The sequence below is a fragment of the Prosopis cineraria genome, unplaced genomic scaffold, assembly GCF_029017545.1.
Source record: "Prosopis cineraria cultivar Desert tree isolate PC_DT_omini unplaced genomic scaffold, ASM2901754v1 PC8, whole genome shotgun sequence".
In the NCBI taxonomy this organism is placed as follows: Eukaryota; Viridiplantae; Streptophyta; class Magnoliopsida; order Fabales; family Fabaceae; genus Prosopis; species Prosopis cineraria.
In genome coordinates, this window is record NW_026555339.1 from 28,973,056 (window position 1) to 29,045,144 (window position 72,089).

A 72,089-nucleotide genomic window follows, 5' to 3' on the forward strand; every position below is an offset into this window, starting at 1 on the left:
TCTAGGCTATATAAAATTATATAGAAATTTTTACACAAAAACAAACCGAAAACTAGGTCAAACTAAGACACTTTAAAAAGTGTTGACTTTTTATTTAATAACTCCCAAACTAAAGTAAATTTTAAAAATTTAATTTCACTACTCATCAACTGGACATAAAATACACTTTGCCAATTTTTCTTGTACATTTTCTCAAAAGTTCATTTTTTGGACTAAAATATCCCTAGTGCACTGAACCTAGAAACTTGAGCAATTTTCTAAATCTAATGCAATGAGTGCACTTTGAGATAATAAAATATTAATAAAAGGGTCCTAATTCATAAATAAAAGTGGGTAAAAAATATGTTTTATCATAATCAGATTTGAATTTTTCTTTAAAGCTTCTCAATCACATTACAACTATCTTGAGCTTTGATAAGTCAACTTGATCCCTTGTGTGCAATTGTATGGTAAACCTCTTATCTACTTCATTAGCCTTGCCATTTTGAAGACCATTTAGGTCTGAAATGTTGTGCTCGATAGCTGCCCTATGTGCAAAATCAAATCTTGCACTAAAGCCTCTTCTATGCAAAGTGTCACTCAAGACAACAATGTGGTAAATATAAAAATATTCAGACCCTAATATTCATAGGTTTATTTTCAAAATCCATTCAAAACTTTACAAAAACACATGAGAAAAATAAAGTAGCCATGTGTAATGCCCTCATTAACATTACCATATGTTCTACTATAATTGATCTAATCAAATTATTTACTTGAAAACATTGAAAGCCTTGGGATCCCAATAAAAATTTTTCAAAAATCATTTTATAATTCACTTAAGTATAAATCTTTATACACACAGCGGAAGCAATAAACCTATGTGCATCAAGGATCAAGAAAACATATGTATCACTGAAAAACAAAGTGAAATTTGGCACTGTGTGCCACGGTATATGGCATAGAGGCTATAATCGCTCACTTTGTGCTCTACGCTATGGCATGCGAGTACATGGGCCACAGTACACACACCTGAATTTGCTATCAAATGGTAGTTTCTGATACGAAATTCAGATGCACGCCATTTCCACATATGATGTCTGATTGGGATAGTTCAAGTGCCCACACGAAGCTTATTTCAAATTCTAACTAATGACACTGGTTTCATTTCAATCCAATATCTCTATCAAAAAATAGACATCCAAGTGCATTTTGACCCTTTTCTGCCAAAATTTTGCCACATAAGTATCTCAATTCAAAACTAATTGTTATTAGCCACTTTTTGGGCCTTGACCAAGTCTAAATGGACAATAAACACCTGATTGACCACACACATGCACAGTATAACACACATATACAAATTTGGCCTATAAATTGTCTATTTTACACTTTAGGCCAGAATCACATTTTCACTTCTATATTCTTATACATGGCCAAATCATCACATATATTCTCCACACATCTCATATTCACACACAATTACATCCATACACTAGCCCACCCAGTCATTTCATCATTCACACATATACAAGGGCTAGGGAGCTCAAAATCACAAAAGATACTACAATCATATCTTTATGCACATGTACAAATTCTATGGCAACTTATACATATACATGACTAATAACAACCATATTCATTATACCAAAACCTTATAAAGGTTTAGTGAGAGATCTCAACCCAGCTAATGTCTTTCCCTTTCAAACTACTAGCACTAGAGCCTGAAAAATGTAAATAAACACAGGTGAGATAAAAATCTCAGTAGCCATGCTAAAGTGACAAAATAAAGTAATATCATGCTAAAGTGACAAAATAAAGTAATATCACATATATATATATATATCAAAGCATAAAGAAATACCATCTTTTCAAAACAATTCCTTTTAAAACAATTCCCAACCAATATACACTAGCATGATTATCTAGCCATCAAACCTCCAATGCTCCCTGACATGAAACCATAGGCTTACCTAGATCAACCACTTCTTGACTTGAGCACACTTTCGATGGTAGAAACACCCGACCAAAGATAATCTGACCTACCTATAAACTATGGTGTCCCTCTTCACATACTTGTGATAGAGGCATCGTTGACTCCGCACTCTATCAGGCACTAGGGAGTTGCCAGACTACCCGGATGTCCCATAATAACAGTCTTATAACATGCTATACCAAATTTCCCAAAGGTAATCTAGTCACTTCATCCAAAAATACCTTTAACAATTTACTTACTACCCCGATCTTCTCAATTCCACCATCATACACAGTACTGGAAGCAATGAAAACTATATACGCATTACAATCTTGTCAAATCAACTTCTCGGCACTAACTACTAACAAGAACTTAGGCTACTCTAAGGAATCCACTATTGCAGACAACACCGGTAATGAAACCATCTTTTTAGCACAATCAAGTATAGCATTGTTCATTGCTAGCCAATGTGTGCCAATAATAATATATATTCCTTTCATAGTGATACAAAATATATCAATCTTGGAAACTCTATTCTCAAATCAAATCTCTAAACCTTGACACATTCTACTTGTGTATTAGATATTCTAGAAGACGCTATCACTCTAAGGAGCACAAGCAACTCTTGTAATGATAGTTGTAACTGATTCACATACTCCTCAGACACAAAGGAATATGTGGCACTATAATCAAATAGTACTTTAATTCGATAGCCACATATAGAAACCATACCTCAGATCAAATTCAAAGATACTCTGGCCTCTTCCTGTGTGAGTGCAAACACTCAGCTAAGAACTATGGATCACTGCTCAGTTCCCTCAACTTTGCCCTCTCAATACTGCCTCACCAAATGATTCAACTTGCTACACCTGAAGCAAGCCTAACATTTTCTCGAATGAGATTAGCTGCAAATGTTACACTAAGGCAACCTTTCAATACTCAGGGTCGGTGTTAGAACATTATATACTTGCCACAAAGACTATAAAGGCCTAATTCTCACACCCTCACTTCTCTACATTGACCCTCTAGGTTGAGACTAGGATCCTTTAACAAATCCCTTCCTTTAAGAGGAACTAAAACTACCAGCACTATATCCAGGCCTCCTTGAGATTCCACATGTCGAACTTAGAAGGGATGAGAATCTCCTCATATTGTCTCCCCTCTTCTCAACCTTTGCCTCTCTGCCCCTTCTAAAAACTACTCTCAGCTTGTGACACATCTCTTCGTATGTTATCACATCAAACAATGTGATTTGCTGCTAGTATTTGGGCCTCATCTTCTCTAGTAACCTCTTTGCTTTCCACTTGTAGCAATCTCAATTCCTAAGCATGCAGAGCCTTTTCCATGTCCTTCCTTGAGTTAATGCCTATAAAATGTAGAATAGAGGTGAGTATAACTACTCAATAACTAAGAAAAAATTTAAATCATGTGCTTACAAGTCAAATCAATTAAGGCATGCAAAGTGGGCATAGAAATTAATCAAACATATAGATGCATAATCAAGCACTTCTTATCACCTCCATATACTACTGATTGAATCCTAGGCTAATAATTCAATAGGATTAAATATGAATAAACTAGCCCAAGCTCACCAATCGTGAGGAGCTATCTTGCCAAAGGTACTATGCTAACTCTCAAATCATAGATTCCCCTAATTCTTGAATCCACTGGGGTGTAGCAAGTCCCATAGTACACCCAGTCTAATGTAACTGAAGGGTTAAGGGTGTAGGCAACTTATGCTTACACCTATTTCTACATGAGATTCAGGAAGACTTGACCCTAAAACCAATTACTAGGGCCACTCATAGTGTTGGCTATATTCAACGTGGAAAACAAATCATTACTCCTCCTAGGACAACCTCCACCCAATATGTGATCATGCTAACATAGCCAATGCATGTACCAAGTATACTAATTCATGGCACAATTTGATCTATCAAAATCATCATTTTTATCATATTAACCTTGTTTGTTATCAAGATATTCAAAACTCTTATTGAAAATACAATTAATACTTTTATTGTTTTCATGCTACTTTGCATAAAATAAGCCACACTTGCATTTGAGTTTTTTAAATAATAAACTAGTTTATTTAACTAGAAAATACATTAATCATGTTTACAAACATCATAACTAATCTAACAAGAAATTAGCACAAGAAATAGTTCCCCCGATTACCTTAAACCTTTGAAAATTCAAAGGTTACCCTTAACAACTTGCTTCCCGAGCTTGTAGCGAGCTCAACCAATATGCCATAATATTAATATACAATTAGATAATTTTCATTATCACCAATTATCAATATAGATACCACTTAACCTCTTAAATTCTTACTTTTACATCCCAACTCTCTAACTTTTAGTCCAAACTCACATCTAATAAATTTATTAACTCCTATTCACCCATTAACTTAAAATCATACTTAAAAAGGCTAAGGTTTGTCTAAAACCCTAAACCCGAACTCATAACCTTATAAAATCTTCAAAACTACGTTTAGAAATGTTAAACAACTCACATTAATTCCATTAGAGCTAATAAGATCATATCTATAGCCTCAAGGTCCGAAATCAACACCCCACTCCTTATAGAATGTGCAGAGTTGTCATAGAGAAAAGGAAGGTATAATAGAAGCTTTCCTGAATAGAACCAAGCTTGGAATACTCCAAAATGCCTTAAAAGCAAAACCCTAATAGACCCAAGTTTTTCTCCATTGCCCTCTTTGTTTATTCATTCCCTTTTTTTTAATTTGAGCTCCTAAGCACGAGCTGATATCTTAAATATTTTAACCATTCGTTATAGTGCATTGTGCCTCAACCATAGTGAATACAAAGAAGCGTAATGCAAACTTCTCTTTTTATTTGGCCCCAAGTAGCCTAATACACCTTCGGACCTAATCCAAAAGCTGTACCCAAAGTTAATAAGCTCGTTAGCCATCTTGACCTTCAATAAACCTGTATATAATCAGACTTCTACCTAAATACCTTTAGTTAATTAATTTAATCTGAGAATTAAAATTCAAGATGTTACCAAATAGAGTCGTTTGAACCATAATAAAAAAAACCATGCATTATAGATATATATATATATATATATATGTCTAGGCTTATGTATTTGGGTTTCATTAAAAAAAATACAGTAGGTATTTTTGGGATCAAATGAATTGGATCAAGTTAAATGACTTGATCAACCATTTCAATAAAAATAATAATATTAATTATTTTAAATAAAAAGGGGAAAGAAGCCAAGTGGCAAGTGGGACCCATTGGTAGACCCAATAAACATTTGGACCATACCACCCAAGAAGACATGGCAAGTAGAGTTCAATGAGGCAATACATGTTGTCATCAAACATCCTTAGGGGGCATATGAATCTTCCTTTCCATCAATGAGAGTGTGATTTCCTGAATTTTTGATCTGGGCTCATTCTATGAGAGCACATAGACATGTGGAGCATTTGATTAAGACACAGTTTGTTTATAAAAGTCCTTAAATTCAATATCTACATTTTGATATATAATTAGCCTATTTGTAGGCATATGTGGATCAAGAGACTTGCAATGCTTATGTGAGTGAATTTTAAGCATTTAACAGTCATAAAAATAATTATAATTATTAATCTTATTTATCATATAGACAAATATAAATTGTGAGTCACCAAAAGCACTGAAATGTTAGGGAAAATCTATTTAAGAGGTATTTCATGAAAAACATTTATTCCAAAATGTGATCTTTTGACTAAGGATTTTGAAATAAAATACTCGGAGACAAAAGTACCACTTGCTGAGAATTCAAAAAGTAATTCAGAAAATGACCTAAATAAATTATTTATTGATCCAAACCAAATATGAGTGATAGAACACATTTGTTACCCACTCTTACTTGTCAACTAAGACCCTTTTATTAATAATTTATTACCTTCAAGTGCACACATTGCATTAGATTTGGAATTTTGCCTAAGTTTACAGGTTTAGTACACTAGAGGCATTTTGGTCCAAAAAATAAACTTTAGAGAAAATGTATAAAAAATTTGAAAAAGTGAATTTTATGTCCAATTGATGAGTAGTGAAATTAGATTTTTAAAATTTATTTTATTTTAGGAGTAATTAAATAAAAAGTCAACACTTTCTAAAGTGTCTTAATTTAACCTAGTTTTCGATTTGCCTTTGCAAAAATTTTTACATAATTTTGTGTAGCCTAGAACTTGGTTAATTTAATAAATTCTCCCTTCTAATTATGAATTTAATTATAGACATTAATTAAATTTTATTATATTACATGCTATTTTATTGAATTATATAATTTATATGACATAAGTGGATATGACTTGTGCATCAATTAGACAATTAAGGTTAACACTCCTTAAAGTCAATAACTAAGCATATGCATGTGAATTATACATATTTTGAGGGATTAAATTAGCTTAAATAATGTGGATGACAAATGGAAAATTAGGCACATATTAAAATTGTGTAACAACTAATAGGATAGTGACACCTCACAAGTGTGACAAGGCTCCCATTTTCATTTTAATTTTTTTCCTTTTTTTAATTAAGCTTTACTTGTGCCAAAATAGAATAATCATGCCATTCAGCTCCCTAATTTAGATCCAACACTCATTTCATTTATCTTCCACATTTTCTCTCACTTGTTTATAGTGTTTTTCATTTTATCTCTTTTGTTCTTCATTTTTCAGCACCCTAACCTCCATTTTTAGCCACCAAACATCCACAAAACTCACAAGGTTCTAAGTTCATTTTCTTCATCCTAAGTTCCATGAATTTCGGTCAACAAGCTTCCAACCTAGGGTTCTTGAAGATGATGAAGATTGGCTAATTTCTTTGATGGAATCCTAGAGAGATAAAGATGGAGGATGAGTCTTGAACTTCAAATTGGCTAAGTTCTTTTGTTTCCTATCCTCTTCTCTTTTTATTAGATGGTTAGATTCCTTAATCTATGGTTTAATCATCTTAGCTTGTAAATTCTAATTTAAATTTCATGTTGATATAAAGAGAGAGGATTGTTTCACTTAATTTCTTTCTAGGACAGCCATGACTGAATTTGGCCACTCTTTATTTGTCACATAATCTTGTGTTTTTCAATTAGTGAATTACATGTATTAATATAGCATAATCTTGTGATGTTAATGCCTGAGTTGTTGAGTATCTTAACATAATCTTGTGGTTACTTGATTTCTTTTCTTGGTTGTGGCATTTGAGGAAGAGTTTTGAGTGATTCGCTTGGCTAATTTTTACACCAATTGATTAATTGAACTAGGGACTTTAATCAAAGACCTAGGAAAGTTAGCTAATTTAGTTAATTGGCTTAGGATATTTTTCTTAAGTCATGATAGCTTTAGTCAAGAAGAAAGGGGAGCTAAACATAGCTTAATCATGAGAAGATAATGAGTCTAAAATTAACTAATCTCTGAGATTCCACTCTTGTGAAAAGGGAAGTTCATTTCACTCACTTTATTAAGCATTTTATTCAATTGCACATTAGGTAATTAGTATAGATAATTAGGTAACTAAATTCCTACAACTTTAGGTGATTTATTGTACTAGATAGCTTTTAATTAGACTTTAAACCATTCCTTAGGAGATAACCTAGGGTTGACCCTATATTGCATTAAGGTTAGCTTTAGTTTAATTTTGAGGATAAGCGACTAAATTCCTTATCAATGAGCCGAATTTTAAATGATAGAAAGATTATTTTAGTGAAACAATAATTGCAAAAATACAATAAATATAAAGTGTAACATTTTGAATTTCTTAATCTCATGATTAGCTATTAATTAAGGGTAAAGTAGTAATTAGTATGAGATTAGAGATTTGGATGGTTAGTTAATGATTTGACTCATTGGGATGTTAAGTGAACAAATATAAATAGAAGGATAGCATTTTGGGTCAAAGCAAGTGAGAATTTTTCTCACTGTGTCACATGCCACGGCTTGTGCTACATGCGCCATGACACATGGACTAAAAAATGACCCCTTAAGTAATGGATTTTAGGTGAGTTTCAAAAGGAAAAATTTGAAAACACGTGAAAGAAGAAGAAAAGAAAGGCAAGTCTGCTAGGGCAAGATATTTCAGAGCGATGGAAGGTGCTTCTAATCTATTACTTAGTGGATAAACTACATATAACCCTTACCTTCTATTATACACAAATTTATCTAAAAATGAGTTACAAAGAAATTGAATCAGTAAAGTTTGAGGGGTTTGATTCTTACCCAATAGTGATAAAAAAGTTCTTAGGAGTTAATTATAGCTTTATGACTAATTAAAAGCTAAACGATAAAGCTTTGAACCCATAGGCTCAATTTGACCTTAAGAGAGAGAGAGAGAGATTTTAGGGTGAAAATCTTATTTGTGTAAAATGAGACTAGTTAAGGTGATGTAGAGTACTAATTAAGTAGTAATGGACCTAAAATGGATAAATAGAAAAGGATATACGGCTAAATGTAGCCCTAAGTAGTAAATATGTATTTTTGGTTAAAATGGATTAATGACTAAATTGTGCCAAATGTGTTCAAATTGGCATATTGAATGTGTTAGTTGAGAAAGGAAGCTTGTGATAAGTTACAGTAGTGGTTGAAATCCATGGGTAGCTTTTCGAGTAACAAAAGGGTTGAGGTAATTGAATAACTTTCTTTATTTGACTGCTTATTGTAACTGTGTGTAAGTTTTCTATGTAGTGTATGACATGGTTTTCAACTAAGCATGTTTTACAGCATTATGTGAATGTTGTATGAAATAGCTTTTGATTAAATAAAAGCATTGAAATGGATGATTTTAAATGATATGTTAATATATATATATATATATATGTTACGTATGAGAAAAACATGTAAAATGGTGATTTGGAACCTATGTGGTTCAGAAAGTATGATCATAGGGGTAGGTGTTCACTCGAGTAGAGAGGTGGTAATAAGACCATATGGCATATTCTCCTTAGTGCCCGACGGGGTGTGATGTTAGAGAATTATACCTTCTTATAGCCTTTTTAGGGTGCAGTGTTGGAGAAAATCTCCTTAGTGCCTATTAAGGTATGGTGTTGGAGATTTGGGACTCCTTAGTGTCTATGTGACACGGTGTTAGAGTCAACGACACCTTATCGTGTGTATTGGGAGAAACCATAATCTGAAAGTGAGATAGAATACTTTTGGCTGAGTAGTTCTACCACTAAATGTGAGCTCAAGGCCAATGAGAGTGTACATTGGTCTAATTAAGGGTACATTATGCTTTACTTTCATATAGTTGCATGTGATAGTCAATAGGAGTGAGTTATTCTGTTACTGAGATTTTTATCTCACCCTTGTGGTTATATTTTTATAGGACAGAGTAGTGAGTAGGCCAAGGAAAGAAAGTATAGGCTGGCTTAGAATTATTGAAGTCGTATACTTAGAGTTTGTGTAATGAACTAATCTAGTGTATATTTGTAAACATCAGTTGCCATAAGATTGCATGCATGTTTTGAGTATTGATTTTGTAAAATCTTAGCCCATTTATATATATATGATGAAATGAATTAAGGAATGTGTATGAGTTATGAATGTTGTGTTTTTGGTGAATCTTCAACCTATATGTGAGAAATTATGATGAAATGAGTAATTTGGAACTAAGATTGAGTTGTGATTGTGTCATGAATGTGAATATATATGAATATGTTGAGAAAGAGGACAAGTAGGCTAAGTTATGCTAAGTATTAGCAAATTGTGAAAATTTATTAAATGTGGAAATTGGTTATTGAGGAGTCAAATTTGGATATATGCATATGTTTATAATATAATATGGTCAATCAGGTGTATTAGGTCCTTTTGGACTTGATTCAAGGTCTTGTGTGGTCTAATGAGAGAAAAAGATCAATTTGAGAGCTTAAGTGCACAAAACTTTTAGAAAAAGTGACTTTTTACACCTAGGTGTTCAAATTTTGATCGAACCATTAGATCGTGTCCAAACCTATCTAATTAGCTAGCTTATGAGATAAGCTTCATGTGGGCGCTTGAATCACTCTAATCGGACGTTGTATGTGAAAACATGCCAAAAGGTCATCATTTTGTTGTCATTCAAAATGATAGCAAAAATTTTCGATAGGCGCACCGCGGCGCATGTCATAAAAAGTTTGGGTGTGTGGCTCTATACCACATGCCGCAGTGCACATATTGCATGCCATAGCACATGGCCTAAATTCCTAACTTGATTTTATGATTTAAGGCATGCAATGAACGTTATGAATGCAACTTTTTGTCTTCCACTGTGTGATGCTCTAATATGGTATGGTTTTGATAATTTTGCACGAGTCTTTAGACAAAGCTTTTCAAATAATATATTTGATTAATGTGGTGGTTTGTCTGTTTAATGTGGTGATTTAGTTAATCTTCTTCCGTATCTGGAGGGTATGGGAGGGGGTTACACATTTTAGTATTAGTTTCTCAAGTTTCGAGACTGATTATTGATTGATGCATTCATTTAGATATATGGTAACTTATAATTATTCATTACACAACTCTTTCCCTGATGTCCTTTATCTTTCTTATTTTCATCCTTAGGAGGGGAGAAGATAATACAGTATGAGGAGAGGCACTCAAGCTAGTACTGTGTCTAAACAGATTGTTGAGAAGGAATGGGAGCCAGAAGCTCAACCGGTTCAGCTGTGAAGGGATAGACATGATGAGCTACTTAAAGAGCTCAGAGATATGATAGTAGATATAAGGTAGAATGTCTTGGATCGTGACATGATCCTAAGAGGAAGAGAGCTAAAAGAGAGTAAAGGCTCAAAATGTTCAAGTGCATGAGGAAGTACATAGTAGACGTAGACTATCTCAAAGTTTGGGTTACAAGCAAGAGATTCCTAGCATTGATCCATCTATTGATTATACTTGGAAGATGTTTGTTCGATTCAACCCACTGACTTTTAATGGTAGTATGAGAGAGCAGGAAGCAGAACTCTGGATCGAGTGACTCGAAACCATCTTTGAAATAGTGATTTATACCTTGAGTAGAAGGTTATCCTAGCCATGGTACAGCTGGTTAGTGCTACCAAGAGGTAGTGGGAGTCAATGAGTTGTCTAGTGGTGTTTGGTTGAGTTAGGATAGATTCAAAAAGATCTCCTTTGATCAGTACTTCCAAGTCTCATTTAGAATCAAGAAGGAAGAGGAGTTCCATACTTTCAAGCAGGGAAACCTAGATGAGGAAGAGTTTATCAAAAGGTTTAATGATCTATCAGCTTACTCCATATACCTCCAGCATAGTAGTTATTCAAAGTGGAAAGCTGAGAGGTTCCTAGAAAAGATGAGACTTAAGTATCACCAACAAATAGCACTACTTTATGAGGAGATGTGCCGTAAGTTGAGAGTAGTAGCTAGGCGTGATAAAGAGGCAGATGCGGAGAGGAGATGAGATAGTATAGGGATATATTCATCCCCTTTAGATCTGACAGGTGGAATTTCAAAGAAGCCTGAGTTTAGTATCGATAGTTTCAATTTTTCTGGAAGGAGAAGTTTCAGTAGAGGATCTCAGTATTGACCTGTGTAGAGAGGGTCAATGTAGATTAGTAGAGGTGTGAGAATTAGGCCTCTACAGTCTTTGAGGCAAGTGTCAAATATTCCAGCTCCAACTCTAAGTACTGGAAGGACACCCCAGTGCAGCATTTGTGACCGATCTCATCCGAGAAGATGTTAGGCTTACTTCAACTGTGGCAAGTCGAGATATATAATGAGACAATTTCTAGAAGGCAGAGTTGAGGAGACTGAGTAGCATTCTACAATTCTTAGCCAAGTGTTTATAGTTATACAGGAAAAGGCCATAATGTCTTCGAACCTAATCAGAGGTATGATTTCTGTTTGTGATAACCAAGTAGAGGCATTATTTGATTCAGGTGCCACTTATTCTTTTGTGTTTGAGGAGTGTGTGGATAGACTAAATTTGTTGTTGTAAGAGTTTCCTCTATTCATTAGAGTGACGATGCCTTTTGGATCGTTTAGAATTACAAGTAAAGCGTGTCAAGGTATGGAGATTTGATTTGAGGATAGAGTTTTAAGATTAATCTGATTTGTATTCCTATGAGAGGAATGGATGTGATTACTGGTATAGATTGGCTAGTAGCAAATAATGCTACACTTGATTGTGCCAGAAAGGTGGTTTCACTATTGGTATTGTGTGCAGTAATAGATTTTTTAGAACAGCCTAGGTTCTTGTCGATGGTAAGTGCAAAGAAGTTGATTTGGCAAAGTTATGATGCATATCTAGTGTTCTTTGCAACCAGCACGGTGTATGATGGTGGAATTGACAAAATTGGGGTAGTAAGTGAGTTTCCAGAGGTATTTTTTGATAAAGTGACTAGATTACATTCAGGAAGGGAAGTAGAGTGTTATACTAAGTTGGTTCCTAGAACCGAACCAATATCAAAAGCCCTATATAAAATGTCACTATTATAATTGGCTAAGTTAAAGAAGCAAGTTGAAGAATTGCTAGACAAAAGGGTTTATTAGACTAAGTGTATCACCCTAGGGATTGCCAGTGTTGTTTCTAAGGAAAAAGGATGATAGTCTTGTCTTTGCATAGACTATTGGCAGTTGAACAAGATAATTGTGAAGAACAAGTATCCTTTGCTAAGGATAGATAATCTTTTAGATCAACTGGCTAGTGCCTCAATCTTTTACAAGATTGACTTAAGGTTAGGGTATCATCAGTTGAGGATTAGTGTAACGGATGTACCTAAGATAGCTTTTAGAACTCAATATGGCCATTATGAGTTTTTGGTTATGACATTTAGTTTAACCAATGCACTTGCAGTGTTCATGGACTATATGAACCGAATCTTCAGACCATACTTAGATTATTTTAAAGCGATCTTTATTGATGACACACTGATCTATTCTGAGAATGAGGAGCAGCATGCGAAGCATTTAAGGATAGTGCTCTAATTTTTAAGAGATAAGAAATTGTATGCCAAGCTCAGTATGTATGAGTTTTGGTTAACGGAAGTCTGATTTTTAGGACATGTGGTGTTTACAAATGGAATTGCACTGGATCTACATAAGGTTGATGTAGTGTTAAAGTAGGAATCTCCTAGTTTAGTCACAGAGATATGTAGTTTTCTAAGATTAGCTAGGTATTATCAACGATTTATCTAGAAATTTTTCCAGATAGCTTCTTCTTTAACTAAATTAACACAAAAAGATCAACCTTATATATGGGATGACTTGTGTGAAGTAGCATTTTAGAAGCTAAAAGAGAAGTTAACTATAGCACCAATGCTAATTATCCCTAATCCAAGGTTACCTTATGAGGTGTACATAGATACGTCTTTGAGAGGTCATGGATGTGTATTGATACAATACGGTCAAGTTGTAGTGTATGCTTCTCGATAATTGAGACCACATGAAGAGAACTATCATGCACATGACTTAGAGCTTGGAGCAATAGTGTTTACTCTAAAGATTTGGCGCCATTACTTGTATGGTGCAATATTCACCATGTTTAGCGACTATAAGAGTTTGAAATACCTAGTGGATCAGAAGGAGTTGAATATGAGGTAAAGAAGATGGATGAAACTTATTAAGGACTATAAGTTTGAATTGAAATATCATCTGGGTAAAGCTAATGTGATTGCTGACGCATTGAGCCTGAAGACTTTGCATGTGGCACGTCTTATGATTAAGCAATATAGATTGATTTAACCTTTTGTTGAGTCATAGCAGGATGCGCCATTGAAGGAATTAGATAGTACTTATTCTACAGAAATCAACAATGATTTCTAGAGAGAATTAAGAATGGCATAACTAGAAGATGAGAGTCTTCTAAAGATCAAATAACAGATCAAAGTGAATCAAGCCATTAATTTCAATGTAATGCCCTCAATGCATTGCTGCATGTAGATGTTTGATCTAGAAGGCCTATTCTTGAACATTTTTTAGTCCATTTTTTGAGGTGAATATGTAGTGTAATACTAGAGTTTGAATATTTTTGTGTGTGTTTGTTTATCATGCTGATGGTTAGCCATTTGTTGTATAGGAGATTAATCATGCTGGGTTTGGAGGGCTATAGCAGAACTTGCAAAAAATAGAGGTCATTATAAAGCATGGATTCCCCTCTAAGATTATTTTTCTTTAAATTCATATTTAGATAATTAAACAGGAATTTATATTAATATGTTAAGGCTTTAAAGTTAGGGGTGCCATGGTTCTTTTAAGTATTTTTTCATGGACAATTATTGAAGATGAATCAAATATACATGTGACTACTGAACTTGCTTCTCACTTTCCTTGCAATAAAGTTGCCATGAAATTGCAAGTGCTTTGTCATTCTCCTAATAAATGCCCTTAAGGAGTTGGCCTCTCTAATCCTGGTTTTTAGGGCATGGTATGGCTATCAACTCTTAACTTTTGGTTATATGTTGTTGTATGATTGCAATATGTTTAACTCCTAATTAAAGTGATTTATCCTTTTCCTTTACAAAAAATTGAGCAAGGGAAGAAATACAAAGTTGTCTTCTTTGTCCATTCATCAAGGTCAATTGATCTAAAAGTTTCATTCATAGGAGCAAATGGTCAAGAATTAGCATCATCTAACATTAGGTTACTGATCGACCAGAGATACTTTCCCCTAAATTAGTTGGCATGTTTCTTATTCTATTTTATATACATTAAGTAGCTTACATGCAAAGTATAATGGATTATATGTGCATGTAGGGCTGTTGTAAAACACGCCATGAAGTGGAGACGATTGAGACGGTTCTTGAAGCCACAAGTTCAGGCATTAGCTCAAGCCTTTAAATTACAACAACTCAAAAAGGAGAGATTTGGTTAGACCAAGTCTCAACTATGCCCATGGACACTTACAATTAATGTAATATTTGAAATGATAACTTTGACCTCATAAAAGGGTGACTTTTATTCTAATAATGGTCTTCTAGAGGTGAAGGTATGCCTCACCTTTACAGGGCATATATTCAATAGAAGTAGGGCTACCTTTCTTTCTTCTTTTGTTGTTTAAACCTAAAGTACACTTGAAGAGATTTTGTTTCTTTTTGGAGCATTATCTTGCCTAGCATGACTAGGATTATTTTCCATTTTTTCTATCAAGGACATGGATTTCAAAATGACCTTTATCAAATGGTTGCGGACTTAAAACTAAAATTGCTTCAATTTTCGGGTAGGCCTATGTAGTATGGTGTAAATTAAGAGGCTTCTTTAAAATGATTGTTCAATGTGATCTCCTAAAAATTTACTGGTCCACCATTCAATTATATTAGGCGGAACTTATGTTGAAGGGGATCATTTAAGAAATGCATATAAGTAGAAGGATATCGTCGGACCATGGAAGAAGAGGCCAGGTCACTTTAATGATTTATGGGGCTATTGGACTGATGATGGATTTGGCTTTTGGAGTTCTTTCAAGTACATGCTTTTTTATTATTCTTCTCTTTATTGAGTTAACCTTGTTTATGCATTGACATATCAATCTATTGATACATTTTTCTTTTTACATTTGAGTAGCTCGCAGAAGACCTTGGTGCCTTACCAATATGGGTATTCAATATTTGCATTAGCTATCATGAAGAAATCAATATGATTGACATATGGCCTTTTGTACAGGTATAATTTAGCCTTCACAACTTCATATGATGTTCTTAAAGTAATCCTTATTCCTTTTCTTGTTGGATTGATCTTGTTGTGCATTAATGTTTACAAAAAGCTTAGATGGGATTGAGTTTACAAGAGGTCCTCTCATATCAAAGTAGGGCAAGATAAGGGCTTCTTTAAGACACCCTGAGCCCTTCGATCTGCGATACGTTGCTATTGGAAATGAGGACTGTGGGATGTATAACTACCTAGGAAACTACCTTATGTTCCATAACGCCATAAAGCATTACCGCTCTGATATTCAAATAATCTCAAATTGTGATGCCACTACTACTCCATTAGATCATCTAGCAGATTTGTTTGATTTCCATGTTTATACAAGCACTAGGGATATCTTCTCAATGTATAACAAATTCAATTCTTTGAATTGTGCTGGTCCTAGAGCATTTGTAAGTGAGTATGTTGTTTGGCAAGAAGATGCTAGATTTGGAACACTCTTGTTTGCCTTAGGTGAAGCTGTCCTTATGGGATTAGAAAAGAACAATTTCATATTTCTCTTGAATGTCAAATTTTTTTAATGATATTATTTAGTCAGTTTACAACTTACATGATCGTCATGTGCTGATGAACATCCTTTCTTGTCGCAATGCAGTGACATTATGGGAATGGCATGCTATGCACCACTTTTCTAAATATAAATGACAAGAAGTAATATGCTCAACTATTTTTCTTTTTGAGTTTCCTTATGTATTCATGTATTTGTATATTACAAGATTGAGATTGTGTAATTTTGTGTGGATGCATAGGTGGATACCAGAACTATTGCATTTGACTCATATTGGAGTTATGGAATTCCAAGCTATTGGTTACAACAACTACTCTTCTCACAATCAAATGGAGCTACATATATTAACTCAACACTTGAGGCCCCAACTTCAATTGTCGCATCAACAATTGTTTGGGAAAATCATGAGAACAAAAAGAGTTATTTAAGAATCAAGGTAATGCACTGATGATCCATCATGCTTGAGTTAATCGAATGCTAAGAAAGTCATTCTCATTTGAAATACGAAACATTTCTTTAGGTTGTGAACTTTGATGACAAGATGGCAACTCTCAGTATTACAATTGACGGCTTGGACTCAAATGTGAATCTTTCTGGATCAACTTTCACATTGCTCACATCTACCAATGTCAAGGATGAGAACTCCTTTTATAATCCCAAGAAGGTATAACTTATGTTATTTTAAATGTTGCTTCACCATTCATTTATACGTCAATCATAAACCTTTCAAACATTGGAAAATAAAGAAACAAAATAACGCTATCCATAGTTCTTGAACATCGTGGTTGTTTTCTTAAATTTAGATATGCAAATGCCATGGCCCTAGCTGTAAAATATTAACTCTAACCACTGGTACTATTTATAGAACATGCCTTCAAATCATGTCTTAGACCCCATATAATACACAAGGGTTACCTACTTTATGTGAAATGCTCATTCTAAAGTCATTCTCTGACACAAGTTTTTGTGCCTCAAGTGTAGGTTGTGCCGCAACTAGGTCTTCTTAAGAATCCTCACCCTAGTATGACCGTCATGCTTCCTCCAAATTCAGTGGCTTCATTTGAATTTCCAAAGTGATCGACCAACATGAAAAATATATGAAATTATTCGCATGTACTGGACAAAAATAGAATATGTAAATGCAAAAATGTATGACAGCATATGTATCTTTTGCTTTTTTGTTACTATTCCTTTGCCAAGCAACAATCAAATAGTAAACTACTTACGCTACTACTTTTCCAAGTATGGGTTATTTATTCTTTTTCATCAGAATTTCCCTTTTCAAGCTTATATATACTCGTAAATCATTGTGTTCTTGACCAAAATGGCTTCATTCAACATAATTTGTCGTTTCACTCCACATGATGTGGAAGTAATTAAGGTTATGTAATTAATTATCGGAATACCAGATAAAACCTTTATATGAGATTTCAAGTTTTATAAAGTGTCAAAAAAAATGATTTGTTTGACATAAATGTTATAGAAACCTGTAGCTACTCTGTGTTTGGTAATATTCTAGAAATTCTGTTCAAATCATATGAAAACTGCATCGAAGAATAATGGGGAGCTATTCAAGGATTTTTCTAAAATAATTATATTAATTTAAATGGTAAAACAATCATCATAAAAGTTTTTGAAAGATCCTTTCTTTTCTAAGCAGTGTTTCTTTTTTTATGATGAAATATGAAAAAAATCAAGTCAAACCAAATGTTGGGGAAAAAAAACTAGAAAAGATGTAGCCATAGAAATTCTCTTGAGGTTGTTCACATATGATTGTAACAGCCTAAAAACTAAAATTGTCAATGTTGAATGTAAACATTTTACGTTTGTTAAACATTAGGAGTTGAAAGGGTGGACGAATATTTCTTCTTGTTCTTTTTTCTTCTCTCAAAACTTATGCATAAATATATGGAAGAAAAAAGTAGACCTTTTATCAAATGTCATTAAATTTTTTAATTAAAATTTTAAAAGAAAATAAAGGATGTAAGAGAGTAAACGGAGCATGATGATATCAAAATAAAAAAGGGTGTAAATTATTGTGGTGAAAAAATCAAAAGGATAATTAAAATCCGTTTAAAAATACATTCAAATGTTTACTCTTAACAATTCAAGGTGATGGTTTATAGAGAAATGTTCTATTATACCTATTTCTATGTTGTTATATGCAGATAACTTCGATGGGAGAAAAGTATCCTTGAAACCCAACAAAAGAATTATAGAAATTTTATAACGTTATATTCTTGAAAAATATGTATAAACCAATCCTAATTAAAATTACCTAGGAGTTGCATAATTAAAAGAATTAGAATCATTCACAATTTCATGGGTTCATTTGTAAGAAAATAAAGAGGAATATTCCATTCCGTGATTCAAAAGAAAAGATGCATAGTATTGAACAACTATAATAAATAAATGATTCCATTATTTGAGATGTGTTTCGTAATACGATACAAGTTTGAATCTATTTTAATATCACATGGGTGTCCATGTATGTTAATGATGAAATGAACAAATTAATTAAAGTGGAGTTGCAAGTTTGGCATTTTGTGTCGGCCATTTAGTATTCTATTTAGCTACAATATCCTAAACTATTTGAATCATTGCAATTTTACCTTTAAAATAATTAAAATATAGCAAAAATGCACCCTAACTTAGATCTATTTGACATGATAGGTTACATTTTTAATGAAACTTAAGTACCAATTAGCATTTTTAATTGTCAACATTGGGATATTTAATATCAGAGTCAAATATGCTACGTTTCATTTACTTTTTCGATAAAATTACTATAATAAATAGTTGGGAAAATGACAATCAAGTTCTAAAGGACCAATTTTATACCAGTTAAGTCCCAAATAATTCTAAAAGGCCAATAAAGTCTCATGCTATTTTTCACAAATCAGAGTTCTAATAGAAATGATGAAAATGCCCCTATAATTATTGACTCAAGGAAGCTTTATTCTCTGCTGAGTTTGTTTGGCTGGTGCATTTAGACAGGTTTTTTTTTTTTTGCAAATCCCTGCATCTGAACAAAAAAATTGACTCCATTAAGGTCCGATTTCTTGCAAAACAGCTCTCGTAAGGAAGAAGATGGAACGCTTTTTTACAACTGAACATGAAAGATTTTTTTTATTTCACGTCTCTAAAAATATGGCATGAAGATTTAATATTTTGCAACTGAAAGTGTAAGAATTTCTCATCAAGTATTCATATTTTAAGATGGATTGTTGTCACTGTCTCACTAATGCAAAAATCACTTATGTCAAAAGTAACTTGTTTCTAAGTGATATATTATTACATTTTATTTTATTTACTATAGGTTGATATTATTGGGTATGATGGAAAAAAGTTATTTAAAGAAAATTTTTTGTTATTTTCATTTTGGTGGAGATATTGTAAAAGATATGCATGGGAAAATGCATTATGATGGGGGGAGTTATAATGGGAGAATGATTAGAGAAGGAATGTCTCTTGAAGGACTTGTTAGGTTAATTTCATCATACTTGAATTGTGATTTAAATGGAATAGAGTTGAAGTACACAATAAAGTTTGATTGTAATGCTCTTTTAAACCTTAAAGATAATGAAGGGATAAATCAATTAATGAAATTGAATGATAATTTTGCTCATGTGTACATTATTGAGAAGATACATCAAAGTACAAAGAAATAAGAGATTCAATTATTAGGTAAGTTTTTTTAATAGTTGCATGATTAATATTATGCTAATATGAATATGAATAGTAGTAATAAACATGATTTGAATGGAAATGCATGGCAGGATGTTCAGCTGGGAATTCACATGCTATATAAGATCTTGAAGTTCTACCATGTGCAATACAAAGTATCCTAACACCAATGCCTGAGCTAAATGCAACAAAGTGGAACGAGAAAATATATAGTGGCATTATGCATCTTGTTGAGACCTATAACATGCCAAAGCCAAATGCGTTGACAGTGTTTGAGCTCATGAACCAAACCTTTTTGTTGCCTCCTAGAATATCTCGACCAGCTGGCAGACCTCGTCGTGTGAGGATCGAGTCTTAACATCAACAAACGAAGCTTTATCATTATTCTTGATGCCATAAAGCAGGTCATACGCGAAAGAGGTGTAGAAATCCAAATCCAAATTGATGTTATTATAAATGGGTTACCACATGAACTTGGATTTGGGTGACATACAAATATGAGTAGTTTTAGGGTTTTTTTTTTTGTATATAGCAACCCCTTTTTTGTAAATCCAAGTTGATGTTTCTATAATATGAGATTAGATCAACTTGGATTTGGTTGACAGATATAGGTTTATGTAGATATATATTGGTATTATTAGGGGATTTTTTTGGTACATACCAACCCCTCGTTTGTAAATCCAAGTTCATGCTTTTGTGTATGTGGATAGCTAATATGTGCAGATGCATTAGATGAATTAATACATGTTTCTTACATGTACAATTCATATCTTCTGTGATCACTAAAAAGGTGTTGTTTTAAAATTTCGATCAGAGGTAGGAAATTATTCGTAAGGCAGTTACAAAATTTGGTATGTCAGTTGTAAATTACTAGAGCCATGTCCAAAAACAATTTGGTAAGTTTGCAAGTTCAAGAATTAAATAGTTCTTCGATCAAAATTTCATGTACAAGTTGCAAATTATTCCCAATGAAGTTGCAAAATTTGGTGTCTCAGTTGCAAAATACTAGAACGTTGTCCTAAAAGAATAACTCTTGTAGGAATCTAATAGTTCTTCAATTCAAAATTTCAAATACCAGTTGCAAATTGTTCCTAAGGAAGTTGCAAAACTTGGTGTCTCAGTGGAAAATTATTGGAACATAGTCTTAAAAGAATAACTCTTGTAAGAATTTAATAGTTATTAGATCCAAAATATCGAGTACCAACTACAAATGCTTCCTAAGGAAGTTGCAAAATTTGGTGTCTCAATTGTCTCAATTGCAAATTACTGGAATGTTGTTCTAAAAAATTTTACTTTTCTACAAATTGAATAGTTTTTCGATCTAAAATTTTGAGTACCAATTGCAAATTATTTCTAAGAAAGTTGCAAAATTAGGTGTTTCAGTTACAAATTACTGGAATATTGTCCTAAAAGAATAACTCTTGTAGGAATTTAATAGTTCTTCGATCCAACATATCGACTACCAGATGCAAATTGTTCCTAAGAAAGTTGCAAAATTTGGTGTCTCAATTGCAAATTACTGGAACGTTGTCCTAAAAGATTTAACTTTTCTACGAATTTAATAATTCTTTGATCCAAAATTTTGAGTCCTAGTTGCAAACTATTCCTAAGGAACTTGCAAAATTTGGTGTCTCAGTTGCAAAATACTAAAATGTTATCCTAAAAGAATAACTCTGGTAAGAATTTAATAGTTCTTCGATCCAAAATTTTGTGTACGAGTTGTAAATTATTCCTAAAGAAGTTGCAAAATTTAGTGTCTCAGTTGCAAATTACTGGAGCCATGTCATAAAAGATTTAACTTTTGTAGGAATTTAATAGTTTTTCGATCTAAAATTTTGAATACCAGTTGCAAAATTTTCCTAACAAAGTTGCAAAATTTGGTGTCTCAATTACAAATTACTGGAGCTTTGTCCTAGAACAATAACTTTCTTAAGAAATTCAATAGTTACCCCACCCAAAATTTTGACAAACAGTTGCGACATTGGCTATATATAATTGATTTGGTTGCTTGTTTAGCTTGCTTGATAGTCACAAAGAGTGTTTTATATCACTTCACTTGTCCTAAAATAATAATGAAATTAGAAAATTCCATGATTCATTTGTTACACTGAATTGGATCACCATATGATTAAAGTAATATAAGTAGCAGCCTAGCTGTTTCAATTAGCAGGAAATACACGTTATGTAGATAATTTTCACCACTCGCATTGAATTATTGGCTTCTATAAGACCACTAAATTTTCCTTCATTTTTTTTTAGAAACTCTTTCTTGAAGTTGTCGTATCCAGACTTCTTTTTTGTTATAGCTTTCTTGTTGTCCATAATTTCTCGGTGTCTCAGTTGTAAATTACTTTTTTATGGTCTGCAACAAAAGCAAATGAAACAGATTCAGCCAAATATTACACCCAAAAACACACCACATATAGATACACTGTTATAGAATAGTGAACATGTAGGGTGGCAACTTTTATTGGATTAATTAAAATTTTAGAAAATATGAAGAAGGAGAAAAGGGATAGCATAAATTGCAAGTAGTTTATCACACCTGATGCTGCATCCAGAGTTAGACGCATGCTCAATTTTAACAGACTAATAGTGGTCATTTTTGAAAGCATCAGGCCACTGTGATTACCAAAGATACCTTTTAAAATTTATGCTTAAGAAAGAAATCATCTTGGTTTCTCTAGAATCTATTTGCAATCCAATCTATTAATGACCTAAATTCAGTTTTCTGACTTCTAGGAGTACTTGAAAGGCACCATTCATAAGGTGATATGCAATAAAAATCCTCAACACTGACACTCCCACCATTCATAAGGTCATGATTAGACTAGAGGATTCAAGGGTTTTAAAACTTGCAGTTGAGTTACTTATGATTGACTTTTGTTCTTTTCTATAACATCAATAATATTGCCAGTGTAGCTGGCATTGGTAGTAAATTTAATATAAGTAACAATTTTGTGACCTGAATAGCAACAGGATATGGTAACATAATTTTTATCTCCTCTATTTCTAGTGTGAAAGCTCTAACTCTCTTGTCTGACTACACAGCATCTAAAGGTATTTTTGTTATCCCTCACCACACTTGACTATAATATATATATATATATATATCAAGGTAAGCTTGAGAAAATTGACATGGAAAGCTGAGAAATATCCATATTTCAAAAAACAAAGTAGTGTATTTGATCATTTATGTTAGGTATGATACAATACTTCAAGCTAGCTTCAAACACTATATGTCTTAAATTAATGCACTATCTACATCATGTTATGCTTCAAACTCATAGCGTATGTATCAGAAATCAAAAGCAAAGGTAACTAATCCACATAGTTTCATTCTAGGGCTATGAACGAAGTCATCAAGAACTCGGCAATGGAATGGGCAAAAGATAATATTAGTGCAAATGTAGTAGCACCAGGACCTATGATGACTTCAATTTCGAAATCTAACATGGTATAAACATGTGCCTAATTACTTTTATCTCCTTGATGTTTTATTATATTCTACAGCTCTCTTGAAATTATTCATATAGAAAATACAAGATATACTTACCAAGAACCCGACTGCTTGCCTTATGTGCTTCAACTCATCCCAAGATGATCCAGCATACTATAAAATCCAAGGCAATTACTTGGAAATCGGAGCCATGAGCCATCATGGAGATCCATAAAACTAGTCCAAAAGCAACACTTAGCAACTATAGGGCATCACATCACTTTGTAATAGCCCAACTAAACAATATAAAACATGACCTAATAGCATAAGCAAGCAACAAAGAATAGTATTATGTATGCTATTCATTGTACAAATCTACATACTGTCATGTGTTTAGTGTATCAATGTAAAACACATCAAATTGCATAACAAGTGGAGATGAAGAGCACAAGTCTAGTCAGCAAAAAATTCAACTGTTGGCAAAAATACTGGTGATGTTAACAAAGGTTTGAGGTAACATTAGCAAAATGCAAGGGAGAGGTGATAGTGGTGGCGGTGGCAGCCATGATAGTGGTTTGCATGTAAGCATGGTGTTTGTAGCTGCAACAGTAGTGGTGGACAAAAAAATGGCGATGAAAGCAAAGATGGTATCAATAATGACAGTTGGTGATTATGGAAACAGAGTATAATGATATATTAACAAATGGAAACAAAAATTTAGTTTTTATATTGAAAACTTTTTATAGTTCTTATCAGGACCTGCCCCGCATCTTAGGTATCTAATGTTATATAGTGATAGCCATATAATGGTAACAACCATATAAAAATTATGCGGGCAGAATCGATAAAGACAACAAAGCAAATGCACTAGAAATTATGCAGGTAGAATCAATAGAAAAAAAAAATATAATTGGGAGGAATAGCACACAAAATGATAGATGCAAAATCTCTGCCCTAAATAATAAAGATGAGAAGCACCAACTCACAATGTCCAGCCGAACATATAGACTACAGCAGAGAGAAGACAAAGAAGAGACAAACAGCTTCCCTATTCACTTGATCGCTAGTGTTTGTCGCTAGCGGTTATGGCAAAGAAGAGATCAATAGCTTTCCTCTACTCGATTGCAAGTGATCACTTAAGGCAAAAAAGAGGATGATCGCCGATGTATGTTCCTGACGGTAGGGCAGAGAAGGAATGGACAACTCTTCTCTACTCAGTTGCAAGAGATCTCTAGGGCAGAGAAAAGAACAACCAAGCTCAAATTCATTGGCCAAATAAGGGTATTTTCGTCCTTTTCCATTATATCAAAATACCACTTAAGGACTTGGGAATTTCATTGGCCTTTTAGAATTACTTGAGACTTAACTAGTATAAAATTAATTTTTTGGGACTTGATTGTCATTTTTTCTAAATAGTTTAAGACATTATATGATCCTTAGAGAATAATTTAAAGGTAAAAATACTCCTGAGCCCAAAAAAAAAAAGTTTTTCATAGATAACAGTTTAAATGTTCACTTCATTGGCACATTTCTTGGTTTGCCTCCAGATTAATAACTTTTGGTCAAATATAAACGCTGAAATCAACTTTTGGAGAGATAGGGCATGGATTTGGATTAAATATGTCTTTATAAAAGGCGTTGGGAGTTTGTCATTTCATATAACATTCTTATCGGCTCTTAAATTACATTGACCCAAAAATCAGTTTTTGAAACAGGTTTGGGACAGAATTTCTGGGCCACTAACTATGCCCTTCAGTGCGCTTTTAACTGCTGTGGGTTCAGATTAATGATGCTTGGAAGAATTCTTAAAGATACTGCTTCAAACCACTTGAGAGCAATTCACCAATTTTCACCAATTCGAAAAATGTAGATTTGTTAAACGTGGAACCATTTTAGAGTATCTTTCTACTTATTTCATCATATATTATAATTGTACAGCTTCCTACTTATTTATTGCTAATTTTTTAAATATTCACAAAAAACTAATTAAACAAATGAGTGGATGAGATTATTCTGATTCTTGACTTTTAAATAATAGTGGCATTAATTACTGATGACAGTAAACATAAGAAATTCAATGCGTTGTTGACAACTATCTCAGATGTGATGTCAGTTAGTTTCTGAACGAAAAAAAAGTCTTCACCGCCCAACACACCTTATATTCTTAGTTTAGATTGATTTGGTCAATAAATTAAATTTTTTAATTGGACATATTTTGAAAATTTTTCATAGACAAAAGTTTATGTAATTTGAATTTTGAAAGCTTATCAAGATCAAAATATATTTTTAAATTCAATGAGAGCTCATAAAAATATTTATAAATTATTCACTAATAAAATGTTCACATTGATAATGTGGTTCAATTCTGTTAATTCACCAACATGGTACTTACAACAATTTTGTCCATGACTCATTAATTCACCTGCGCGTGACAAAAAATTAAAGACCATTCGTTGTACTTTGTTTTGATAACTTTTATTAATTTTGATGGCAAGAAGAAGAAGAAGAATTTTTCTAAATTTCATTCATCTTATAGCAACAGATTTATCCTTAAGAAGCGACGAATATTTATGTTGCTAATTTTTGTTTTTTTTTTTTGCTGTACTTATACGTACATAGGAAAAGAAATATAATCTTCAATGTTAAATAACTAAGTGGTGTCTTATTAAAAATATCAATAAGTGAATGTAATTATTCAAATTTTTGGCATATAATGTTAACATTAATTACTAATTAAGTTTGAACATAAGACATTCAATTACGATGTGATCAATAATGCTAATGCTAACTTATTTAATCTTGAACAAAGTCTTTGCATTAGTTAGACCATCACATCTTATTATCGATATTTCAATGTAAACCACACCTCTAGTCTATAAAATTTTCTTACGGGGACCCATTTTGAATTGTTACTTAGGCATGTTTCTTACTCATCCAATCGTATAAAAAATGGTCGTTGTTCCTGAATTTGTTTATTCAATTCATTGATTTCTCTTAAATTTGTCTCTTCTAACCAATTTTAGAAAGTAACTGATAGAAGACGTGAAAGCAGAATCGTATTAGTTTAGGGATAAAATTTTAAAATACAACAAAAACACAAAAACAAAAAGAAAAGGACAAAATTTATGATGAAAACAAAAAAAAAATGAAATAAACAACTGAATAATGATCAAGGATAAGATTCTCTATAGCATCTACCTCTAAAAATCTTAACCTTCGAAGACACCACGAGAGTTGGTCACACTCTTGATCACGTCTGTTTCTCATTAGGGATGCCATTATAAAGTATTATGGCTCACAAGAGTTATAAACTCTAAAATGAATAATTTCATTCAACTTCTCTTTTGTTTACAAGAGGGAGCATGTCTAATATATGTAAGCTTATGAAGAAGATTATTTTCTAAAATTAAAACCCTAATTTTCTAATACTAAAAGGGGAACAAAAATAATATAAAATAAAGGAGAAAATATTTGGCCATATAATTCAGGAGATATGATCTTAAAATTATGAGATTACAAAATTCAGAAAAATAATATAATTAGTCCTAATATTTGACTAGACTTAAAATAAAAAATTATGACTAATCTTGCTTCTTAAGAAAGGGAGTCAAGTCAAAAGACCACTAAATTAGGAAAAAATTATGAAAAAAATCAAGGGATCATAAAGAACTTAAAATCACACCACTCTTAACCTCTTTACTAAAGTTTCAGGCCTCCTTGTGTGCAAAAAGTTTCACTTATAGTCCTCCTTACATTGGGTTAGGATTTACACCTATTAGACTTGACTCTTCATAGATTTGGGCTTGTGACACCTTTTTCATGAAGTGGACCTTCTAAATGGATTTTTATCTCACTATTCACGTCCATACACATGCATGACCTATTTGAGCAACCATTTGGGTTTGAATAAGGTTCATTCACGTTCTTGAATTCCCATGGTCCATTAGGTAATGCATTTGGGCCCCAATTTAATGTATTAAAGCTCCATTGGACTCATCTATGTGTATATAATAGCATTGGGCCTTCAACAAATTGGAAATTGACTCATGGTGGTTTTGAGGGTGGCCTATCATGTGCTATATCATGTTTCACACATGCAATCATTCATACAATCATCCATGTGATTTTTTTTTATATCTTTGGGCCATTGGTTGATTGTTGGCCTATTGACCTTATTTCACCATTTTTGCCTCTTAACTTTTTTGATCTTTTTGGACATGCGGGACCGTACTCTACTAGTAACCATACAAGTAAGATAACTCAAATTTCTTGATTTATTGATAATGACAAGTCTTAGTCACCCAGCATGCTTTGACATAATTGTAAATCAAACAAAGGAAAACAAATCTTCTTAATTGACATTTAATAGTTTTGTAAGCCTTATTAGGTGACTATACATATTTTTAATAGGGAAAATAACATTTAAGTCCTAAGGAGACCAATTGTCATGTTCTGAAAATAGATAATGACCAGCAAGAGATACAAATCATATTACACATCCCTTAAGCCTTAAACTGCAAAAAATTTTCATTTCTAAAACATAATTGAATTTATACTGAAATTATAATATGCTTAATAATATATATATATATATGTCATAACAAAAGTTTTAATATTTTTATAGAAATTTTGATAAAACTTTTCTTGTAAATAGGACCTTTTGAACATTCTACAATATAATATTTCAATTAAAATAGAAAACTAATTGGGAGCTTAGCTCCTTCCAATCAACAACAAAGCATAAAACAAAAAAAAAAGACCCTAGTAATAACCTAAGCAAAGCACCTAATAAATTTTCATAATATAACATATAGATTTTATCATTACATTAAAAAGGGATTGTCGTGCCCGATCTGGAATTTCTCAAGGAGGAAAGTCAAATAAAAAAATAAATATTTTAGAGTCACCACCAAAATTTTTAAGAGGTAATTTTGGAAACCTTTTTTGACATGTGGTTTATGTATAAAGAAAAGGGTAAGGGAGTCAATTGTATTTGAAGAAAGTATTAGGTGCCCCACAACACTTATTCATGTGAATGAATGCCTTAAGTTAACTATATAAAATTAAATGACATTAAAAAATAAGAAAATTAAAAAGGAAAAATTTATTTATTTATAAGTTGGACTTGACCTAGGATGAAACTCTAAGGTCTACGTACCCTTTTGAAGGATCAAAACCCGTGTAGTTTAGCATAAAGATGCATGTCTCTTGGTTGGAAATTTTTTTTAGGAAAATATTAATTATGAATTTTTTATAAAATAATTTTAATGTTGGTTTGTAGTTTCTATTTATGAAAATATTTTATATCTTCATTTGTGACAAAATCTTGAGGGATAATTTTGTGAAAAATATTTAAATAAGATTTAAGAAAGCTTCATATGTTCACCTTTCAAGAAAATATTTTGTTTTATTTTATTTATTTTTAGGAAATTATTTTTTTACTAAAAGACAAAATGTTTTAAAATGTACTCGTGATAATTTATCGCTGTATAGGATAAGTTATTTGATTTATAAATCTACGAGGACTTTGAAAGTCTCACATAACTGATAATTTCAAAATTTTGTACATTCGATAATTTATCGCTATATAAGATAAATTAATTAATTTATAAACTTGCGTGGACTCTGAAAGTCTCAAGCATTTAAAGTAATATAAATCATTTTATAGATGTACATGTTGATAATTTATCCACATGTATACCAAATTAATTAATTTAAAAAACTTATGAGGACTTAGAAAGTCTCTCATAACAAACAAATTAGGTAAAATCATATAATAAGGAATCAATAAATAGAGATTTGAGATTTAAGTTTTGAAATTGTTTTTCTCAAACTTTCTCATAATGATCCTCACATGATGTATGCTTCCAAATTCAATAATGATGCCAAGCTTTTCCATATATTACAATCAAATGCCATTATAAAAGTAAAAGAAGTTCTCAGCCAAGCATCATATCAAGCTTAAAAAGTGGTGTGCGTTGGTAGATGTGGGCACAAATAATGGACTAAAAACCAAGAAGTTAAGATTCAAAGCCTATGGGATCGTGCATATAGAGTAAGCAAGAAGACAAATAGAGGATCCAAACTCAAATCTTAGATTGAAAGACAAGAGGCCAAATCAAATAATAATTATATGAATGATCAAGTTTCATTTAAAAAATAAATTAAGGAAAATAGAGGGTGGAAGAATAAGACCCCAAAGTGATCCTGTGATTTCCATTTAACCTACTAATGTGCAAGCATTTATAAAGTTTAAGAGAGATGAGCTTACCTCTAGTTGCCTTTATCAATCAGATCTCTTGTTCCACTATTTTCTATCGTGCTAGTTTCCTCTCACAATTTTTTCTTGATCTCTCTTCTCACTGTCCCATGCCCTATCGTTGCTTTCCTTTATATAAACCCATACATCTAGGGTTTCTCTAATATCTCAATCCTATCATGATCAATATTTTTATTTTATATATTCTTATATTATTATTATTATTATTATTATTATGAGATTGGATATTAATTGTTATCTTTCCTATTATTATATCATGATTATTATATTGAAATCTTCAAATAATATCTTATATATCTTAAAGCCCGTCTACTTTTTCACTATTATACTGTTCATATACAATGTTTTCCCTCAAATGGCCCTGCCTGATATTGTTCATCTATAGTGTTTTTCCCTAAATATCCTTTTTATGTGGGTCCCATCATTTCTGTGTCCATTATTATTATTCCAGAAAATTATCCTGTCTTCATCGCTCTCACCTTTTAGGCCTTTCTATCCTCAGGATTAATCATCTGTCTTCTCATTATCTCTCCCGCAGACCAAACTTCTGTTCTGTTATCATTGCACAGCGTCTTTGTCTTCATTCCCAAACAAAATCATGAATGTGAAAAGCGCGAGAGAGAGATTTGGCAGCTTAAAAGCCTGATCCAAGATTGAGATTGAGACTGAGACTGGCATGCGAGTTTTGTTAGCGAGTGGTGTTGGTAAGCCCTTACCCTAACTTTTTGATTACTTTCATCGATCATCAATGTCTTTTGTGAAGGTTCTAGGACATTCAAATGGTTTAGTTTTTCATTCTCCTCTTCAAAACTAATGTTTAAACTTTAATTTTTTATGCCTGAATTTTATCCATAGTACTAGGCAACATTTTAAATTTTTCTTGTGGTTGGTCATTTTTGTAGTTATAAATCATTGACAGGGTTACATTTTATTTTGTTGCTGTCTTGGATGCAGTATTTTTTATCCATGCTATCTTGAACATAGTCCTTGAAGAAGTAGAAGGAGGTTCACCCCTAGAGGACCCTCTACCATCCTCGTCAGTTTCAGCTAGTAGTATTATCATCCCTTCTGTCAATGCTATTAACTGCCGTCCCTTTCAATTGAGATTGATAGAGGAGGAGTGTGCCCAAAGTGTTTGTCAACTTTAGGATAGGAAATTAGTCGCTTATCCTCAAAATTACACTAAAGCTAACCCTAATGCAATATAGGGCCAACCCTAGGTCATCTCCCAAGGAATGGTTTTAAGTCTAATTGAAAGTTATCTAGTGAAATAAATCAACCAAAGTTTGTAGGAATTTAGTTATCTAGCTAATTATCTAAACTAATTACCTAATATGCAAGTAATTAAAATGCTAGTGAAAGTGAGTGAAATGAACTTCCCTTTTACAATAATGGAACCCTAGAGATTAGTTGATTTTGGACTCATTATCTTCTCATGATTAGGCTAAGTTTAGCTTCCCTTTCCTCTTGACTAAAGCTGTCATGACTTAAGAAAATTATCCTAAGCCAATTAACCTAATTAGCTAACCTCCCTAGGTCTTAGATTAAAGTCCCTAGTTAATTAACCAATTGGTGAAGACATTAGCCAAGTGATTCACTCAAAATCCTCTCTCAACAGCCATGGTCAAACACATAAATTGAGCAACCACAAGATTATGTCAAGCTACTCAACAACACAAGCATTAACACCACAAGATTATGCAATATTAACACAAGAAATTCACTAATTGAAAAACACAAGATTATGTGCCAAACAAAGAGTGGCAAAATTCAGTCATGGCTGTCCAAGGAAGAAATTAAATGAAACAATCCTCTCTCTTTACATCAACATCAAATTCAAATTAGAATTTATAAGCTAAGATGATTAAACCCTAGATTAAGGAATCTAACCATCTAGTAAAAAGAGAAGAGGATAGGAAACAAAAGAACTTAGCCAATTTGAAGCTCAAGACTCATCCTCCATCTTCATCTCTCTAGGATTCCACAAAGAAACTTAGCCAATCTTCATCTTCAAGAACCCTAGTGATTGCTTGTGAAGGCCAAACTCCATAGCTCTTGAATGATGAAATGAGCTTCAATCCTTGTGAAAATGGAAGGGATGGAACGAAAATGAAGAGAGGAGAAGAATGGTATGAGTTTTGTGGAGGTTTGGTGGCTGAAAATGGAGGTTAGGGTGCTGGAAAATGAAGAACAAAAGAGAGAAAATGAAGAACACTATGAACAAGAGAGAGAGAGAATGTGGAAGATGAATGAGATATGTGTTGGATCCCATTTGGGACTTAAAATGGCGTGCTCCTTGGTGTCTCCCATCAGCTGAAGCTTAATTAAAATAAGGAAAAAGAAATTAAAATGTAAATGGGAGCCTTGTCACACTTGCAAGGTGGCAACTTCCTATTGGTTTGTAGATGATTCCAATGTGTGCCTAATTTCCCATGTGTCATCCACATCATTTTAGCTGATCTAATCCCTCAAAATAATCATAATTCACGTGCAAACCATCAGCCATTGTCCTCAAGGAGTGTTGACCTCAATTGCCCAATTGATGCACAAGTCACATGCCACCTATGTCACATAAATCACATAATTCAATTAAATAGCATATGATATAATAAAATCTAATTCATGTCCAGAATTAAATTCATAATTAGAAGGGAGAATTTATTAAATTAACCAAGTTTAGGCTGCACAAAATTATATAAAAATTTTCACACAAAGGCAAACCAAAAACTAGGACAAACTAAGACACTTAAGAAAGTGTTGACTTTTTTATTTAATTACTCCCAAACTAAAATGAATTTTAAAAATATAATTTCACCATTCATCACATCACACTGGACATAAATGCACTTTGTCAATTTTTCTTGTACATTTTCTCAAAAGTTCATTTTTTGGACCAAAATGCCCCTAGTGCACTGATCTTAGAAACTTAGGCAAAGTTCCAAATCTAATGCAATGTGTGCACTTGAAGGTGATAAATCATTAATAAAATGGTCCTAATTGACAAATAAAAGTGGGTAACAAATGTGTTCTATCAATTCCCCCACACTTAGCTTTTGCACTCCGGGCAAAATCAAGTGAAAAAGGTCCCAAAAGAAACTATAAGACAAAGAAATAAGAGAAAAACATTGTTTCAAGTCACTAAAATACTAGCTCATGAACTTCTACAAATTATCAATCAATGTGGCAATAATTACGAAAGAATTATGCACATCACAAACAAACCCTTACCAAGAATCAATGTCAAAGAGTAAGCCTCTCTAGGTTAAGTGTTTGCTCTCATCACTCAAAGTGTATAAGGTATTAAATTTCACTCAAAATTTCTTAGGATAAACCCTACTATGAATTTGTAACCCTTCTACATCTCCATCACTAAATAGCACTTGCAATCAAGAATCAAATGGACTTTATTAGGTTGTGATATAGGTAATGAAAGGATGTCTAAGAAATGCATGTATAAAAAAAAAATAGGGTTAGCATCAAAATAATGCTAAATCAAGATATATCCCCTTAATATGCAAAGCATAACCTAACTCAATTGAGTGAACACCTTAACACAATGAGGATGGAAAGAAATGATAAGAAATAATAAAACAAATGGAATGGATGAGCTAGGCAACTTTTTATTTTTTTATTTTTTTTTTTTTTCTTTCTTTTTTTTTTTTTTTTTTTTTTTTCTTTTTTTTTTTCTTTTCTAGCAACTTTTTTCTTTTCTTTTTGACTAATTTTTTTTTCAAATCTATCTTTGTTGTTTTTTTTTGGTTGCCCCTAACTCTTTTGTTTTTTTTTTGGTTGCCCCTAACTCTTTGAAAACAATGGAAGTAATGGATAGAGAAATGATAATAGCATCCACTCATTTGATCTAGGACATGCAATGAATATTAAAAAGACATATAAAAGTGTAACATGCATTCCTTGGGGAAAAATAGGGTGAATATTTTTTTTTTTAGAATCAAACCAAAGGCTCAAAGTGGCTAACAAAGGATAATAAATAATAATAGGTTGGCTATTTGGCTCTTGGCTATTTTTTATGAATGCCATCTCTCATCTCCTATCAAACAAGTGCAAGATATATGGTCTTAATTAAGAAGTGAAACAAATTCTAGAGGGTAACATCACTAAGGAATTAATCACACATGAGTGTTTAGCCTCTTCCATGAATGGGTAATATGCCACTCTAATCCATTAATTCAAGGTAAAAGAATGTTCACTTCACACCTATTCAATCCTAAAAATTACCACATCTCAAGAATCAAAATATCCATTCAAGAGCTAGGTAATTAAGTAACCTCAAACAAAACAAAACAAAAAAAATTTTTTTTTGAATTTTTTTTTTTACAAAACCAAACAAAACCAAACAAACAAAACAAAATGTTTATTTCTCTCCCCCACACTTAAATCATGCATTGTCCTCAATGTATGTATAGACTAGTGATAAAATAAGTGAGATCAATAATGAATGCATAACAAAAGTGTGGTGCAGATTTTTTTTTTCAAACTAAAACACAAAACAAAGAAGTCAAATAAAGCAAATAAACTCTAATTTTCCTACTAGGTTCATCTCCCCCACACTTGAACTATACCTATCATTAAATATATCAATTAAAGGAAGGTAAAAGCTCAAGGTTAGAGAGATACAACCTTATCATGGTGGTTCAAAAACATGTTGAGAGAAGTCCTCCTCCTTTTGAAGTGATTTGGCATCTTTGTAGAGCTTGCATAGGTGACCATTGATTTGCATAGTGGAACCCGTGGCTTTATTCAAGAGTTGCAAAACCCCATAGGGAAACACCTTGGTCACTAAATATGGTCCCTCCCACTTAGACTTCAACTTGGCATGCTTATGAATAAACCTTGTTTGGAACAAGAGGACTTGATCTCCTTCTTGGAACTTTTTCCTCAAGATTAGCTTGTCATGAAGGATCCTTGTTTTCTCCTTATAGATTCTAGAAGACTCATAGGCATCCAACCTAAGCTCCTCAAGTTCTTGCATTTGAAGAAATCTCTCCTTAGCCGAAAGATGGAAATCCAAGTTTAGTTTCTTGATGGCCCAATAGGCCCTATGCTCTATCTCCACAGGGAGGTGGCAAGCCTTTCCATACACCAATCGAAAAGGAGACATGCCAATGGGAGTCTTATAAGCGGTCCGATAAGCCACAAAGCATCCTCCAAGTGTAAAGACCAATCCTTCCTATTTGTGTTCACCACCTTGGTTAGGATTTTCTTGACTTCTCTATTTGATACTTCGGCTTGGCCATTAGTTTGGGGATGATATGGTGTAGAGATTTTGTGATGCACCTCCATATTTAGCCAAGAGAGCCTTCATCATCTTATTGCAAAAGTGGGATCCTTGGTCACTTACCAAGGCCTTAGGAACTCCATACCTACAAAAAATATTAGATTTGAGAAACTTCAAAACAATCTTAGCATCACAAGTTCTAGTAGGAATGGCTTCAATCCACTTTGAAACATAATCAACACCAAGTAATATGTACTCAAAACTAAAGGATGGTGGAAAGGGACCCATGAAGTCAATGCCCCAAACATCAAAAATCTCACAAAATAAAATGGGTTGTTGAGGCATTTCATGTCTCTTACCCCAACTACTAACCTTTTGACATTTCAAGCATGCTTTACAAAATTCATAAGAGTCTTTAAACAAGCTAGGCCAATACAATCCACAATCTAAAACCTTCCTAGCTGTCTTATTTGAGCTAAAATGACCACCACATGCATGAGAGTGACAAATTCAAGAACAGAAGGCACATCAACATCATCAACACACCTCCTAATCACTTTATCACTACAAATCTTCCACATCAAAGGTGGTTCCCAAATGTAAAATCTAGACTCTCTTTTCAATTTTTCAATGGCAAAACGTGAAGCACAAGGAGGCAAGACTCTACACTCAATATAGTTAGCAAAAGAGGCATACCATGGAGGCTTAGATGAAATGGCACACAATGCCTCATCAGGAAATGAATCACAAGGAATAGTAGGGTTAGAGTTTACCATAGTAGCTTTTAAATGAGGTAGTCTAGACAAATGATCCGCTACTTGATTGGTAGAACCACTCCTATCCCTTATCTCCACATCAAATTCTTGCATTAAGATCACCCATCGAATCAAGCGAGGCTTAGAATCTGTCTTCTTAAACAAGTACCTCACAGCAGCATGGTCAGTGTACACAACAACTTTAGAGTTAAGAAGATATGATCTAAATTTATCAAGTGCAAAAACAATAGCAAACAACTCTTTCTCAGTTGTGGTGTAATTAACCTGAGCTGAATCTAGGGTCCTAGATGCATAAGCAATCACATATGATAACTTGCCCTCTCTTTGACCAAGCATAGCTCCCACAGCAAAATTAGAAGCATCACATGACAACTCAAAAGGTAAAGACCAATTTGGGGCTTTAAGAATGGGAGGGGAAATGAGCATGCTTTTCAAAGTGTCAAAACTCCTTTTGCAAGCATCATCAAAAACAAAATCAACATCTTTTTGTAAGAGTTTAGACATAGGCAAAGCAATTTCACTAAACCCCTTTATAAATCTCCTATAAAAGCCTGCATGTCCCAAAAATGATCTCAAATCTTTCAAACAAACAGGATATGGCAAAGAAGCAATCACATCTACTTTGGCCTTATCCACCTCTATGCCATTGGAAGAAATCAAATGGCCTAAAACAATTCCTTTATCTACCATGAAATGGCATTTTTCAAAGTTAAGCACAAGCTTCTTTTCAATGCACCTACCAAGCACTTTATCTAAAGAATGCAAGCATGAATCAAAGGACTCACCATATACAGTAAAATCATCCATAAAGACTTCCATGCAATGTTCAATAAAATCACAAAATATGGACATCATGCATCTTTGAAAAGTACCAGGTGCATTGCAAAGACCAAAAGGCATCCTCCTATAGGCAAATGTACCAAAGGGGCATGTAAAGGTAGTCTTATCTTGGTCACTAGGAGCTATAGGAATCTGAAAATACCCACTAAACCTATCTAGGAAGCAATAATGGGACTTGGAAGCCAATCTCTCAAGCATTTGATCAATAAAAGGCAAAGGAAAATGGTCCTTCCTAGTCACATTATTGAGCTTCCTATAGTCTATGCACACTCTCCAAGCATTTTGAACTCTAGTTGGAACAAGCTCTCCTTTCTCATTTTTTACCACAGTAATCCCCCCTTTCTTAGGTACAACTTGGGTTGGAGACACCCACTCACTGTCAGCTATAGGATAGATGATCCCAGCACTAAGTAGCTTAACAACCTCTTTCTTTACCACATCTAAAATCAATGGGTTAAGTCTCCTTTGTGGTTGCCTAATGGGCTTAGCATTGTCCTCAAGAAAAATTTTATGTGTGCACACAATAGGGTCAATACCAGGAATGTCAGCCAAAGTCCAACCAATAGCATGTATGTTCTTTCTCAACACATCAAGTAATGCATTTTCTTCCTCAAGAGATAAAGAGTTAGAAATTATTACCGGAAGCTTCTCATTCTCAATGAGATATGCATACTTGAGATTGGATGGTAAAGGCTTCAACTCCAAGGTAGGTGGCTCTACACAAGAGGGAATGAGCTTCTTCAAGTCTAATTTGGTGGAATATTCCATGGTACTATCTTGTCTTTTAGGCTTGTCACTTGTTTTTGATTTCTCCTCTTCTTTCTTTACAGCCTCCCCCTTTTCTTGCAACTTGTCCTCAAGTGCTTGGACTTGAGCCACGGCCTTGACATGTGAAAGTGTAGAATTTTCCTCCAATAGCTTGGGAATCCTAAGAACATCAAGCTCGAGTGGAAAAAACTCATAGATTCGGCCTTAATGGCTTTAGTACCTACAACACAAGAAGATATACCCTTCTCAAGCATTTCAAGATCAAGCATAGGAGATATTTTAAACAAATCATGAGAAGAAGTAGTTGCATCATTCAAGCATGCATCAATCTCTAAACAAATAGGACAACTACATCCATCAATACATGTAGTAGTAACAAGAGACAAATCATCATCAACATGTGAGAAAGAATCAAGCATGTGAGACTCACAAGCATCATGAAGCAATAACTCAATGGAACTTACACCTAACAAAGAATAATCCTCAAAAGGATGTTTCATTGCTTCATATATATTAAAAATAACATGATCCTCTCCACATTTCAAAATCAAACTACCTTTTTCCATGTCAATCAATGTACGGGCAGTCCTCATAAATGGCCTTCCTAAAATCAAAATATCATCCCCACTCCCTTCTTTTGACATATCAAGCACATAGAAATCCACAGGAAATAATAGACCTTTAACACAAACCAACAAGTCTTCTACTACTCCATGTGGTCTTCTAACACTTCTATCCGCTAATTGGCATATCATAGGTGTCTTATGCATGCAATCAAGACTCAAGGCATGATAAATTGAAAGAGGCATAACATTAATGGCTGCACCTAAGTCTATCAATGCATGAGAAAAATGTGTGTTGCCAATCTTGCATGGAATTGTGAAGGAACCGGGGTCCTCACATTTTATAGGGAGTTGAGGCTTCATGATAGCACTCACAGATGAGGGTAATTGTACCCTTGCATTAGGCCTAAATTTTCTTTTATTTGTACAACAATCTTTCAAAAATTTGGCATACTTAGGAAAGTTCTTAACTACATCCATCAAGGGTACATTAACATGAATCTTGTGGAAGAAATCATATACCTCTTGATCAAATTGTCCCTTCACTTGCTTAGGGACCACTTGTGCTTGTGGAAAAGGAAGCTTCTTATAATCTCTTGACTTTGCTTTCCTTCTTCCTTCCTTAAACTCTCCTTTCTTGTTTCACTTTGCTCGGCCTCTCCCTCTTTTTCCTTACTAAACAACTCGGCCATAGTCCCCTTTTCCACCTTAGATGGTGGTTGCTCACATATGATCTCCTCAATGTTTTCATCCTCATCATCTCTACAAAAAGATGCATCATTAGGAGCAAAAGAAGAACTAGAAACATTAACATCAATTGAAGAATTTAAAGAGGGCTTCTCGGCCTTCCCTTGTCTTTTGTCTTCTTGTACTCTTTCTCCCAACTCCTTGCCACTCCTCAATGTGATAGCATTAAGATTAGCTTTAGGATTAGCAACGGTGTTGGATGGTAATGTAGAGGCTTGAGCATTGGCTGCACTTAATTGGTTAGCAAGCATATTCATTTGAGAAGTAAGGGCATCAATTTTAGAGTTCATGTTCTCACACTTGTTACCCATACTCTCTACCTTGTTCCCTAAGCCATCATACATGTTTTTATACAAAGAGTTCATTTCAATCAACTGCTTACGTAACACATTCACATCATTAGAAGAGTTCGAATTAGAAGAACTCTCAATTGGAACAAGCCTCCTATCACTATAAGAATTAGAAGAAGGTGTAAGAGAATTACCACTTGGATTGTAGCTTTGAGAAGAGCTACCTTGAGACAAATGAGGTGGAGGGTCACGGCCAAAGGTGTTTTGATAGGATTCTCTTTGTTGATTGTCTTGTAAAGCCACATTTGGATTTGAATAGGAGAAATTAGGATGGTCTCTCCATGAAGGGTTGTAAGTATTAGAATAAGCTCCTTGCCCTTGCCTCCCACCATAGGATTGTTTTCCATTGTAGATAGCATTTACTTGTTCAAACTTAATAGGACAATTGCTTTCTACATGCATAGGTGAGTCACAAAAAGTACAAGAATAAGGGACAAGTGCTTGAGAAGTACTTACATTGCTCACTTGAGATATTTGTGAAGCCAACATTCTCCCAATCTTGGCAGCTAGCAAGTCCACATATGAATCATTAAGAACTGAGGAACCTACCATATTCACATTTCTCTTTTCCCTTGTAGAGTATTGAGCACCACTTGAAGCCATCTTGTCAATTAGTTCCCAAGCCTTTGAGGAAGTGAGGTCAATCAAGCATCCACCACTAGCGGCATCAATGTTAACTTTGTCTCTTGGAATCAAGCCCTCATAGAAATATTGGACTAAATTCTCACTAGAAATTTGATGGTGTGGGCATTTAGCCAAAAGGCCTTGGAATCTAGTCCAATACTCATAGAGACTCTCATCCTCTCCTTGTTGGACCCCATAGATTTGCTTTCTCAAATTGGTGACCTTGGAATTTGGAAAGAATTTATCTAAGAAGAGTCTTCTTAGCTCGGCCCATGTGCTCACTTTCACATAAGAAGGGTAGTTGAAATACCACTCCTTTGCTAAACCTTCAAGAGAAAATACAAAAGCCTTAGCTTGAATATCATCAACATTTACATGCATAGGCTTCATAGTATCACAAACCAATAGGAAAGTATGCAAAAACCTATGGCAATCCTCTCCCGGTAACCCATGAAATTTAGGCAATGCATTAATCAAAGAGGATTTAATTTCAAATTGAACATTAGTAGGAGGAACATATAAGCCATAAGGATTATCATGCCAATTAGGTTGAGTTAATTGCCTAATGCTCCTCTCCTCTCTAGGGTTATGCAAGCCTTCAAATTCATTATTAACATGGCCATCATCATGCAAATTCTCATTCCCATTCCCATGGCCCTCATTATGCACATGCTCATGTCCTAAGATACCTTCCATTGTTGAATTACAAACCAAATGAGAATCAAGAATAGGTTGTGATCTTCTCAATCTAGAAATAGTCCTTTCAATTTCTGGATCTAATTCAACAAAAGAGGTATGTTTTCTTCGGGTCATGCACTAATCAAGCTCAAGAAAATTAAGAACAAAGAACAAGCTAAACTAAAATGCAAATCAACATGAAACAATTCAAAACACACAAAAGCAAGAGAAATAATTTTTTTTATTTTTTTTTATTAAACTCAATAGCAACAAAATGAAAAAAAAAATAACACCAAACAAGTAGAAAGAGAGTTAGAAATGCTCAATCAAGAAGCTTTGGCAATTCTGGAATTCGCAGAGTAGGCTCTCTGGAGACAGTGAACTTGTGAATTTTCTATCAGCAAATCCACATGATATATTCCCCTGAAACTTTTATGAGAAACACAAGAGATATACAGGAAAATTATATAAAACTTTTAGATTAAAAATCCTGCCCAATCGTTCCCAGAATTTTTCACAAGTTGGTCCTCAAGTCTGGAGAAACAGGATTTCGTCCAGAAGACCTTCAGAGCTTCTAACAAACTTTCAAATAGGAAAATGGAAAAATTGAAGAAAATCCTAAACACAAGAAACCAAGATAAGACAGCGATAAGAAAAATGAAACTAGAATCAATCAATTTGAACGCACAAAGAGGAAGATATGCTAACTCAAATTGAAACAGGGTTTTGGAAATCCTCTGTAATGGCTCCCTGGACCTTGTTAGATTGTAAAATTTCCACAGGACACTTCCCACGTCCAAAATTGACCAAACCAATTTTAAAGTGAAGCTAGGATATAGAGCTTTCAATGAAATAAATTTTAAGTTCAAATTCCCTCAGACTCATTCCCAGTTAATTTTTCAATTTCAGACAGAGACACTAGAAACAGAGTATTTTCAGCTCTACACCAAACCAACGAAAATTACATTAATTTTTTTTTTCTTTTTCAAAACAGAATAAAAACACTCAAAACACACAAAAAACACTAAACAAAACACAAAACACAAATTTTTATAATTTTTCAAAAAAAATTTTCAGGAACACTAAAAATATAAATTAAGTACTAAACAACCTTAGAATTAAACTTAAACCATTCCCCGGCAACGGCGCCAAAATTTTGATAGGAAATTAGTCGCTTATCCTCAAAATTATACTAAAGCTAACCCTAATGCAATATAGGGCCAACCCTAGGTCATCTCCCAAGGAATGGTTTTAAGTCTAATTGAAAGTTATCTAGTGAAATAAATCAACCAAAGTTTGTAGGAATTTAGTTATCTAGCTAATTATCTAAACTAATTACCTAATATGCAAGTAATTAAAATGCTAGTGAAAGTGAGTGAAATGAACTTCCCTTTTTACAATAATGGAACCCTATAGATTAGTTAATTTTGGACTCATTATCTTCTCATGATTAGGCTAAGTTTAGCTTCCCTTTCCTCTTGACTAAAGCTGTCATGACTTAAGAAAATTATCCTAAGCCAATTAACCTAATTAGCTAACCTCCCTAGGTCTTAGATTAAAGTCCCTAGTTTAATTAACCAATTGGTGAAGACATTAGCCAAGTGATTCACTCAAAATCCTCTCTCAACAGCCATGGTCAAACACATAAATTGAGCAACCACAAGATTATGTCAAGCTACTCAACAACACAAGCATTAACACCACAAGATTATGCAATATTAACACAAGAAATTCACTAATTGAAAAACACAAGATTATGTGCCAAACAAAGAGTGGCAAAATTCAGTCATGGCTGTCCAAGGAAGAAATTAAATGAAACAATCCTCTCTCTTTACATCAACATCAAATTCAAATTAGAATTTATAAGCTAAGATGATTAAACCCTAGATTAAGGAATCTAACCATCTAGTAAAAAGAGAAGAGGATAGGAAACAAAAGAACTTAGCCAATTTGAAGCTCAAGACTCATCCTCCATCTTCATCTCTCTAGGATTCCACAAAGAAACTTAGCCAATCTTCATCTTCAAGAACCCTAGTGATTGCTTGTGAAGGCCAAACTCCATAGCTCTTGAATGATGAAAATGAGCTTCAATCCTTGTGAAAATGGAAGGGATGGAACGAAAATGAAGAAAGGAGAAGAATGGTATGAGTTTTGTGGAGGTTTGGTGGCTGAAAATGGAGGTTAGGGTGCTGGAAAATGAAGAACAAAAGAGAGAAAATGAAGAACACTATGAACAAGAGAGAGAGAGAATGTGGAAGATGAATGAGATATGTGTTGGATCCCATTTGAGACTTAAAATGGCGTGCTCCTTGGTGTCTCCCATCAGCTGAAGCTTAATTAAAATAAGGAAAAAGAAATTAAAATGTAAATGGGAGCCTTGTCACACTTGCAAGGTGGCAACTTCCTATTGGTTTGTAGATGATTCCAATGTGTGCCTAATTTCCATGTGTCATCCACATCATTTTAGCTGATCTAATCCCTCAAAATAATCATAATTCACGTGCAAACCATCAGCCATTGTCCTCAAGGAGTGTTGACCTCAATTGCCCAATTGATGCACAAGTCACATGCCACCTATGTCACATAAAGCACATAATTCAATTAAATAGCATATGATATAATAAAATCTAATTCATGTCCAGAATTAAATTCATAATTAGAAGGGAGAATTTATTAAATTAATCAAGTTTTAGGCTGCACAAAATTATATAAAAATTTTCACACAAAGGCAAACCAAAAACTAGGACAAACTAAGACACTTAAGAAAGTGTTGACTTTTTTATTTAATTACTCCCAAACTAAAATGAATTTTAAAAATATAATTTCACCATTCATCAACTGGACATAAAATGCACTTTGTCAATTTTTCTTGTACATTTTCTCAAAAGTTCATTTTTTGAACCAAAATGCCCCTAGTGCACTGATATTAGAAACTTAGGCAAAGTTTCAAATCTAATGCAATGTGTGCACTTGAAGGTGATAAATCATTAATAAAATGGTCCTAATTGACAAATAAAAGTGGGTAACAAATGTGTTCTATCACTATCCAAACTATAATAATTACTACTACTAATATTTATCATTTCTCGTGCAAATTTAAAGCTGTGGATTTAATTTTCTGGTGAACTAAAGAGGTTAATCCGATATGCTTAATATCTGAAATCTCGAGATTGCTCACTAATTTAGCATATTGAAAAATTTGCTACAGAAGTTGAGATACATGTATAGGAGTGCTATTGATTCGTCTTTATTCAATATAAGAGTGCTATTGAAGGGTAATTCATTTCTTCTCTTTTTCTTTCTCATCGTTGATTACTTAGTTTATTGAGTTTATTTTTTTTTGGATAAAGACAATGCATGCATTGATATCTTCCAATTTTTTCCCAAAATGATTTGGAACATTATCAACTAGATTACTTGATTTTTGTTTTCCTTTAGTCCATGAAACATTATACAAGTAAAACCATTTTCGAGTTGTGTCAATGGTAGTTCTTTTCAAGTGAAATGTGGTGTATCATAAACTATACTTTTTCTTCGCTTTAGCCATCAGGTCTTCATAAGGATCAAAATTTTTAGCTACATGCTGCTATTATGAGTTTATCTACCATCCTAAAGTACTGAATCGAATTGTTTATATATTTGCTATGAATTTTCTTTTCTGCTTCCTTCTAGTTTAGTATTCAATCCTTGATTTAGAAGCTCTATAGATTTTTTTTGTGGGTTTTATCCGTGCTTAGTTCTATATCTTGGGTTAGATGTTACAGTTTATCTCTTTCCTTTTGAAGTTGTGCCATGAGTAAATTAAGACTTTCTAAACTTTCTCTTCTTCACAAACTTGGGAATTAAATTAGATTATAGTAAAAAAAAATTGAACTTGTATTTGCATTCTTTTGAGAAAAAAATTCCTTTAATTGAAGTTTCCTGTAGTAGCATTTTCAAGTTCATGTAGACCTTAAGTTTCAATTGATGGTGATGTAGCTAGATTCGACCTCAATGAATATGCTAGTAGGCTTGATTGATAACATCCTCAACCAATTAAGTAATCCATTGTGGACCACATTCAATAATCTAGTGAGCATGATTTTTAAACAATGCCATGTGTCCATGTGGTAGACACATATGTGACAAAAACTTTTAAGCTTTTATTTCTAGTATCACTTCTTTCATCACCACCTTATAAAAACATGCGAATGTTGTTTTTAATTTTATAGACACTGAATTTCTTTACTAATTTTTTGTGTACAGTTTTTACTAATTTTGGCCAATGATATTGTTTTTGACAAATTTCAGGGAAATGCCTAACGAAGCATTGGAATCAGCTTTCCTATGTCTATCCAATATTGGATTGGTTGTGGGAAAGAACTATTACCACAATATTAATTATATCCAATTCATTTCCTGGTAAAGAAACTTGTCTATAGTAAAATCCATTCAGCTATTAGAATAACAAAGGTCTTTTTTTATATATTTTGTAAATAAAATTATAGTGAGCGCATGCTTTTAGTTGATTGTTTGTCTTTTAAACTTCCATTGAATTTCTGTATCATTGATATTTAATTTTAGTAGAGTGGCATACTATATGTACATTGTAAGATGCTATTTATATTATTTTTTATGCATGGTTCTCTTGCATTGAGGAGGACCATATTTTTTGGAGGGTTGAAAGAAGCTTGAAAATTAACTAAGAGAAATAAAAGTTTTCGTTTCTTTCTGTGTTGTCTATTTGAAATATGTTATTCATCTATGTTTTTATTGATGCAAGGAAACAAGCAATTAAGTCCTTTGACAAAGAAATGATAGAAGCATGGTCAATATGGGTCTTGTCTTAATTTTCTTCTGAACTAATTACTAAAACTGCACATAAAAACAAACAATAACATGCCATGCACTTTAAATGTAATTGTAAAGGACTATAGAGTGACAATAAGGAAAAATATTTTTCATGGTCTCTATAAGGATTTCATTTTAATATAGAGGATATGGTAATATGGTGGCACTGATTTCTCCAAATCCTTATCATTGTTGGTTTGTTTTTGTATGCATACTAGCAGAGTTGATATGTTTGGAAAGAGAATTGGGTTTCACAAATTCAAAGCCAACATTGCTGACAAAGAAACTAGCCAAAAGTATCCAATTTTTTGCACAAAATTTCATCCATCTAAATTTACTTTCTCTAGCATTCATTTGTGTTGACTTGTCAATAGTAGTGAACTATGAATCTTCTTGGATTTTTTTCTCCTATTCTTACATCTTTTGATAGTTTTATTTGTTACTTAACTCTTTTTCCCCTCTTCTTTTAAGAAAGAAACTTTGGAGGGGCAGATAATTGGTTCATCTTTCTTGGTGTTATGCCATAACTATTCACCTGTTTGTTACTGTTTGTGGAACTGCAGTTTAGGCACCTAATCTTTCTTCTGTTTCAAGGACTAACATTTGTGCACCTCATCTTTGTTTCATTTTGTTTGATTATACATTAAACCTAAACCTTGAGTAGGTTCTAGAAATCATATTTACATATGGACCAGCTATAGTAATGTTGATACTTTTGGAATTAGAAGGCAGGTCTTACGTTGTTCTTACTAAGCAAGTAATGGATGGACACTTGGAGTTTGTTACTTTCAAATGATTTAATATCAAAAATTTATATCTTCTTATGCTTCTAATGAGTCCCAACCAAACACACTAAAGGATACATAAAGGATTGGAAAATGGGGCAGAACAAAGGAACAACTAGTCATAACTCAAAAAGAATATGATAAACTTTTAAAGGAAGTAGTAAGGGTGAAGGGAGAATAGGTGAGCTTAGGTGCTGCTAGAATGATAGTCACAAGGAGTGGTTAGGTTACCTTTTCATGGAATCAATTTTAGTTTTTCAAGGCAGTCTTTTGGAAAAGGAAGAAGCTTAGGCAAAGACAAATAATTTACAATGAGTTACCTTTATAAAATTTTAAGTGTTAGTATGGATAAGGCATGTATTAATCTCTCTATCCAATCCCTTTTGTATGTTCAAGTCATTCTAAATTGAAAAGATCCAAAACTGAGAGGTAAAGATATTTACAACCTAAGGATTTAGCATAAATTTTTTATGACAAAATTCCCATCCAAGAGAAGGTGATTTATTATAGTCTATAAACTTTTGCCTTCCCCCACCCTTTTGCTGGTTTTTAAGCATTCTTTCATCCTCCTTCCAATGGCTAATGGTAGAAGTTTTATTACCTAGGAATTGTAACCTCCCTGAGGTTAAACCACATTAACTCCAACTCATGGTAATCCCAGGCTTAACCCTCAAGGATTACCAAACCGTAAGGTTTATAAAAGGAATTTTCTTAAAGTCTTTCTATAGGAATCCCCATTTTTCAACCTTTCAAATCTCAAACGTGTTTTAAGGGTTTTAAATTAGAGTTTCAAAAATAAAGTGAAAGCTTAGAAATTAATTGGGGCCCAAATAATGAGTCTTAAAACTCAACAAATTTTCACACAAAATTTGGCATGTGTGCCACGGCTTATGGCTCATGCGTCACGGCATAAGGCGCCATGCATCGTGGCGCATTGCACGAATTTTGATAGATCAGTGCTATCATTCGAAAGCCAGAGAGGCAAACTTCCAATGTATCCTAAATCTCCATCCGACGTCTGATTGAGGTAGTTTTGGTGTCTACACTGAGCTTTCTTCTAGATGTAGCTAATGGCACAATTTTCATATTCAAACATATTTTCTATAAGAAGTTAGATACCAAAACCCATTTCTATCACATTTTCACAAAATCTCCCAAATGGGATATCCCAACTCAACCACAAGTGCCAATAGCTTACACAAACCATCTTACCCCACTCAATGGACTCTTGCGGACTCGTGCAACACACCACACATAATCAAACACACTTATATTACAAAATCACCACTCAACCCCAATTTTCATAAAACATAGAGGGGGAGGAAAATTGCACAAAGCCAACAATTTCATTCATATTTCTCAAAAAATACATATGTTCCTACTTGCACAAGTATTTTGGCTCTATCGACAGGTTCACAACAAAAACTAACTATTTTAGGGCACAAAATACACTAGTTAAATACAAAATCATACAAGTAATGCACCAATCATGACAATTGCTCCGAGTTGGCAAATACATTAATAATTATACATGTAAACAATTAAAGAGAGACATAAAGAGGATTTACTCCACAAATCCTAAGTCTCTATGTGTTTTCCCTGACTCGAATCTAATGAGTTAGTTCATGAAAATATTGAGAACTGAGGGGTGAGTACAACATCTCAGTAACCAAGTTTCACTTAATCCTTACAGTTACATGTTAATTGTAAATAGATGCAATCAAGCAAGCAAACACATACTTCACATAGCGTTAAACCACAGTTTATAAAACTAACAACCATATGACCGAGCTTACCACAAAACACTATATCATGATATTTTGCAAAAACATAACTCAGGGTGGCAAAAATAACAACCAGGCACCCTCAATACATGCCGGACTATAAAACTAACAACCGTGTGCCCAGACTTATATTCATGATCATATGCCAACTTTATATCGTCTTATTACCTCTGACATGAAACTGATAGCTATCACGTGGCTACATCCTTCATAGACTAACCTAGCCTTCTACTTGTGAGGAGTTACCGAGCTAGGGTTAACTTACTTACTTATGTAATCTGATTTCCCCTAATACTAAAAACCATGGGGTGTCGTACCCCTAATCTAGCCTCCTTATGAACTGGTAGAGACTAGTTAGGTTCGAGTCCCTCATAAAACAAGTGAGACAGTCTCAAATCAACCATGGGACAAGGGCTACCTCCCGATTCCAACAATTGGTGCCAAGGCTAGTTCCCGATTCTAACGATCACTGCTAATGCCATATGGATTTTTAACCAATCTACTCCTCTTCCTAAGCGAACTCCCACCAATTGTCATACTATGCACATCTCACACATAATATGCATTTTAACAATTATTCCTCAACACATGTACTCACATAACACATATACTTCACATTTTAACACAATTCATTAAAATTCTCCACCCATAGTAATAAATCACAATTAGTTTCATAAAACATTAAGGGAGGTAGGAATCAAGGTTTTCTTTCCCAAAACCATTTCATAATCAAGTATTTACCAATATGCATCATCAAATTAACTCACAAATCACATTTCACAACACAATTAACATACAACTATAAAAATTAAGTTTCCCCTAATTACCTCAAACCTTTGAGAGGTCAAAGGTTTACTCCTCACTATTTCAACTTCTCAAAGCTTTAACGAGCTCGAATAGTGCCAAAACGAACCTCTATTTATCCAAACTACAAGAACATCATCATCAACTAGCTCTTGGAGCTTTATCAACATAAAACTCTATATACACTATTTTAATCAACTTATAATCACTACCCATTCATACCAAATGGGCTCATTAAATTTCATTAATACTCATTATCATTAATAACACCTCAAACCATCATTAATGCACATTAACCACTCCTAACTACCTTATTAATGCCAATTTTCAGATACTAAATGCTCTTATGGACCAACCACTTCTAAAATCATCAATATTCTAATACATTAAACCACTTCCATTAATCTCATTTTAACTAATGGAATTAGACCCATACTCCTATGGACCAAAAATCCATCTCCCAACTCAAACCCTACCATAAATCATAACAAATGAGAGAGGAAAAGGAAGAAGAAGGCACCACAATCTTACCTTCCGTGTTTGAGAGCTTTAATCTATCAACAATAGGACCAAATGTTGTGCCTTAGCAGAGCCAAAACTGAGCTCTTCGTTTTCCTCCTCTTTTCCTCTTCTATTTTCACGCAACTCATAAATTAATTTATTAGATTTTTGGCCGTGCGTCGTGACGCATGATGCCCTCTGCTGTGGCGCACAGCACAAAGGAGCCCGTTACGTTTGAGTTGTCTCTGTGTGCCACAGCGAACCAACCACATGCCACAACATATGGCATAAAAAACAATCCTTCTCTTTTTTATCCTCTTTCCTTACTTGGGTGGCCCACCTCTAATTCAGACCCACTTCTAGGGCTGAAATCACATCAATTATGCCAAGTTAAGCTCATTTGGCCACACACCTTATCAACTCATTAATTACCATATTAGGTTAATAAATTAGGGTTAAAATTTTCTAAATGTTATAGGAATAGCTACTTACTAACCAAACCAACTAAGATAAGGATAGGCTAACTTTGATATCATTTATCTGCTTCAATTATTATAGAATTGTTGGGTATTTTAAATAGTAGAGTTTTAGCAATCTTCTTTTATGTGTAATCATTTTGTCTTGGGAGAAATGAAGAATCCTTTGGCCAATAAAAATTTCAATGATTGAAACCTTATGAATGTTTTGGGTAAAACAAAAAAAAAAGTCACTGTTGGTTTTAAACACTAACCATGTTCTTTTTTCACATCATCTTATATGTTAAGTTTATTGGTATGAGCCGTCAGTAAAATTTTATAATTGTATAGCCTAAAGGGTGATGGAACACTATAATTTGAAGTTCCAAGAGATGTAGAACATAGGGCCCTTAGGGCACGATCCAAATATGTTGATAATGTAGTTGATGATGATTCACTTAATTAATTATTATGGAACAATTACAATTTTTTTTTGGGCATGGGAGAAAGTTATATTTTTCAGAACATTAAATTACAAAATAACATCAATCTTTTTATTTGTTTTTATGCTCTTATAATATTTCACAAATAATTATTGTCCAAAGACATTGGATAATTCATTTGATTCTTACAAAATAAGACATTAACCATTGTAAGTTCCTCAGTATATGTAATTAGTTTGGTCAAATGAAAATAAATTTATACACAATAAGTCTAAAGATATTGATATATGACAAAAGTAATAAGGCATCATAAAAAATGAACAATGTTTAATTCAAGAGATATTTGAGAACATTTAAAATGGATTGTAGTTCTTTTTTGTGTTATATTTTATATGGATTATTTTTTAAAAATTTTTCTTATGGTTTGTACTTTTCTATAAAAATTAATTATGATTATATCATTCACATGTATTGTTTATTTAATTGGTTGCAAATTAGTGCAATCCAAATAAAGGCCACACATAGCAAAAAAGCCAAAATAAATAAATAAATAAATAACTAAATGACATATTAATATTGTTAATTTCAAATACATAGTATATAACAACAACAATGCCCACGATGCTTTGTAGTATAGTTTATTCTACAAAAAAAAAATTGAAAGCACATGTAAACTAATTGTATTAGATAATGTCTTACCCTTGCATCACACTGGGGTGGATACTAGCAATTTTTCAAAGTACTTTGCAAATTCTTTTTAAATGCTCTTTTTAAATCTGGGGTTAGTAATTTATGATTCAATTTTCTTCTCTTTTTTCCTATATCTATCTACGACTTTATGACTATTTAAATGCTCTTTTTAAATTTAGGGTTAGTAACTTTATCTTAAATTTTCATAACTCAGCATAAACCTTATGCAATAAGTCAAGGAACATAGAGCAGTTGCAGGAAACATAAAGCTTTGTAAGGAAATAAGTCTCTCTTTGTTTTAAGAGAAATGTCCATCATGCATGTACTAGATGGTATGCTAAGCTTGGCAATTTTCTTCTTTACCTCTGTTGTTGGGATCTTGGGTATTTTTCTCTGATCCTCTATTAACTACATTTTGGATTCAAATAATTTGCATTTGGAAACCGAGATAATAAAGAAAGATGTAAGTATGAGGGTTATGAAAATGAAAGAAGGAAGCAGCACAATTCAAAAAAGGACTGAAACTCTCATTTATTCAATAAGAATAAAGGGTACGTTCTCATGCATGCATATCAAGTATGAGGGTTAACAATATGACTGACCTTTATTGTTGCTTGAAGAGCTGCACGTATCTTATCTAACTATTACTGAAGTTCTAGTAGAGTAAGTTTAAGACTTCCCTAAAACTTTCATGTCTAATATATAAGAACTCGGGTTCATTTTTTCTCAGTACTTTGCAGATTCTTTTTAAATGCTCTTTTTAAATCTGGGGTTTGTAATTTATGATTCAATTTTCTTCTCTTTTCCCTCCTTTGTTCTACAACTTCATGACTATTTAATGGTCTTTTTTGTCAATAAGCTTTTAACAGAAGGAAAAGCCAAATTTATGAAAGTTTTTCGATCTGTTTATTTACTTTTCCCCCCTCCATATTTATTAGCTATAGTATTTTGTGAAATTGATTATGCTTGTTAGGTTGAGTGTGGCTTGTGGTAATTGCTTCTCTTGGAGTCCTCGAAGCCAAATTAGTTAGCAGGTAAATTTTCTTTAAATCTCCTTATTATATTTTATTTTTATGATGTCAATTTGTAGGAAGTAAGGTACTTTGCAATAAACTAAGGTATTCTTGATGAATAAATATTAGATATTCCAAAAAATTTCATTAATGATGGAAACTTAAAATTTTTATGTACATTGATCAAATTAAAGCCACTTCATAATCCATTATATGAAAGTTTTATGTACTTTGCCAATTTTGCTGGTCATATTAATTTGAGGGAGGCCTTTTTAAGCTATCTCCAATGTTGGATTTGTATTTAAGAAGACCTTTTTCATGGCAAGTTATTGGAATATGCACATATTTGATTTTTTTTCCCTTTACTCTAGTATTGATTTCATCCGAACCATTTTACTTTGTCATAAATTGATGGCATAGAAATTTTACTTTGAGAACTCAAAATGTGGCTTGATCCAACGTAATAGCCTTTGTGTCATTTTAAATGTCTTTGTTCCATCCAACTTTATAAGCTCTGGCATTTCCTTCATATTATGTTGCTTCTACTTCTAATAATGGACCCTAACTATTGCGCGAGGCAAAATTGGAAGGTAATAAATGTTTATTTTGCATATTATTAGTTGAAATTTTATTATTTTGATGTGGTCTCTTTTTCATTTAGAACATAAGAGAAATAAAGAATAAAAATATGTGATATTCTTTTTTTTTAATTTAAAAGTGTTGGTGCTTCACGGTGACTGGGGTATGGTTCTACCTTTTTTAGAGACTAAAGTTTGATGAGTGAGGTTATTTAATTTTAAGTTATGACAAAGTATACATTCCAATGAAATTGTTTTTCTCTAGTTGATTAATGGATGTTGTTTTCTTCATAAATGATAGTCTCACTTTTTCTTGCTTTATTTGTTTATTCTGTCTGATTAACTGAATCTAATACTGGCTATATTATGTTTTTATATTTTGTCGAAATGGATCTTCTCTTCCTCTTTTTGTTAGGATGCACATGAATTCTTGAACTTTTTCTTAACTAATCCAGTGGTCATTTTGGAAGGCTTCAAAAGAGATCAAGAGACCTCATCACCTTCTTATCAAGGACTAACGAATCATGACTATTGCATGTACGCACGCACACACGTTGTGCTTAATAGGGAGTGGAAAAGTTGAGTCGAGTATAAAACAGATATATTTGGTGTTTCCCTTGTGGATTGGATGTTATATTTTCAGGCATTGTTCTAGAATTCCAATCTCACTGGTGTTCTAGAATTCCAATCTCATTGGTTCTTTATTTTAAGAGATTGTCTTTAAATTGGGCTATTCTGGTGCCAGAAATTGTTAACTTATTGAAGCCTAGATGAAGATGCCTTACTTGACTAAATGTAGTAGTAGTTGCTCATAGGATCCCGTGCATGCTCAACCATAAAACAATAAATCCATAATTAACTAAAATCAACTCAAAATGAATTGTTTATTTTTGCTAAAGGAGGAGGCAACAGAAGGCTGAAAATGTATTGAGATAAAAGGCATCAAACAAAATTCAAGAATGCACGGGGCAGTTGAGTAACATATTTTAAATATTAACAATAAAAATATTTTTGTTGAAATATTCGAATTTGTGCAACGTGTTAAAATAATTTTCATTAAAAAAAATTTTCTCTTCATGCTCACAAATTCTTATGTGATTTATATTTGAATATTTTTGTTAAGTTTCTTTGAAAAATTGTAATTTATATGATTGATAAAATTCAAAAGAAAATTTTGATGTATAATGATTGTAAATCATAATAATTTTATAATATATATTTTTGTTTCTAATTGTCTTAAAGAATATTGAATTTTAGATTGCAATATAGATAGTCTATATTTAATTATTATTTATAAATTATAAAAACTTTAATTTTTTTAATAAATTAAAAATGTTAAATTTTAAAAAGATAAAAGAAATTGATAGGATAAGGGAGTAAATTTGACAAAATTTAAAATTCATGAAATTTTCAATCTAATTTTTGCACAAACTCTTTAGAAACTCACTAAGGACCCATTTAATATCAAAATAAATAATTTTACATAGTTAAATTCAAAGGTTTGGTCCCTTACTCAGGTTTGGTCCTAAGTAAAATAACTTATATTTTAATCACATGTCAAGTTATAAAGTTTAAAGACAATTAATTAATTTATTGATCTTGGGATGTGATTGGATTAAAAATATCATATATTTTTTGAACAATAGGGAGAATTCACATCAAAAATTATTAATTAATATTTTTTTTATTCTACCCTAGGAAATTAGCAAAGGAAGAATTAATTCCAATTTAGTATTTCTATGTAGTTCCTTAAATTATGTGTTACTTTATCTAATTGAATGGTGAAAATCAATGTATTATTTTTAGACCATTATGCGTACAAATATATATCATCTATTATTTGAATAGTTGAATAATATGGCACGATCAATTACATTTCAATCTAATATGATTCAACGTAATTTTATTTAACTTAATTTTGTAAATGAGTATTCTGACTCATAGGACCTTTACATCTCTTTTACATTGAAACCTAACATGATTTGGCAAATGTTGATGACATGAAAAATTAATATAGCCACACACTGGTATAAATATTTGTCCATGAAACTGCCCGTGCAACGCACGAGCCCCTTCCACTTGTTAGATTATATTTTCTTGACATCTTCAAACCATAATATTATACTATATTATATTCTAATCATTCAAATTATTATGTTGTGATCTAGCTTGATTATATATTTTTTCATTATCTTCATATCCAACTATTTTTTTTATATTTTCTTGTTATAAAATTTGTTTATTTTCATTCTTATTATTTTCTTTTTTTATTTTATGACGTATATTATCTTATTTACTTATTAGGGCCTAAACAAAATAAAGTGTTCACAGGGATAATAGCAAAATAATTATCCACTCAACTAAGCAATAAGTCCTCAATATGGTCAGTAGGAGGTTTAGTGTTAGCTTAGGTATCTGAGATCAAAAATAATTTTTAAGTGAATAACTCCTTAATAATAAAGTAATAGAAGGAATAAATTGCAATAATTGTATAAACAAAAGAGATTACATTTTGCATATAAAATATTTTAAAAAACTTTGGAGTTAAGAGGCTCTATATAACCTTAAATAAAATCTTAAACTATTAAATTATCATATCAAATATTATTACTACTTGATTTCAAGAAAACAAATAAATGAAATAATAAATATAACAACATCACTAATTAAAAGAAATGGAACACAAAACCACCAAATAATCAAAATTTAGGTTCAAGGTGTAACATTCTAATTTTTTAATCCTGTAATTAGCTGTTAATCATGGGTAAAGTAGTAATTAGTAAAGGAATTAGAGACTTGGATGATTAGTTGTTGATTTGTATCCTTTGGATGTTAAATGGGTGGATACAAGTGGAAGGATTGCATTTCAAGTTGAAGCAAGTGCACTTGGTTGGTGAGAATTCTCCTCACTGTGCCACACGCTGCCACACAAGTTGTCGGTGCTATGGTGCATGGACTAAAAAATGACTCCTTAAGTAGTGAAATTAGGGTGAGTTTTAGAAACACATGAGTAGGAGAAGAGAGGAAGCCAAGGTTGGCTAGGGCAAGACATTTCAGAGTATTGGAAGGTACTTTCGATCAGCAATTTATTGGGTAAGCTATGTATAACCCTTACCTTCCATTCTACCTAAATTTCTCTAAATATGAGTTATAGAAAAATTGAATCAAGGAAATTTAAGGGGTTTGATTCTTACCCAATGGTAATAAAAAGGTTTTTGAAAGTTAAATTAGAGTTTTGCGACTACTTTAGAGTTAAATGATGGAACTTTAAACCCATAGGCTCTATCTAGCCCTAAATTAATGGAAAATTAGGGGTAGAAGTGATGAGAAAGTGAGATGGGACAGTTTGAGGTGATGTAAATTGGTAATTAAGTAGTTATAAATCTAGAATGGGCAAATAGAAAGGAATGAATGGCTAGTTATAGCCATAATTGATAATTGTGTGCTTTTGGTCAATTTGAACCAATTGACTGATAATGCCAATTTTGTGTAGATTGGCATATCGCACATGTAAGTTGAGAAAGGAAGCTTATATAGAGTTATAGTGATAATTGAAATTCACATGTAACCTTTCTCGTGACAGAAAGGTTGAGGTAATTGAATAATGTAAAGTCTCGACACAATCAGGACTTTACTATTTTAAATCACACAATCAACAATATAATTAAATCAATATCAGAGTAATAGCCCTTTATTTATTTTCAAGTTGCAGAATCCCGACTTTTTCAAAACATATATTCAAATAAAAGAGCTAGTAGAAGCGCAACACATTTTAAAGACTCAATGATACATAACTTCTCAACCTTGAAAATGGGCTATACGTTGCGGCGTCTACCACCTACGCAACAGCATGTGGTATAGAGCGATTTGCTCTATTTCTGGCTATACTATATGCCACAATAGGCGCATCGTGTGCTGCGGCATATATGACAGCAATTTCTGCTGTCATATGATAGCTCGAAAGTCAAACTTCCGCCACGTACCATTTTCACATTCGACATCTGATTGGAGTGATTTAAGCGCCCACACGAACCTTATGAATATACTAGCTAACGAAATAAGTTTAGATTTAATCTAATGGTTTGATCTAAAATTAGACAGTCGGGTGCAAAAAGTTACTTTACTTTTAAAAACTTGCACCTTAAGCACTCAATTCACATTCCTTGTCTTATTAAATCACTTCGAGGCTTAAACCAAGTCCAAAAAGGCACATACATCTGATTGACACCTTATACTACATATATCACATCAATTGCCAATTTTGGCCCTTAATGCCATGTTACACAATTGTAGACTTACATGAGGAATACACAACATTTATTCACATAAATATGATTAGACTTGTTTCACTTTAAACCCTTTGAATCTTACATATGAGGCTTTACGTCACTATATGGTCGAGAATCATAACATACTCAACTCATCTAAATAGGGCTCTGCCTCACCATTTGTGTTAAGTTCTTATACAAAAAACACAATTCACAATCAATTCACATTCCACACATAATTATAAGTGGAACATGTTACATAATATAATACACTTACTTGTTTAGCATCTAGGCCTACCCACGTGCCCCTTTACTAGGGCACTTTCGACGAGATGTAACATCATATATATATATATATATAAGTAAGTTTTCACCACAAAATTCATTTACATATTTACTTATGCATCCTAGTTAGCAACTCAAATTCTATATAAAACTTTATACATATTGTAGTCATGCCACTACCAAATAAAGCTACTCTTTCCTCATTTCCTTTTTCGGCCTTCTCACGTTCTCTTTACCTGTGTTCAAAAGTAATAGAATGAGACATATGTCCTAGTAATTCAGAGGTAACCCTAATTTATAGTTAGTGAGCAAAATCATAAACAAGTGATAAAGTAGCGTGTGTTTCAATCAAAACAATATCATATGTATATACAAGAATTCATTCTCATCAATCTTGTTATGTTCATCTTAATGCATTCTTGGTTTCATGTAGCGGAGTAATCTCTATACTCAGACCAAGAATTCTAGTCACAAGGAATGGGCTTACCATACCTCTACTCAGATCAGGTAATCCTCTTCGCATATAGATGGTTTTCTAGGTTTGTCGTGGCGGAGTTAAACTCTATGCTCTAGATTATTAGGACTTCTTAGCCTTATACAAAGTAGGACCACAATCCCTTACACTAGTCTAGGGTAACCTTGTGAATCATTCCATATCCTAGGTTCATTGTGACAGAGTAAAGCTCTACACTTTGGATCATCAGGATTCTTCTCTTAGGTTTATCCTGGCAAAGTCAAGCTCTATGCTTTGGATTATCAAGACTTTCTAGACCTCCGCACGGTAGGGCCACGTCCCCTTACCATAATCTAGGGTATTCTCACAAATGTGATGCATAGCAATGCACATTCCACCTTAAATTCATTTCAATCAACACACATACCCATATGCATACTCTTTCACAATACTACTACTCTATCAGTTCACAACATAATGCATGTAGTTATAAAAAAATACTTGTAAATAATTTCACAAATAAAGAAGTAAAAGGGTTACTTCAGTTACCTTTAATTTTACTATAAAGGGTTACTACTCATACTAAGCTCTTAGGGGCATAGATTCCCACAAGCAATGGCATAAATGCTCAATCTACACAATACAGTACCCCTCAGTCAATTCTCAACACTTGACATAGGTATTGATTCGATTAAACTGAATCTCTTAACACACACAATAGTCCAATTAATGTCTTTTAAATTCATACATCTATTATCTATAGTCATTAGTCTTACAGGCTATTTTAATGACCATAACAATTTCCTAACTCATTTATTCAACCAATTTTATCCTTTTAACCTAACTTTTAGGCTATTTCAAACTTAAACTCTCAAAGCTTAACATTCAACTCATACTAGTCATGAAACTTTAGTTTCATATTTAATAGACCATTTTATACCTTTTTTTTAGATTCCAACAACTTAGAACTTCACGATTCAATTTTTCAACTGATAAAATTTAATAAAAAATAGGGTAGAATTGAAGCTTAGGATTGCATCATACTTAACCAATAAGTTACTAATTTAAGTAGACTCCAAACCTCCAGATATGGTTTGCCCTAATAGAGTTGAGCCTCTCCACCCCTCCAGATGCATTTTTCACAATTTCTCTTTTAATTTCATGAGTTGTTCACATCAGCTTTAAGTAATTCTTGGACAATGTACCATGACGCACGCAACTTCCACCACGGCACATGGCACAATGAGTCCAATCTCACTTTTCCTCGCACATTATTCCTTGAATTGTCATTCTACCTTTTAGTCTTATCAATACACCAAATTTATTACACATGTTATAGCAAGAGCTATATAATAATAATACTATTACTTTTAGCTTGAGTCTTTCAATTTGCTCCTATTCATGTCTAAACCTATAAAACAATTGTCACACCCAAAAATGCAACACGGACGGCACGCGAGAGTGGAGGATCCTGCCTTTGGGGTGGGAACCGGATGAAATGGGAGTTGCCACTAAAATTTTGAGGGAAATCTTGGGAAACCAATTAAAGGAGAATAAGGATGGTCTGTGAAAATAAAAAAAATAGGTTTAGGAGTTGATTAAGTGTGGGCAAGGTGTTAGGCACCCCACAACACCCATTTATCAGAACGATTACCTGAAGTTTGTTATGCTATATTAATATGGTTTTAAAATTATTTTAATTATTCCTTTTTTATTCATGTGTTTGATATAAAAATGATAAGAATTAAGTAAGAAATATTTATTTACTTACAAGGGAGGACTTGACTCAGAATCAAACTCTAAGGCCTATATACCCTGTGATGGGGATCAAATTCCACATAGTTCAGGCTTATAAATTTGTTGGTGAAAATATCTTTTTGAAGAGAAATTAATTAAAAATAATTTACCATTTTGCAAATAAAAAAATTTTTAAAATTTGATATGCGTGTTTTAAATTGCAAAAATACTTTAAATTCAATTATTTTCTTGATTTTTTGAAATTTTGGAATAAGAAAAAGATAAGGAGTTTAAATTATTTTTTATTTTTATTAGAAATTTAACTGCTATACTTGCAAGCCTTATTGGTTTATATGATAATACAATTGTTTTAAATATCTGCGGAGACTCCAAAATCTCTCACGATAAAAGAATTTAGCAACTTAATTTATTTATATTTTTAAGTATTAATAATATATTTTAAATGTGTATATACATATTTTAAAGACTCTTAATCACTAAACTTGCAAAGCCATATTGACTTATACGGTAATATGATTATTCTAAATATTTGTGAAGATTTTAAAATTTCACACAATAAAAGAATTAAATTTATTTAAATATGTTTTTATTAGTTTACTAGATTTCTGATGTATGTAATGTATATTTATTATTTTTTATATAAAATCCTAATCACTATACTTACGGAGCTTTATTAGCTCACATGATAATACGATTATTTTAGAAACCTACAGAGATTCAAAAATCTCACATGACTTAAAGATCTCATTAGTAAATGTGATTATAATTTAAATACATTAATTTAATTTTTATTAAAAAAATTTATTATTTTATTTATAAAAATCATTTATTTATTTAATACACAAATTAATAATTGCAACATCTGTGAGGACTTATTATCCCACACGATGATGTGATTAATTTAAGTCTCTGTAAAGATTCTTAAAATCTCACACGAGACTTAAATATTTTATTAAGAGCATTAATCTTAATGATGGGCCATTGGAACTCATGTTTATTATATAAATTAGATCTTCATACCATGATCTTTTATTGATTTACATGGTAGGAGATCATTTTAATTACCTATAAAAATTCTTAAAATTTCACATCACCAACGAATAAAATATAAATGTATCTTCACTTCTTTTTTATTTATTTCAATCTTTTGTAAGGAAACTACTCAGCTATGTCAACGTGTGCCTTTCATCATGATTATACCAAATCTCTATATATAAATCAAACAAAACTAAAAAAATCATGCAAGGCATCACGTGGCAACCTATTCTCATAAACACCTTTCATATATCAAAACAATCAACACCAAATGTAGAAATTAGCAAATTTTCCATATTATAAGCAAGCATGGTGAAAAACTTTCAAATGCCAAAAGCCCTAAAATTCGATCCTTTAATTACTAAGGGACACAAGATCATAACTAATCTTATAGGTAATTGAATAGTGATCCATTAGAACTTGGAAAAGAAGATAAAGATAATAGTAAGATAAAATGACATAGCTCAAACGCATAACTTTCATCCAAACTTTTAAAACCAAAGAGCATGCTCTTAAATTCACTAATATATATATATATAATATATATCAGATATCGTAATTTGAATGAATCTCTCGTGAATCAACATCATCAAAAAATCAAAATTTCTTTTTGAGAAAAGAGAAAGAAAAATAAGATTCCTACAAAAATTCATCTTTTCAAGCTTAAATTCCTTTGCACATACATGATTAACTAAAGTAAAACAAGTACCCCCTCAACAAAGACTTATATGCTAGAAATCGAAGCAAAAATCATCCTGTGCTAAAGTTTTCGTCTATCCACTCCAATAAAATATGTACATGCAGAGGATTTATCAAAAGGCTAACAAGATATCGAATCCTTTATGAAACAAACATTAATCTCTCATGGTCCCGAACACCGATTAAAGCATTATGATAGTTAAACATAGGATTTGTTTGGAAATAAGAAATCAAAATCAAATATAAAATATACCAGATTCAAAAACAAACAAATTAGAGAACCTGTGTAGTGCCTCTTCTTCCTCTTAATATCCCAAATTTGCCTTACTGCTTCTACCCGGATCACACCCAGTTTCCTTTCTTCAATTCTACTTTTGCCCTTTCCAAAACCTAAATTTTTAATTCTCTTGGTCTCTTCTATCTCTTCTAAGCTAAATTTCCAGAGAGCCCTCTCTAGGTCTCACCTCTAGAAATCCTTAAACCCAGCTCTTTTATAAAAAATCTCCCTAGAAATCTCTCAATCTCCCCTAAAAAAATCCCCTTCTCTCAGTCTCTTCTCAAAAATTTCATATTTTGTCATCTTTTTTCTAGAAATTTCTCTCATTCTCTACCCTCTCCTCACTCAAAATCTTCAGATCCTAGGCTTTATATAGAAAGTAGATGATTACTTACCATTACACACTTTTATCTTAAACTTTTATCTTTGTTCTGCTCTTCTTAATCGCGTGTATCTCTCTCTTTTACTTTTTCCCCTTTCTTCCATTATGTTACCGTGTATGCACGTCTCTGTTTTGCCGTGTGTATGCTCTTCGTTTCTGGGTTCCTTTAAATTAGCCGAAGCTTTTGCTATCTTCCTCTTTTCTTCTTCGTGTGTCGAGTCTACCTTCTGCTCTCTGTGCCTTCTCCTCGTATGTGTGCTCTGGTTGCTTGTTGCTCTGTTCTATTTTTCTCTGCTCTCATCTAGTCTTCTCACCGAAGGATTTGTTTCTTTTGGCTATGGTGAAACGTTGTGCGTTTCACCCAACCTTTAATTATTCTTTTTTTGTTTCACCCAGCCTTTAATTAATTTTTTTAATTAATGTTTATTACTTTCTGAGATTAGATTAAGAGGTAAAATCTAATTTTGAATTAAAAAAGAATATATATATATATATATATATTGAAAAATAAAAAAATTTAAGGAGAGAAATTTAAAAATAGTTGCATCTCAAAAAGTTGATTCCCAATATCTTTGGATGGTTGGGATAATTTGGGAGAGATTTTTAAAGATTTAAGCAAGATTATTATTTTTATTTTTGTTAGATTATTATTTTTTTAAAATATAATTCTAAAAAGGAATAAATTTTATTTCTGTATTTTTATATATTTGTTCAATTTATTATTATTTTTATTAAATGTAAAATATGCCCTGATAAAATACAGTGTTCACAGTTGCCCTTCTTCACTTGTTTCTTTTGTAAGTATATGAAAAAGTGTATTTTATAACTCTTACATAAGTGAAAAATAAAGATAGAATATGTACTTTGGTCGGCTATGCAATACCTATAAAAAGACCTAATTACCCTTGACACGACTAGATATGATTGAATGCAAGACTATTAGATAACAAACATAATGAAATAATGATTTTTTGTTTTAGCAATGTGATGTAAATGGAAATGACCAAATAACATAAAAGGATGATGTAAACAATTGACAAAGATTAACAAGATGCAAGACTGTTAGATAACAAACACAATGAAATGATTTAATTTCTTTAGCAATGTGATGCAAATGAAAATTACTAAATAAAATAACATAAAAAGAAAAATGTTGTAAACAAATAACAAACAATCCAAACAAAATATATGTTGACTAGATGCCCCTCTTCATATGATTTCTAAGTGAGAATTTCATGAGATGATATTCTTATCTTAGAAATGAATGAAGAAAGAAACATGTATCTTGTTTGGAGGGGAAAGACTCTTAGGCAACTAAAAAAAAAGGTTAGATTTGAAGATTTTATTTAGGAACAAAACAAAACCTTAATAGAGATGAATTGCCTATGTTCCAAAGGACTTAGTGGATGCCTGCCTTTACAAGGCTTTAAAGAATTGTGCCAGCCAGTATTGGACTTTAAGGGTACTTGCTGTTACAGGGCTTTAAAGAATTGTGCCAGCCGTTACTAGGCTTTGAGGGTGCCTGCCGTTACAAGGCTTTAAAGAATTGTGCTAGCTGGTACTAGGCTTTAAGGGTGGCTGTCCTTACAGGGCTTTAAAGAATCGTGCCAATAGTTACTAGGCTTTGAGGGTGCCTGTCGTTATAGGGCTTTAAAGAATCATGCTAGTCATTACTTGGCTTTAAAGAATCGTGCCAATCATTATTGGGCTTTGAGGGTACCTACCGTTACAGGGCTTTGAGGGTGCCTGCCGTTACAGGGCTTTACAGAATCGTGCCAACCGTTACTAGGCTTTGAGGGTGCTTGCTATTACAAGGCTTTAAAGAATCGTGCCAACCATTACTGAGCTTTAAGAGTACCTGTCGTTACAGGGCTTTAAGAGTGCCAGCCGTTACTGGGCTTTGAGGGGTGTGAGAATAAGTTTCATCTCACATGGCAAATATGAGAAACTCACATGTGAGGTTTGTTATTTCTTCTTTTACTTCCTCAATTTTTTTAATATTATTTATTTTTTAGGATTTCCCTAATCCAAATGAGGTGTATCTTTATGGCAAGGAATGCAATGCAGTAATGTGCAATGTATGATTTTTTTTTTTCATTTTTCTATTTGCCCTTAATTAAAATGGGTGTTAAAAATATGTACAATATACCATGGATGGATGATTTAAAATGAAAAAAGTTTAAACCTTCGTTCGCCTCAATTCATGAGACTTTTTTTTTAATAGATGCAAAGGGTAAGACGCGCTTATTTGCCCTAATGCAAATGTATGGATAAAGCAAATGTATAAATAATGCAAATTTATTGCAAAAAAAAATTTGGAATGTTTGATGTTGAAAACTGTTTTAATTATTAATATATATTCTTTTTTTTAGAACCTTTATGCATATTGAATAAATCATTTTGAACACAAGGTAATACCTCAAAGTCCATTATTAAACCTTTATTCATTTATAGGTGTAGTATCACAATATGCTGTTGTCCCTCTTTAGAAAATTCAAACGACCAAACTCATATCACTTGATCTTACTTTAAAGCTAATGAGATCAACTTTTATGATCGAATACTGATAGCACAAATGCTCTCGTTGTCACTTTACACCTATATGATGATCTTGATACCTCAAGGGTAAAAGGTCATAATAAAGATACTAACATTCTACGTCAAGCAAACGTATCAATAAATATTGTTCCTTGAATGTGAACTTGCTGTAATATATGAGAAATGAATTGAAATATGATAATACGAAAAGAAAAGAAAGATGATCCTAAAGGAACAAAGGTGGAAAAATTCATTCTTTAATGCAAAAGTTCATAAAGAAATAGGAATATCTAGGTTCATAAGTACAAATGGCTTAAGTGCAAATGAGATGTGTGAATCTACTTAATCGCATCTCCCTCCTTTAGCTTTTCATGACCCCAACAAGTGCTTCACTGAGCTACCATTTATATGCATGGTGTGAGGGGTGATGGAGCCAACTTTTTCAAACATAGATACTTAACTTCTTAAGCATTCCTTTCTTCTCCTAAGACATCTTTTTGTCTTGGTGAACTCTTCTTCTTCTTATCACTGCTTTGCTTGTTCTTTGCTCTAACTTTTGCTTAGGTTGCCTTTACAGGTTTTCAACCCAATGAGCTATTCTTTCCTTTTCATTTTCTGTTGGCTCTAACTTTTGCCTAGGTTGCCTTTATAGGTTTTCAACCTAGCAAGTGCTTCTTTCTTTTTCATTTTCTGTTTAAGCAAAGTAATGCTTGACAGCATTCACATTAATAGGTTTTGCTAACTCTTAACCATCCATGTTAGTTAAGATTAGTACTCCTCCAGAAAAGGCATGTTTAACAATATAAGGTCCCTCATAGGTCGAAGCCTATTTGCCTCTATTATCTTCTTAGTCAGGCAATATTTTCTTAAATACAAGATCACTAGCATTGAATTCCCGTGGGTGAAGTTTTTTATCAAAAGCTCTTGCCATTCTCTTTTGGTACAGTTGTCCATAACACATTGCAGTAAGCCCTTTCTCTTCAATTATGTTGAGTTGCTCAAATCGGGCTCATACCCATTCATTTTCTTCTAAATCTGTCTCATCCAATGCTTTTAAGGATAGAATTTCCATCTCAATAGCTGTGACAACTTCCATTCCGTAAACAAGGGAGTATGGGGTTACTACTATAGATGTGCGTATAGTAGTATGATAACCATGTAAAGCATAGGGAAGCATCTCATGTGAATCCTTATAAGTTACTGTCATTTTCCCAATGATCTTTTTAATATTTTTATTAGTTGCTTCAACTGCTCCATTCATTTGAGGTCTATATGGGGTTGAATTATGATGCTTGATTTGGAACTTCTTACACAAGTTTCTAACTTTCGTTCTATTGAGATTAGGACCATTATCTACAATGATCCTTTCAGGAATCCCATATCGACACAAAATATTTGTCTTTATGAATTTAAGGAATACTTTTTGTGTGATACTAGTAAATGAATTTGCCTCTACCCATTTAGTGAAATAGTCAATTGTGATAAAGATGAAGCGATGTCTATTTGAAACTCTTAGATTAATTAGACCAATAATGTCAATTCCCCACATTAAGAATGGCTAAGGTGATACCAAATTATGTAAAGGAATTAGAGGAGCATTTATCCTGTTAGCATAGATCTGACATTTATGGCATTTCTTAACATACTCAAAGCAATCTTTCTCTATTATTAACCAGAAGTAGCCACATCTTTATATCTGTTTGGCCATAGTGTGACCATTCACATGTGTATTGCATATGCCTTCATACACCTCAATCATAATTTTCTTTGCTTCTGCTGATACCATCATAACCCCTCTTGTACAAAACATATTTACTGATAAAGAATGTCATAGCCAAACGATGAAGGGTTTTCTTTTCATTCTCAGTCATTCTAGTTAGGTATGACCTCTTAGTGATATAATCCTTAATGTCCTAGAACCAAGGATGTTCTTCTTGATCTTCTTTAATATTCAGACAGTATGCTGTAAAGCTTCTAGCTTCTACTTGAATGGGTTAGACATGGACTTCATAATCAAGTTGAATCATTGCTGCTAAAGTGGCTAAAGCATTAGCGAAACAATTTTTATCTCAAGTCAAGCGATGAAAGCTAACAACCTCAAATTGCTTAATTAAATCTGTTAAGAGTTCTTAATAGGGAATTAATTATGTGTCCTTTGTTCTCCATTCTCTTATTACTTAATGAATGATGAGAGCTAAATCACCAAACACCTTCAAACATCATATGCCAAGGGTAATAGCTACTCGAAGACCATTGACACAAGCTTCACATTCTTCTATGTTATTAGTATAATCAAATTCTAATTTAATGGCTACTAGAAATTGTTTCCCTTGTGGTGAAACAATTACTGCTCCTATCCCATTTTCATGCATGTTGGCAACTTTATCAAAATACATTTCCCATTCTTGTCCTTTACCATTTCCTTCATCACAACCTTCTTCTGCAGTGCATATGCCTTCATCAGGAAATTGAAAATCTAATGGTTGGTCATCCCTTAAAGGATTATCAGCCAAGTGATCTGCTACCGCATTACCCTTGACTAATTTTTTGCATTACATGCTTTATATCATATTTAGATAATACAACTTGCCACTTCAATACTCTACCTGCAATGTGCGGGCTCTCAAAGATGTACTTGAGTGGGTCTACTCTTGAGATTAGCTAGGTAGTATAGTAAAGCATATATTGCCTTACCCTTCTAGTTGGCCAAACTAATCCACAGTAAGTTCGCTCCAAGATTGGATAATGAGCTTTACAATCATTAAACCTCTTCCTCAAGAAATAAATTGCTCTTTCTGTCTTTCCAGAATCATCACGTTGACCTAGCATTGCTCCCATTGAGCAAGCTAAAGTTGCCAAGTAGAGGATTAATGGATGTTTTGGTGATGGAGGAACCAAAATTAAGGGATTTAACAAATAATCTTTGATTTTATCAAAGGCCTTTTGACAATTATCATCCTATGTCTCCTTACAATTTTTCTTTAAAAACTTAAATATTAGTTCACAAGTAGCTGTTAGATTGGCAATGAATCTAGTAATGTAATTCAATCATCCCAAGAAACTTCTAACTTCTTTCTCTGTTTGGGGAGGTGGCATTTCTTGAATTTCTTTCACTTTTATCTTGATCTATTTTTATACCTTTATGACTTACAATAAACCCTAATAACTTCCCCAAAAGAGCTCCAAAGATGCATTTATTAGGATTCAATCTTAGTTAGTATTTGTGCAATCTCATAAATAGCTTTCTAAGGACTTTAACATGACTCGCATTCTCTACTGATTTAACTACAATATCATCTACATATACTTCAATTTCTTTATGCATCATGTCATAAAATAGTTCTACCATAGCTCGTTGGTAAGTTGCCCCAGCATTTTTCAAACTAAAAGGCATCACTTGATAATAATAAGTTCCCCATTAGGTAGTAAAGGTTGTTTTCTCTTTATCTCCTTCATGCATAGGGATTTGATTGTACCCTGAATAACCATCCATAAAGGAATAGCAATAGTTTCGAGCAGTATTATCAACTAATACATTAATGTGGGGTAGTAGAAAATCATCTTTCGGGCTTACATTATTTAAATTATGATAATTAACACACATTCAAATTTGACCATCTTTTTTAGGAACTGGAACAATATTTGCCACTCATTGTGGGTAGGTTACTACTGCCAAGAATCCTGCTTCATTACTTCTTGTTTTATTTGTAAGGACACCCTTGTATTCATTCTCCTTAACTTTTGTTTCTTAAGCTTAACCTTAGGAAGCAATGGTATTTTATGAGAAGCAATGGTTGGGTCTAGCTCAGGCATATCTTTATAAGACCATGCAAATACATCTATATATTCTTTGAACAACTCAATCATTTGTTCCCTTTCAGGATTATCTACTATATTAAGCATTTTTTAATCCTCCTCAATTCCCATATTAATCATCTCAATCACTTCTTCATGTGGGCACATTCCCTTATGACTCAATTCAAGCATCTTAGAAAAATATTGGATTACATCTTCATTATCACACTCACAATCATGCATATCAGTAGCAATGAGCGAATCATCTTCGCACGGTTCATTAACCTCTGGATGGGATATGGAATTAGAAGAAACAAAATCCCTAGATGATAGAATTGAATATGAAATGAAATAAAAGTAAGGAAAAGAAAAGAAAGGGGAAGAAAAATGAACTGAAGTAGATAAGGCAGAATAAGGAGATAGACATGAATGCGACTGAAATTCATTTTCATAAATTATATGCATCAAAAGTTTACATTAGAAAATACCCAAGATCTATTACCTAAACCTGGGCTCAAAAGGTGGATAATAAAATAGGAACAACGTAATTGAAACAATTACTCTAAGCTAATGACATCATTGGCCTTTTCAAACTCCTAATTCACTAGAACTTTGAGAGAGTCATCAATTGCAATTGAGGCACTTGTTCCACATGCTACATCTTTGTTGGAAGAGATCATTGAGATAGTTGGTTCACATATCACGTCAGACGGGCCTGGGAAGGTTTCTTTGATGTGTGAAATTTTCAATTTATTGGCCTTTTTACCTTTTGCCAAACTTGCTTTTTCCTTCATCTGATCTTCTAAGGCAGGCTCATACCATAACCCTTGGCAATTACAATTATCTAAAACCTTAATTGGATACTTAATACCTTGCAGATAAGGGCCTAAACCTTTCCCTGGCATAAACCTACTCTTCGTCATGATTTTAGCAATAACGAAATTGATGTTATAAGTACTGTCACAAATACCCTCAACTTCCAGGCTTTGAAATAAAATTCCATGATCCTTCCTAGTAGCATTGTGTAGCTTAGATCTATGTCTGTAAGTTGGAAATCCACCTTAAACATGCTTGGTCCTATCTCTAGAGAGAGACAAATAGATCCCAATACTTCCCGTTTTGATCTATCAAATGCTCACACCATAATATTGCTCTTGTGTACACTTGAAGTTTCTAGTAACAATGTTTTAAATATGGAGAGCGACAAAACATTTAATGCTGATCCTCCATTAATCAAAACCCTTGCTATTATGCACCCTTTACATTTTAAAGTGATGTGCAAAGCTTTGGTTTGGTGAACAGAAATTTCTATAACTTTCTCTTCTGAAAAGGAAATGGTAGAGGAGGCTTTTACAATATTCATTACATTTGCTACCTTTTCAAGGGTTATATTAGGCTACATGAAGGCTTGATTCAAAACTTCTTGCAATGCTTTGCGATATGCTTCGGAATTCAAAATCAAAGAAAGTATTGAGATACATGCTGGAGTTTTCTTCAATTGATCAATAATGTTGTAATCACTTTGCTTCATAATCGACAAAAACTCATCTTCCAATTTTTCTATTTCTTTAGGATTATCTTCCTTTGGTCTGTCCACATTTGCATTTTTCTTTCTTACTATCTTCCTAATGTAAGATGGTAAATATGCCTTTCTAGTTCCAATAACACCTTCTAGGTTTTCTATTTCATTACTTGTTCCAGCAATTAATGTTGAGTTTTTGCAATTCTCTTCAACACTTTGATATCTCCATGAGACTGCTCAACTACTTTTATAGGAAAAAGGATAAGGCGTGCTTATGGTCAACGTTGGTTGTCTTGCATGAGGTGCAAGGTCTATAGATGTTTTGTTGATCATGAAAGAGACTGTTTAGACTTGCTCTTTTGGTGTTAGATTTTTAATGACAAGCTCAATACACCTTTTCTCCACCATACACACCTTTATATCTCCCATCTTTACCAACACAACCCCTAACACCATCATTTTTCTAACAATTTCTTTAAACTATTTGCAACTTTCTATATCATGGCCTACTATCTCCTGATGATATTCACAATATCCAGGCCTTTAATCATCAGTTACATTGACATTATCTGTGAGGATTTTTTACATATAGCCATACTTTCTTAAATGAGCATAAAGCTCATTCATAAGTATCTTGATCTTTGTAGAGCTTCTGAAAAATGTATCTTCTTCTTTAATACCGTTGACTCGCTTTTTGTGGTTTAGAAGTGGATCAGTAGTAGTGGTAGAGCTTCCCTCTTCTTTAAGCTAGATATGATTAAAATTAACTAGGCCTAGTACATTCCTTTTGAATGTCACACAGTCTTCTATTGAGTATCCAAGTGCACTCATGTGGTATTCACAAACAGCATTTAGATTATACCATGCTATGTAAGGTAGACCGAGAGGCTTATAAGGTCGTAGACCTAATAATTGAGTTGCCAAAAGTTTATGGTACAATTCAACATTTGTCAATCTAAAATTAGGCCATAGGCGATTATCCCTAGATTTGATATTTCTCCACTCTCCATCCTGCCTATGCTTATTAGGCCTGAACTCAAATTATGGCTGTCTTTGATTCCTTTCCTTTATTTGATAAGGGACATGGTGACTGGCAGGAGCTTGTCTCATAGGTTAAATATAATTTACATTCTCTTCTTTCTTTTTTTGGTCATAGTTCTTTCATGAACTACTTGCAACTTGAGAAGTGGCTATTTTCCCCTCTCGTATGTCTGTGTCAATCCTTTCTCCAATTACTATTAAATTAGCAAAATCAGTTACATGTGTTCCTATTATGTGTTGGTAAAATGGCTTAGGTAACGTGTGAATGAAGTACGAGCAAAGTTCAGAGTTCACTATTGGAGGTTACACTTGTAAAGCCACTATTCTCCATCTTTGAGCATATTCTTTGAATGATTCTAATGATTTCTTGGTTATCATTTTCAATTGTTCTCTGGTTGGAGCAGTATCAAGATTGAACTTATATTGCCTCATGAAAGCGTCCACAAGATCTTTCCATCTTTTAATCTTTATTTGGTCTAATTGCATATAATAAGTCAATGCAGCTTCAGTTAAGCTTTTGAGAATGAAGTTTATCAAAAACTTCTCATCTTGTGACCATATAGATATCTTTGTGCAATAAGCTCTTAAATGATAATTGGGTTACTTGTACCATCATATTTATCAAAGCTTGGCATCTTGAATTTCTTAGGAACATCAATTTCTGGGGTTAAGCATAATTTCTTCAAGTTTAAGGAACCCTATGCATTTGATCCTTGAAGAGCCTTTAATTGATCTTTCATTTCTTCGAGTTCTTCTTTCAACTCCTTCTCTTTGTGTAACACTTGTGGGATTTGGAACATATATGCATGATCTTCCCCAGGACCATTTGGTATGTTAAAGACCCCTATTCTGAAATCTTGTTTCTCTAGCATGGTGATAGATCACATTTGTTACCCACTTTTATTTTTCAATTAGGACCTTTTATTAATGATTTATCACCTTCAAGTGCACACATTGCATTAGATTTGAAATTTTGCCTAAACTTCTAGGTTTAGTGCATTAGAGATATTTTGGTCCAATAAATGAAATTTTGAGAAAATGTACAAGAAAAATTGACAAAGTGCATTTTATGTTCAGTTGATTAGTGGTGAAATTAGATTTTTAAAATTTATTTTAGTTTGGAAGTAATTAAATAAAAAAGCTAATACTTTCTTAAGTGCCTTAATTTAACCTAGTTTTCGGTTTACCTTTGTGTGAAAATTTTTATATAATTTTGTGTAGCCTAAAACTTGGTTAATTTAATAAATTCTCCCTTCTAATTATGAATTTAATTTTGAACATTAATTAGATTTTATTATATCATATGCCATTTAATTGAATTATGTGATTTATGTGACAGAGGTGGCATGTGACTTGTGCATCAATTGGGCAATTAAAGTCAACACTCCTTGAGGCCAATGGCTGAGCATTTAATTGTGATTTATGTTATTTTTGGGATATTAAATCATCTTAAATGATGTAGATGACACATAAGAAATTACACACACATTGGAATCAGCTATAAACCAATAGGAGGTTGCCACCTTACAAGCGTGACAAGGCTCCCATTTCCATTTTAATTTCTTTTCTTATCTTTTAATTAAGCCTTTAGCTGATGGGAAATAAGGGGGAGCACGTCCATACACCTAAAAATCAAATCCAATACTCATCTCATTCATCTTCCACATTTTCTCTCTATTGTTCATAGTATTCTTCATTTTCTCTCTTTTGTTCTTTATTTTCTAGCACTTAACCTCCATTTTCAGCCACCAAACCTCCAAAAAACTCATACCATTCTTCTCCTCTCTTCATTTTTGCTCCATCCATTTCATTTTCACAAAGATTGAAGCTCATTTCCATCATTCAAGAGCTATAGAGTTTAGCCTTCACAAGCAATCACTAGGGTTCTTGAAGATGAAGATTAGCTAAGTTTCTTTATAGAATCCTAGAGAGATAAAGATGGAGGATGAGTCTTGAGCTTTAAATTGGCTAAGTTATTTTGTTTCCTATCCTCTTCTCTTTTTACTAGATGGTTAGATTCCTCAATCTAGGGTTTAATCATCTTAGCTTGTAAATTCTAATTTGA

The 72,089-nt window shown here is 32.9% G+C and overlaps 1 non-coding gene and 1 pseudogene across 1 annotated transcript; both read left to right on the forward strand.

Annotated features, from left to right (window-relative positions):
- Nucleotides 1–14,730: 14,730 nt before the first annotated feature.
- LOC129317521 (alpha-L-arabinofuranosidase 1-like) lies at nt 14,731–17,176 on the forward strand (annotated as a pseudogene).
- Nucleotides 17,177–39,518: 22,342 nt separating this feature from the next.
- Nucleotides 39,519–39,625, forward strand: LOC129319106 (small nucleolar RNA R71). The gene has a single exon (XR_008595418.1). It is a non-coding gene; the product is annotated as a small nucleolar RNA R71 (small nucleolar RNA).
- Nucleotides 39,626–72,089: the final 32,464 nt, after the last annotated feature.